At 43.2% G+C, this 72089-nt stretch overlaps 1 long non-coding RNA gene across 1 annotated transcript; it reads right to left on the minus strand.

The window, feature by feature from the left end:
- Positions 1 to 6476: 6476 nt before the first annotated feature.
- On the minus strand, positions 6477 to 56665 carry LOC133750372 (uncharacterized). Its single transcript, XR_009864704.1, has 10 exons — positions 56593 to 56665; positions 56052 to 56145; positions 42472 to 42829; positions 27091 to 27378; positions 20946 to 21001; positions 16471 to 16679; positions 13100 to 13349; positions 11168 to 11240; positions 10528 to 10752; positions 6477 to 8455 (listed from the first exon to the last, which is right to left on the minus strand). It is a non-coding gene; the product is annotated as an uncharacterized LOC133750372 (long non-coding RNA).
- Positions 56666 to 72089: the final 15424 nt, after the last annotated feature.

A 72089-nucleotide genomic window follows, 5' to 3' on the forward strand; every position in this document is an offset into this window, starting at 1 on the left:
ACAAGTTGGAGTGAGTTTCTCTCCCAATCCTCACTGCTGAGCTTTGGATGTTTCAAGACCGGAATGGTGTTTGTTAGGCGTTCCTCAGTATTCTCTGATGTTTCTGAAACCAGCTCACCCTTTTCTCACCTCCTTTGGTTTCCATCTACTCCAATGTGACCTTCTCCTTTTGGGGTTATTCACAGCGGCCAAACCTGATTTTCTTCCATCTGCTTCCTCAGTTCTAGATCCTGAGAAGAAAGGCTCAGGCCAGGCGCCTGTGAGATGCACACAACAGGAATTCAGATCAAGTCTCAGGTGCGGGCTCCAAGGCCCACTGAACACAGATCCCAACCCAGAGGAACTCACAGAAAACTGAGCGAGAAGGGTCCTCAGAGAAAACAACAAAAACTTTATCTTACTTGTGAGAAACATGACATTCAGAAGAAGAGCTTTTGCACAGCCCCCTATCACGTGATGGCGGCAGGAGCATTCCATGAGCTTTGGCCTACAGATTCCCTGACTCAAACCTTAATTCACCCTCTGGGAACTCAAAGTTACATGTTTCACAGTTTTACACAAACCATTGTATTATCAAGAAAACAAAACAGATAGGTCTCATCCTGGACAAATCTTTTTATCATTGCTCTATAGAGCCATTATTTATAGCTAGTTTTCATTCAGGATGGATACAGGGCCAAGGAACACAACAGAGTGCAGCCGTCCTGATCACTCATACACAGAAGAACTTAGGTTACTCTTTGTAGAAGTTCAGGCTTCTACGCTAGATGATCTTCCTGAGAGCAGGGACTCTGCCCTCATCCCCAGAGTCTGTGGATAAAAGGATCCGGTAAGTATTGTTAATGACAAAATGCAGTCAATAGGAACAACTCACTTTCAACAATTGTCTCACATCCCAAACAAGTGCTGCTGTGGGTCAGCGTTAAACCAACCAAGGTCACATCCCAAACAAGTGCTGCTGTGGGTCAGCGTTAAACCAACCAAGGTTCAGCCATAACAAAGGTTACCTGAGATGTGATGACATGTCCAGATGTGCAAAGAATGCTGTCAGAGACGATCCCTCACCTGCTCTGAGCATATTCTCCTTGCATTCAAAATGGATGAGGCAGTGTGAATCACTAGAGTTGGATGATTAAAGAAAACGTGCAGAGGAAAGGGCTCTCAGTCTTTCCCAGGTGGAGACAAACAACACACATATCACAGTCGCTGGGAGCTTGTGGAAGATACCTGATAGTAGCAGCCCAGAAGTCCCATTTCAGATACTGCCTCAAGAGACTATGTAGCAATGGAAAAGGCTCAACATTAAACAAGCATCCTGGGATGCAGACCCTCAAAAGCCTCGTGATAATGAGTGAGGCAGCTGAAGCGGAGAAATCCCTTCATCTGTTGCAGCATTTGTATGGAAGCTGTCGCTTTTTTCAATTGGGGGTGTCCATCTGACACGGGACAAAAGAACTCTGCTCCCTGAGTCTGTATTTTTAGCCTCTATGTTTGGTGTTAGCTTTCCTCATCTGCTCTACTTGCTCAGGTAGCTCAAGTCTTCCTCAGGGTCATTTCCTCAGTAAGACCCTTGCAATTTTCCTCTCCTCTTAACAGAGGCAGAGGTTGGTTCTTTTTGGAGAGTTATTTTTTTTGAAATTCAGGTTACAAAAACAGAGATTTTCCATTGGCTGGTTCACTCCTCAGCTGGCTGCAGTGGCCAGGGCTGAGCCAGGCCAATACCAGGAGCCCAGTGCTGGGTCTCTCATAGAGGTGGCTGGGACCCAAACACTTGCAGAACCATCACCTGATGCTTTTCCTGGGCCATTATCAGGGAGCTAAATGGGAAGTGGAGCAGCCAGGGCATGAACCGCTTCCCAAATGGGATGCTTGTTTGAAAAATGATAACTTTACAGGCAACATCAAAATTCCTGCCCCAAAGATTGGTTCTCACTCTCCACATTCCTGGATTTTCTTCTAGAAAAAAATCATGAATGAGAGAAATCTGGAGCAATGAAGAGGCCCCCAGAGGAGTCTGAGATCACACAGGCATCTCCTCTGGGGAGACTCAGGATGCAGACATGGTCAATACCAGGCCTACTCACCTGAGGAGGACCTGCAAAGCAACAAGGGGGTGTGGCCAGCAGGAGAAAGAAGAAGATCCCCAGCAGTGACTGACAAAGTAATCCTATGAATTAAATGAAGATGCAAAGAAATACAGAGCTTAGTGCCCAGAGGCAAGTCCTATGTCACAGAGAATTAGTCACAGGACGGGAAATCTCAACGAGGAACTGGTGCTGGTTTTGGCCCCGGATGCACTGAGTGTTCTGACAATGGGGGAGGGGGAAGGCTGTGAGAAACAGTGTAGGCAGCCTGCAGAAGCAGAGTGCCTGCTCCTCATGTGTCAGATCTGAAAGAGACTCAGATCTGCAAGCAAAAGGAAACTGTTCCTTCCAATATGCTCAATGAGATCTAGATACAAATTTCACCAGCTGGCTCACCGATTTCAAACTCAAGAGGCCCTGAGCAGACAACTCAGCTATCCATTCCAGACTTTCCATCTAGAGAATGTGGGGGACAGGGACCCAACTGCTTGAGATGTGCACTGCTGCCTTCCAGCCTCTGCATTACCAGGAAGCTGGAGTCAGAAGACAGAGCCGCATACTGAAAACAGTCCAACTGCTATCATAACCAAAACAAATGCCCTCTGCTGGGATCTGTTTACAATCAATTATGCCATCTCATATTGATAAGCTTTCCAGAAAACACACTCGGTCCTTATTGACAACGAAAAATTTCAGAGACGCATAATTAGGAAATAAAATAATTAGCTGGGGAAAGAAAAAACATTCAAGGAGATCAAACTGGACACAGAATCATTTTCAAGAACAGGGAGATGCCCATGAAATGAAGCCCTAAAAGAGCAGCAGGAAAACTGCAGAAGGAAGAATGGGGATGAGGAATTTGCACTTAGGTTCAACGAATAGGGCTCGATTCTTGGGGCTCAGAGACAGATATCTCTAAGTTGAAACAATCTGTATGTTGACAAATCAATGTTGTCTGCATTAATAATGTTCTATCAAAAGACAGAACATTCACTGTTTGTCCTGTGGAAGATGGCCATTCCTGAACCAGGAAGAGGAAGAAGAGGCGTGGAACACCAGAGCCACAGGATTCTTGCCAACATCCCACACTGGAGGGAAAGCAACTCAGTCTGAGGAGACAACCACAATCTTTTCAGGAAGCCAGGAGCACACTGTGGAGCATCACTCCCACCACCTAAGATCTAAGGTGCCATGACCTTAGATCCACGACTGCCCATCGTTATCCTTCAGAAGCCACACTCAAAACTGAGAATTAATCACTCAGATCAGTGTTTCTCTTCTCAGCATATAAAGACACTCATGGGATTAAAGAGCGTTCTATGAGAAAGCAACCACTAGATGCAAGAATTTCAAATCCCTTACACAGTATAATTTTGCAGGTAGTGTGCAACACAATGCCATGTAATTAAATATAAAGATACATAATTTTCTCTGCTTACATGTTAAGATGTTGATCAAAGAATGAATGTATTACGGAAATTAAGTTCCACAATCCAGTCATCAATCTTGTGAGTTAGTACCGGTAAAACATCAAGTCAATGAGAAAAACAGGTGTGGTGGGTTAAAGATTCCCTCCCGGGGACCAGGAAGCAGCCTTATAATGGGAAATTGGAAATAATCATGAAGACAGAAAGGGCCTGCTCAGGCAAGAGTGGCTCAGAGCCTTCTTTCTAGCTCAAACTCTGGGATGCTGGGACTGAACTCAGGGGCTGTGTGTTGACAACCAAAGAGATGGGAAAGCCTGGTTAGGTGATGAGACAGAGGCATGACTAAGCACTGTGACCATCATGGCAGCCAAAGCAGACCAATGCAGCACTTAATGAACACTGGCATTTCCTGTGGGCCAGACGCCAGCCTGGACAGCCCACATATATTCCTTTCTTTAAAGCAGGAAAAAAAACATTAATTTCTATCAAATTGAAAAGTATGAACCAACCTTCAAGCAAGGTCATCAAAGTAATCAATAACAAAGTTAACAATTAAGATAGCACATACAGGTTTAGACACTAGGAATTAAGAAGCACAGACAATGAAACTGAGAGGGCCAGCAACTGTCACACCGAGGAGCAGCTCTCAGACACGGGAAATCCTCACAGCACAGAGGACCAAAGGGACGCTGCCCCTGGGTTAGAAAATTGATTTGAGCTCCAGGGGAATCACCGTGGAATGCCACAGCCACTCAACAACTGCCCCAGAGACTTGCTCACCTCAAAACAAGAATGTATAAAAATTAATACAAAGTCTCATACAACTAGAAAAGTCCTCCAAGCCCCAATATCCTTGGAACTGCATAAAGACTGAGTTTCATTTTTCTTCTCTTTCCTCTTTGCTGAATTAAATACAAAATAGTTTGTTTTCATTTAATATATGTTTTCTGACTTGATAGCCGAACATTTAAAAGAAATAAAAGGTTTTATATAACAAAGTAGAGACACACTGACCCCAGGGACATCTTCAAGGTGGGCAGCTCCTTTCAGAGACAACCAATACAAGACATAACTGAGCTTGAATCTTACAAATAAAGCCACAAAAGACAGATAAACATTGGAATGTATTCCTTGCCCTGGAATCTGAATTGGGTCTCACCCCCAATTGCCTTCATATCCCACCCTGCATTCTCTTCCAGGTTCCCAAGGTCCCACTGAGTTCCAGGAATTCACCTCTGTCTGCTCCCCTCACCCCACCCCCTCCTTAGCCCTCCTAAAATATAACAAGGCCTGGCCCCTGGGGGTTGGAGCCTTCTGCCACGTGTTCCATCAATGCACACATGGGCAGTTGGTCATCCACCGCTCCAAATTTACATTCTCTGACTTAATTTGGTCCGGCTGTAAGAAAAATAAAAAATAAAAAAGGAACAGAGTTGCAATATAAAAGCAGAAATAACAATAGTTTGCTGGCTATTTGCATTAAGCATAGTAAGAAAAGTTGATATATCACATGGTGATTTCAAATCTGCAAAACTCTAAAGGTTAGCAAGCCTAACCAAGGCAAATATTTTTTTACTTTTACAATTATGATATTGAATCTATGGAGTTCAGGTACTACTAAGAAATGACAACTTCATTTACTCACTGCAGGGGTGGCTAACCTTGAAGCCAGGAAACATCAGATACACCAATGTTTCCATTTAAAGCCTATTAGGAAGAGAACAATTTCTTACTGACCTCATGCAAACAATCACATGGAATCACACTGACATGAAAAGCAAAAGCACTCACAAGGACTTTTCAATCTTGGGGGAATTAAGTAGGAAAAAATGTAATTTTTATCTTTGTTTATGTAATCATATAAACATTGTAAACCACAGAAATATTAGAAAAAGTTTCCCTGAATCTAGAAGAGGTAACATTTTAGTACAGAACCAATAGTATTTTAAATTAAAGACATAGAAATCCTCAAATTTCATTCATTCTATTTAACTACTTCTTGTATTCTTTGATCCCCATTACCAGTTTCATGAATTCACTGGGTGCTTATCAAGAGTTCTGGAGATTCTTGTTAGTCTACTGATCTTAAGACTACCAAAAATCTGTGTTCAATAATATTTGCTAAGAGTCTTCTCCATGAATCTTTTCAGAGAATCAACAGAATTGTGAATGACAAAATACCTAAAAGAGCCATGATTACAATTATAACTAAGCAGTTCACTTATATTCTTCGTGTACAACATTTTAGAAAACACCTGTAGGGTTTTACAAAACTTGTATCCTTTTTAGGCCTCTGGACATGTTATACAAGGGGCAGAGTCTCAAAGATCTTTCAAAGGCCTCTGGGCCCTTTTTCCTTAAGGAAAAATCCCAAGTCACACCAGAACCAGGAGAATGTTATAACTTTTACGTAATCTCTCAAACTTTGACATCTGTAGCATTTACAAAAAACACAACATGAAATTTGGCATCATTTCACAACCCAACAATACACTTACTACAACCTAAATGGCCTTAAGAGTTAACTGGGTCTCCAAGATGAGAGGTATATCCTTTGAGAATTCCAGGGATCCAATTGGAAATCTCAAAAGTCAAAAAGCATTAGTTATAACTTTGAATCAAAAAAAGTCTGTAAAACATGTCAAGAGTTTCAAAACATTCAGTCAAAATAAGATGTTATATGTTTGTGAAAAATAATCATCTATCCAACCAGGGTATTCTAGCAAGAGTGACACACCAGATTTAATCAGAGTCAAAAGTGATCACTCATTTCAAACTAAGTAGATACCCTAGAAGAATCTTTCCTTTTTTCTTTTTTTTTTAGTTTAGACTATTTTTATTCTTTTTTACAGAAAACTTCTTTCAATAAATACGAATTTCGAAAGTACAACTTTTGGATTATAGCAATTCTTCTGCCCCATAACCACCCTCCCACCCACAAACCATCCCATCTCCTACCCCCAATTCCATCCCATTCTTCATTAAGATTCATTTTTAATTATCTTTATATACAGAAGATCAACTCTATTTACTAAGTACAGATTTTAACAGTTTGCACCCACACAGACACACAAAGTATAAAGTACTGTTTGAAGACTAGTTTTACAATCATTCTCATAATACAACACATTAAGGATAGAGGTCCTACATGGGAAGCAAGTGCAAAGTGACTCCTGTTGTTGATTTAACAATTGACATTCTTATTTATGACCTAAGTAATCACCCAAGGCTCTTGTCATGAGCTGCCAAGGCTATGGAAGCCTCTTGAGTTCACAAACTGCAACCTTGTTTGACAAGGCCATAATCAAAGTAGACAGGTTCTCTCCCCTCCTTCCGAGAAAAGTACCCCCCTCTTTGATGGCCCCTTCTTTCTATCAGGATCTCACTCACAGATGTCGTTCATTTAGGTCAATTTTTGCCACAGTGTCTTGGCTTTCCATGCCTGAAAAACTCTCACGGGCTTTGTAGCCAGATCCCAATGTCTTTCAAGGGCTAATTCTGAGGCCAGAGTGCTGTTTATGGCCATTTGTCCTTCTATTAGTCTTCTGTGTATCCTGCTTCCCATGTTGGACTGTTTTCTCATTTTTAATTCTATCAATTATTATTAGCATACACTCTTCTTATTTATGTGATTCCTTTGACTCTTAATCCTATCTTTATGATCAGTTAGCATGTACTGAACTGCATACCTCCTCCCTCTCTTACTCCAACTCTTATTTTTAACAGGGATCAATTTTCAGTTGGATTTAAACACCTAAGAATAATTCTGTGTTAATTAAAGAGTTCAACCAAAGGTATTGAGTAGAAAAAGAAAATACTAAAAAGAATAAAATAGTAAGCTGTTCCTCGACAGTCAATCCTAACGGTACGACTCGGGGTTTGGGGGATTTTTTCTTTCCCTGGAAACCTTTTATTGAAGGTATACAAACATCCTGCATTTTATATATACATATTGAGGAACACAGTGATTCTTTCCATCCTACCCTCTCCCCACCCAAACTTCCACCCTTCTTTCTCTTCCCTCTCCTATTCCCATTCTTATTTTTTTCACTAAGATCTATTTTCAATGAACTTCAAACACTTAAAATTAGTCCTGCACTAAGTAAAGAGTTGAACAGAGAGTATGGAAAACATCTGTCTCTCAGCAGATGAAACAAGCACAGTCATCACATTTCAAAGTTTCAATTTCACTTCTATACATTTTAGGTACTCTTTTAGGCACCAAAGATCAGGGAGACCAGATGGTATTTGTCTTTCTGAGACTGGCTTATTTCACAAAGCATCCAATTGCTTGCATATGGTTGCAAATGAAAGCATTGATTTCGTTTTTTTTTTTTAATGGTGTAATATTCCCCAGTGTACATATAATTTCTTTGTTCCTCAGTTAATGGACATTTGGGTAGGTTCCATATCTTGCTATTGTGAATTGAGCTGTGATCAACATGGGGGTACAGGTAACACTTTCATATGCTGATTTCATTTCCATTCGGTAAATTCCCAGCAGTGGGATGTCTGGTTCATTTACTAAGTCTATATATTCCGATTTCTGAGGAATCTCCATGCTATCTTCCACAGTGGCTGTACCAGTTTACATTCACAACAACAGTGGATTAGGGTACTTTATTTCCCCACATCCTCATCAGCTGTTGGCTTGTTGATTTCTGAATGAAAGCCATTCTAACTGGGGAGCAAGGTAAAACCTCATGATTTTGGTTTCCATTCCCCTGATGGCTAGTGGTCCTGAACACTTTTTCATGTCTCTGTCGGTCATTTGGATTCTGTCTTTTGCAAACTGCTTATTCAAGTCCTTTGCCCATTTCTTAACCGGGCTGTTTGTTTCTTTGTTGCTGAGTATCTTAAAGACTCAAGTCTTTCCAAGAAATCATAACAAATACAGCAGAGAACATCAGGGACCATCCACACTACACATTAAGTCTTCATTTCCTAGGGGAGTTAGTAAAACAATAAAGAAATAAACACAAATAGAACAATCAGCTCATATACTCATCCCACTACTTGAGAACAGTTTGAATACATCAAGCAAATCCAGAAGTAAAGGATAAAATCATCCTCTCTAAATTTTAAGATTCAGGGACTGACAAAAACTGTTAGGAACATCTCCAGCTAGATGCAAAATGTTTAGAACAAGTAAAATTATGATCGAAAATAGGTTTAAAAATAAATAATATTTGCTTCACCAGCAAACCCAGGCATAAATGTATGTTAATGATTCTGAAAATATTTTTTCACCAAAATATATTTGAAAGGAGAATGATTAAGAAAGGAGGAGGTGGGCAGCAGCAGGAGGAGGCAGAGAGAGACTGTCTATCTGCTGGTGAATTACCACACTGCTTTCAAAAGCCAGGCCCGGGGCACACACAAGCCACAAACCAGAAATCCCCTCTGTACCACCCACTTGGTAGTTGACATCTAACTACTTGGGACATACACACTGCCTTCCCAGGCCTACTAGTAGGAACCTGGATCAGAATTACAGAATTGCTGGGACTTGATCCAGCCTTCCAACATGGGATACATGTGATGCAATCCATAGCTTAACTCACTGCACAATGCCTTTCTCTTCATCAGCAAATTTAAGACAAGCAGTCTCCCCTAGCTTTATTTAAGTCATGTGCACCAAGAAAGCTTAGATTTTTTTTGAGTACTTATTTCTCCTAATGCCAAAGAGAAACAGAATTATTTGGGGAGGTTACCATAGTGACACAACAAATAAGACGGACAAATCCAGGGCTGGCACTGAGGCATAGCAGGTTAAGTCTCAGCCTGTGGCACCAGCATCTTACGTGGGCACCAGTTCATGTCCTGGCTGCTCCCCTTCTGATCCAGCTCTCTACTAGTGGCATAGGAAAGCAGTGGAATTTGGCCTGAATGGCCGGTCCCCTGAACCCACGTGGGTGACCTGCAGAAGCTCCTGGCTTCAGATCAGCCCAGCTCTGGCCATGGTGGCCAAATGGGGAGAAAAACAGCAGATGGAAGATCTCTCTCTATGTAACTCTACTTCTTAAATAAATAAATAAATCTTTCCAAAAATGTACAAATGCATACCGCACACAAGAGTTCTCACTCCACAATAATGAGCATGACATGGACAACAAAAATTGTAAAACACCTTATACAAACAACACATATTAGAATACAATTAACCTGCATTCAGCCTTTTGTTGGGGGCAGTGAGGAGCACCTCTGTAATTCTGCTCAGTCCGACCCCTATCTGGAGGAAGTTTCCCTCACAGGGCTAGCATGAGTGTGAAAACTCAGTTTTGGAGAAACCTGAGCATAAGAGGTTCTTGAATAGAATTACATAGAGTACGTAAGAATGGAGGGGAGTGCAGATGATGAATTACATGACACCTCCAAAGATATGAAATAGATATAAGCGGAGGCATTTGGGGAATCTGGGGAGTCAACCACTACATGGAATGCCTGTGCGTCTCTTTATCTCTCACTCTGTCTGCCCTACAAATAATACACAATTATAAAAATAAATATAAATGAAAGGTGTTATTCATTACAAAAGCTTTTTAAATCTACACGTAGGTTTTGCTAACAGGCATATTTCTTGAACTTTTTGAAAGCCGTTCATATATTTGAAAATGTATGCTAAATTTTATTTCATAAATACAGTACAAAAATAGTAACAAAAATTTAACTTAGTGTACAATTCTTATAAGGCTGGACACTTATAATTTTTTTTCACTTAGTAATAAGTTAATCAAACAAGGTGTATATTATTAGCCAAATTTTGAAAATGAGAAAACAACAGCGTAAACACCTGGGAGTTTCAAACTTCTCATCCAAGCAAACAACCAGTAAGTGGCAATTTCACACTCCGATGACCTTAATTCAGGGTCAATCCCACAATCTCTCTTATATGCTGTCGTCTCCAATGTCAAACTGACCCCACGGAGCGCTAGAGAAGCCAAGTCGCCCTTTCCCTGCAGATACCCTGGTGACCTCCATCTGGCGGAGAGCTTCCTGCTGTCTTTCAGACCTACCTGTCAAGAGCAGCTGCTTCTTTCCAGGGCTAGTGGGGAAGCTCTGGTTAATGGAGGAAGGGCTGAGGCTGACTTTCCCAGTACCACCATTCGACTGGAGCTCCAGAACTCCAGTCACAATTGTTCACCTAAATACTCTGCTCCAGCTGTCCACAACGCTGAGCTCCACAGCCAGGTGGCTCCACTCATTGCCCAAGACTTGGTGACAGGCATCCAGGCTGAAAGCTGGAAGAAGCAGCATCAAGTCACATATCTCCAAGCATTTACAGAATACTGCCTGCAATATGCCTTTCTACTAAGGACCCCAAGATAATCTCACACAGGCCCACACATCTGTGAGAGAGGTGTCACTATTCCAGCGTGGTATCTGAGGCACACTGGGGCGGCACACAACTAATCTAGAATTTCTGTGGGGGTTAGATTAACCCCCTGCCTCAAGAGCAGGAGTGGGGAATGCTTTCTGGGAAAAGGGCCATTGTGATATGAATGACACAATCTGAGGGTCACACAAAATTATCAACTTAAAAAGTGGGCTCCTATACTAAAATGAATTTCAATTCATGCTGATGGCTAGCTTGACAGACCTCGACGAAATGATTCTGTGGGCACCAGGTGGCCCACAGTCTGATGTCCCCCTCACCTGCTATAGATGCTCTATAGGTGCAAGCGCAGGTTCAGGATTTCAGCAAGACTCTCTTCCTACAGGTCAGTCCCTGTAACCAGGACAAGGAAAGGAGAGGAAAACAGAAAATGATGGTTAGTAGTTAAGCCAAGGGTCTAGGTTTATTCTGAGGCCTCTCTGCGAGATCACATCCTTCCATCAAACCTTGTGTCTTCTCAAACAGGTACTCGGGACACACACAGGAACTGTGTTCAAAGAGTAAAGGGCCTTTTCACACACAGAGAGGCCCCTGCTAAGGAAATCTCATGAATCTCTTCCAACACAGTTGTCTGGTACATGAAAGAGAGTTGCACATTTTAGACAAATAAATCAAGGGTTTAGTCAAGGGCTACCAAACATCTGGAAAGCTACAGTCACCTACAAGATGTTATTTTGAGGATTGGGGGTGGGGGGCCGGCACTGTGTCGCAGCAGATTATTGCCCTGGCCTGAAGCGCCGGCATCCCATATGGGCGCCAGTTCTAGTCCCAGCTACTCCACTTCCAATCCAGCTCTTGGCTATGGCCTAGGAAAGCAGTAGAATATGGCCCAAGTTCTTGGACCCCTGCACCCGTGTGGGAGACCTGGAGGAGACTCCTGGCTCCTGGCTTTTGATCGGCGCAGTTTTGGCCGTTGTGGCCAATTGGGGAGTGAACCAGTGGATGGAAGACCTCTCTCTCTCTTTCTCTGCCTATGCCTATCCTCTCTTATGTGTAACTCTGTCGAGTAAAAAATAAAAAAAAAATTTTAAAAAAAGAGGATGATAGGGAACTTATGTGATCTTTCTTCTAATAAGAACTTTTTAAAATTTATTTGAAATGCAGTTTGAGAGAGAGAGAGAGAGAGAGAGAGAGAGAGAGAGAGAAGGAGAGGGGGAGGGAAAGATAGATATTCAATGCACTCCCCAAATGGCTGCAATACCCAGGACAGGGCCAGGCCCCACTCAGGAGCCAGAAGCATCCTCTGGATCTCCCATGGGTTTGCAGCGGAACAAGCACTTGGGCCATCTTCCACTGCTTTCACAGGCCATCAGAAGGGAGCTGTATCAGAAACAGTACAGCAGCGACTCAAACAAGCGCCCATATAGGATGCAGGCTCTGCAGACAGCAGCTTAGCTCACTGTGCTACAGTGGCAGACCCCCCTTTCTACTGCTACACCACTGAACATTTTAGCAAAGGACAAATCCCTTTGTCTTTCTTTACAGAGAAGGCTCCATGTAAAGCGACATGATCTTCAAACTCATGAAGGTCCTGAACCCACAGATAATGCCTGATATTTGATATTTTGGAAAGCCAACTTAAGTCAGCTTTAAATCCATGACTCTGCAGGTTCTTTACATGAGAAAGCACCAACTCCAAGGATAAAAAGGATTAGGAAAAATATTAAGGACTCTATTGACAGGCTACTGTATCTACATTATTTTAGTTTGCACAAAGTCTGTTTCCAAAAATAACAATTGTCTTTCTTTTGGAATTGGGCTGCAGCCCACCAGCGGCCTCCAGTTACTAAACTTGTGCACTTGATATGACTGACTTTTGTGCAGTGTACATAGGTGCAGGGTAGGAGACCGGATTCCCTTTGTAAAATCTCTTGCCTGCTGAAAAAAGAGTGTACCCGTGGATGTCTGTGCCTGGATTCTGAGAGTTACAAAGAGTACGGGGAGCAGAGAAGACACAAATATAACACCACTGAGGCAGCTTTTCCCCTGCCCTTGAAGAGCAATGAAGCCCTAGGCAGGGAGAGTTGAAGGATGCACTTAGAAAGGAACACACATGCATGCATCTCCATCATTCTATCCCCACTCTGTGAGCCAAGCACGAGAAGGAGAATGAGTGAGAAGCCTGCCCAGGTAGGAAAGTAATAGACTCAGAATGTGATTCATTTCTGAGGTGGACGCCATTTATACCTTACCTGTGTGTTTGCAGTAAATCTAGGGTGCAGAGGAGCCTGAGGTTAAGTCCACACATATACTCTCCTTCTGAGGTCTCGTCACGTCTCACTGGTCACTGCTGTCCAGCTAGCCAGGCTCCATTTGATACACTGCCAGTCTATGGTACCTCTGGAGGACACACAATGTGCCAGGCTGGTGTAGTGGGAAGACTTGCTTCCAAATGGCTGCTTGGCAATATAGCTGTGAGGGCACGATGGACAGTGCTGTCACCTGGACAGAAACAGATGAGAATCAGGGCAGGATCAGCAAGATGTGTGTAATTCCTAAGAACTGAGACTGGGGATGGGTGGGATGTCAGAGATCCCGCTCCACTGCAGGATTCTCCTTAAATGAAGACTCATAACCTAGACCCTATAACTGTCACAGTTTATATTTCCTCACATGAGTAACCTAGCAGCAACAGAGTTACCAAGTACACAAAGGAAAAATGCAGTGACCTATTCCTTCTCCTACTGTAATTGTTCATGCCAGAGTCCATGTACACTCTAGAAGGACTGCCAAGACAGCCAGGACTGCACCAAGATGAAGATAGGAGACAGGAGCTTATGGGTCCCATATGGGTGCAAAGTGACAAGCACTTGGGCTGTCCTCTTCTGCTTTGGTGAATTAGCATCAAGCAGGATCAGAAATGGACTAGGGACTAGAAATGTGGCATTATGAGTAAGGCCGCCTCCTGCAGGGCCGGCATTCCATATAGGTGCTGGGTCAAGTCCCAGCTGGACGACTTCTGATTCAGCTCTCTGCTATGGCCTGGGAAAGCAGTGGAAGATGACCCAAGTCCTTGGGCTCCTAAACCTGCCTGGAAAGACCCTGAGGAAGCTCCTGGATCCTGGTTTCGTATCAGTGCATCTCCAGCAGCTGTGGCCTTCCAGGGAGTGAGCCAGTGGATGGAATGCAAGACTTCTCACTCACTCTCTCTGCCTCTGCCTCTCTGTAACACTGCCTTTCAAATAAATGAATACATCTAGAAAAAAAAAAGAAGTGGAGTAAATGGGACTTGAACCGCACCCATATGTGATGCCAAACACTGGACCCCCTGTTTTTTAGTTCCTGAACATCTTATTTGGTAAAGAACTTAGCCTTTTTACTGTAATGCAAATTTAAAAACTATCTAAAAATGGATGAAAGTAAGGAAGCACGAAAGGGAGGGACAAAGGTCAAAAGAAAGGAAGAGGTACATTGGGAGAGACAGTGTTGGAAGGAGAGCAGAAAGAAGGGAATGTCACTTTATTTTTAGTATTGTTCTATAAAATATATAGAAGAATTTTTTAACCTAAAAAATAAATACATTCACTGGGGACAATATCAATCTTTAAAGGAAATTTATATAAAATAGGTAACCACTCATATTATAGAAAATTTAATCTATAAAATGTGTATTTTCATAAAATTCTAAACTTGGAAAATCCCATGGCTTTTTTTTTAATTTTTGACAGGCAGAGTAGACAGTGAGAGAGAGAGAGAAAGGTCTTCCCTTGCCGTTGGTTCACCCTCCAATGTCCACCGCGGCCAGCGCGCTGCGGCCAGGGCGCTGCGGCTGGTACACCGTTCTGATCCAAAGGCAGGAACCAGGTGCTTATCCTGATCTCCCATGGGGTGCAGGGCCCAACACTTGGGCCAATCTCCACTGCACTCCCGGGCCATAGCAGAGAGCTGGCCTGGAAGAGGGGCAATCGGGACAAAATCTGGCGCCACGACTGGGACTAGAACCCAGTGTGCCGGCGCCGCTAGGCGGAGGATTAGCCTGTTGAGCCACGGCGTCCGCGGAAAATCACATGACTTTTATAAAAATGTAAGCTTGAAAATCTTTCTGTAGAAATAACGTACAAAGTAAGAGTATAAAAGCTATATAATTCTGAATAAGTGTTACTCAAAAATAACACTGCATTGTGAAAAATAACATCCTATAAAATAAAACATAAAGAAGAATTTGCATTCCTAATAAATGTAACAGTGTGAAACAAAAACACATAGTCTAATGGCTCATAAAAGCAAATGGAAATATCAGAGATGGACGGTATCAAATGAGGAATAGGAAGTACTACAAAGTATACATTCCAACGTAAGGGGAAGATATTTCAAGAACTCACACCTGGTTAAGACCTGCAGGAGTCAAGTCATCCCCAGCCTCCAAACAACAATCAGAACAGAAACTCCGTGAAAACAGAAGCTTTCACAGAGCTGCCTAGAAGGATATGGAAAACATGCACCACGACAAAGCTGTGCACAGTTCATCAAAATGTCTTAAAAGACAACAAACTCACAAGTCCTTCTTTCCACAGACTTTTCAAAGTACGTCACGTTGCTCCATGCATCACATTAAATAACAAGAACAAATGCTGGCACATAACAGAAACATCTTTGAAAGACAAGAAATACACCTTTACCAAGAGAGAGTCCTCTGCCCCAATTCAGACTTCTATAAGCTGACCTCAAGCCTCAAATTGCATTCCAGGCTAGATCAGGTTCTTGTCTTCCTAAGCACAACACCTATCCAGTTTTCTCCCAGATAAGCCTCTCTCCATCCCTGGTATGCCTGACACCTTTCTCGAAGTTTCCTGAATAACCATGCACGCGTACCACAGTCCCTAAGAAAGACCACACTACACTCCTCACCATTTTCTTACCCTCATTTTCCTAAGGTTTATGCCCAGGCACTTTCCCAGGTCTAACACTCAGAGACTCCACCAGTTCTACTAGTAGACCTACCAGCTCCTCCCTATTACAACTCTAGTGAGGTCACCTGACCTCCTCCATACACTCCTTCCATTTCCCTATCTATATCACAGGATGGCAATATACAGAAATTACCTGATTTCAGCTCCCAACTCCTTGCATGCCCCAGGTTCTTCCATGGCATCTAACCCTCCACTCCCACTACAAAAAATACCTCCATCCCATCATTCTTAGCCCCAAAATCTAAAACCCAAACTTTTATTAACATGTCTCTCCAAACCAGACTTCTTAGGTTTTGTACTCTGACTCAACAGCACACACTTTTCCTCCAGGTTTCCCTCCCATTTCCTGGATACCCAAGGCTTCCCCTCTTACCATGTTCTTTGGCCCCTAATTCTCTGCAGAGCCCTGGGGAACTCATTCCCTAACATCCTATCCACCCCTCTCTCCTTGGTCTCCACTCTACTGAAGCCCACCAGGCCCCTACATTTCACCCCATGCCTGTAGGGCTACCCTACATGACCCTCCCTGTCACAGGATGGAAGTCCACATCACTGTGTGACTGCGTCGCCCATCCCCAGTGAACGGGCAGTCCCTTCCCTTCCCCTTGGACACCCAGGCCACGGCCACCACTGAGGGGGCCACATCTGCTCACCAGTTGCTCCTCTCCGGAAGAAGGCCCAGCTGGGGTTGGGCAGGAAGCCGTGCAGTCTCTGGAAATTGAAGACTGCTTGGAAGATGAGCTTCAGCGTCCACTCTGGGTTAGTTTCACATCCTTTTCCTCTGGGATGGAGGAGGGGAGGCAGACATCCACTTCTGGCTTCCTCATGGCTGAGCTGCTGCCCACCCTCACTGCCGCCAAACCTGCAGATTTGGGGGGAGAATGCTGCTAGAAAAGCCCAGGATTGAGGGTCCTTTGAGGCAGGCCCTGGGCATCTCTCTGTCCATAAGCTTAAACGCAGCTAAACCCTCCCGCATTGTCCAAGCCTACCTTATCGCTCCTGCCAATGCCACCGCCAATCGACAATGATGTTGCTGCCGTGGACATCGCCTATTTCTCCCCGAGGTCTACTGTGCAAGCGCCACCCAACTAACACCCACCCCTTCCTCCCAGGAAACACAGCATCAATGGAAGGGTCCGCATTGCATTGATGAACCAGGGTCAGCGACCTTAGCCCCAAACTGGCATGTGGCCCGGTGCTCATCACGATCAGGAGCACTCCAGGGACATTGTCGATCCCTATCCAGCCGATCAGAAGCTCAGTGTGGAGCTCTCTGGATGTGCGAGCTTACACCCAGCCACTCCCAAATGACGCAGCACTCTGTCAAACTGCCTGCGGTCAGGGTACTGAGCAGCGGACACCCACCCAACATCCTTGGCCTGGTCGGTGCCCGAGGCTGCTGCCCGGAGTCAGAGAGCAGGTCTGGTGCTGTGTTACAGCGCATTAAAGCCACGGCATGCAGTGCTGTCATTCCATGTGGGTGCCAGTGTGTGTGCTGTCAACTTCACTTCCAATGCAGCTCCCTCCTAACGTGCTGGGAAAGCGGTGGAGGATGTCCCAATTCCTTGGGCCCCTGAAGCCACATGGGAGACCCAGAAGAAGGTCCTGGATCCTGACTTCACATTGGCTCAGTTTGGCCATCGCGGTCATTTGGGGGGTGTACTCTCTCACTGTCACTCACCTGGTCTCGCTCTTTCTATCTCTATAATTCTTACAAATAAATGAAATAAAACTTTTTTTAAAAAACCACATTATCAGCCAGCGTCGTGGCTTAACAGGCTAATCCTCTGCCTTGCGGCGCCAGCACACCGGGTTCTAGTCCCGGTCGGCGTACCGGATTCTGTCCCAGTTGGGGCACCGGATTCTATCCCGGTTGCCCCTCTTCCAGGCCAGCTCTCTGCTGTGGCCTGGGAAGGCAGTGGAGGATGGTCCAAGTGCTTGGGCCCTGCACCCGCATGGGAGACCAGGAGAAGCACCTGGCTCCTGGCTTCGGATCAGCGAGATGCGCCAGCATCAGCGGCCAGTGGAGGGTGAACCAGCGGCAAAAAGGAAGACCTTTCTCTCTGTCTCTCTCTCTCACTATCCACTCTGCCTGTTCAAAACAAAAACAAAAACAAACAAACAAAAAAACCCCACATTATCATCTCATTAGATACAGAGAAATAACCTGAAAAGATTCAATCCCATTCATGATAAAAAAAAAAAAAAAAAAAAAAAAAAACCTCAACAAAGTGGGTATAGAAGGAATAGGCATCAAACTCATAAAGGCTAGGTATGACAACTGTACAGCAAATGGCAGGCTCGATGGGCAAAAAGTGAAAGCATTTTTGTCCAACATGTAACACAAGGATGTCCCCTTTTACCACTCTTACTGAAAGCAGTACTGTAAATTTTCACAAGAGAAAGAAAGGTGAAGAAAGAAATAGCACCTAGATTATAAAGAGAAACTGCAATTCTAACTGCTTACAGGTGACATGATATGGTACCAGAAAAGAACTACAAAAATCCACCAAAAACACTGCGAGAACTGGTGAACCAATTCAGTGAAGTCATAGGTTACAAATAAACATACTGTGTAAGCAGCAGCGTTTACACATTAATGATGAACACTGACTGTAATCAATAAAATTCCCAAGGACAATAAGCACAGAAATATAATGTTTAAACTAAATTTAACCAAAGAATCCAGAGAGCTCCATACTGAAAATCACCATACAATGATAAAAGAAATCAACAAGGACACAACAAATGGAAGGATATCCCTTTTGGTGAATTTGAAGAATCAGCATAATTATAATCTCTATCTTACCTAACGCTACCTAAAGATTCAATTAAATTTTTATCAAAATAGCAATGACATTCTTTACAGAATTACATTAAACAAACCAAAAATTCATACAAAATCACACAAGATCCAGAAGGTGTTCCTGAGCAAAAAACGAAACAAGGCTGGCATTGTGGCTCACTAGGCTAATCCTCTGCCTGTGGCATTGGCACCCGGGGTTCTAGTCCCAGTTGGGGCACCGGATTCTGTTCCTGTTGCTCCTCTTACAGTCAAGCTCTCTGCTATGGCGCGGGAGTGCAATGGAGGATAGCCCAAATGCTTGGGCACTGCACCCGCATGGGAGACCAGGAGAAAGCACCTGGCTCCTGCGATCGGATCAGCGCAGCGAGAAGGCCACTGCACACTGCCGGAGAAGCTATTTGGGGGGTGAACCAACGGAAAAGGAAGACCTTTTTCTCTGTCTCTCTCTCTCACTGTCTAATTCTGCCTGTCAAAAAAAAATATTAACCTGGATGCCTCACAGCATCTGAATCAAAGCATTCTAGATATCTACACTAAAGAAAATATCATAGCACTTGCATAAAATGTGACACACAGACCAATGCTACCTATATGAAAAGGATTAATATCAAGAATATATCTGCAAATAAAGAAAGAACAGCAAAAAAATCCAACCAATCCAGTTATGAAATGGCCAAAGGAACTCAACAGACAGTTCCCCATAGATATACAGATGGCCAACAAATACAGAAAAAAAATGTTCAACATCACAAGCTATCAGGGAAACGCAAATCCAAACCACAATGAGATATCAGCTCACACGGACATACTGGCTAAAACCCAAAGGACAGAGAGTCACAATGAGGAGGAGGATGTGGGAAAAGGAGAACACTTACACAGTGGTGGTGGGAATGTAAATTAGTGCAGATGCTGTGGAAAAAAGTATGGAGATTTCTTAAGAAACCAGAAACAGACTTGCCATATGATGGAGCAATCCCTCCACTGGCTATAACCCAAAATACATGAACGTATTGTATCAGAGAGATACGTCCACCACAATATTTATTGCAGTATGGTTCTCAGCAGGGAAAACAAGAAATTGTTGAAGACTTCAAACATCATCACTGGAATGGATAAGGATAATTCTCTATCTCTCTCTCTGTACACACACACACACACAATGAAACAACCTTAAAAATCCCTCTTTCCACAAACTTTTTCAAGGACCCTCATGATGCTCTCTGCATTACCTTAAATAACTAGAACAAGTGTGGGCACATGACAGACACTCCTTTGAAATCCAAGTAAAATATATTTACCAAGAGAAACTCCTCAGCCCAACTTCTGACTTCTACAAGGCACAAACCATTCCCAGGCTAAATCAGGTTCTCCATGTTCCTAAGCTCCCTATCAACCCAGTTTTCTTTCAGATAACATCTTCTCCATCTCTTGGTAGTCTGGAGAATTTGGTTGAATTTCCTGATTAACTCAACACCAATGCCCCAGTCCTTCCTGAAAATTCTCTCTGCCCACCTATTGATATACCTTCCCTCACTTGTCCTAAGGTTTCTCCCCAGGACCTGTCCTGGATCTCACACTCTGATACTCCACTAGTTCTTACAAGCAGACCTATTACAGCTCCTCCCTATTACAACTCTCCTCAAAGTCGCCTGCCTTCCTCGCCACAATCCTTCCATTTTCCTTTTCTATTATAGGACGGTGACATACAGACACAAACTGTTTTCAGCTCTCAAAGCCTTGCAAGACCCAGGTTCTTCCATGGCATCCAACCCTCCACTCCCACCACATGAAGTACTTGCAATCCAATCGCCCTTAGCCTAAAAATCTAAACCAAAGCAACTATTACCACATCTCTCCAAACCAGACTTTTATGTTTTGTGCTCTGTGTAAACATTTGACAGTTTCTTCCCAGGTTTCCCTCCCACTGTCTGGAGAACCAGTCTTCCTTTCTTAGCATGGACTTTGGCCCATAATTCTCGGCAAAACACCAGGAAACACATTCCCCAATATCTTATTCACTTCTGACTCTGTGGTTCCTCTATACTAGGAACACTAGACCAACACATTTCTGTCTCCACATGTCTATAGGGCTCCCACCACTTGACCTTCCTTCACAAAGGTTGGAAGTCCACTTTTGCTGTCAGCCTGGCTGCACAACTCCAGGACACAGGGTTCCCTTCCCTTCCCTCTGCTCCCCATTGGGCCCAAGGGCTGCCATCCACAGGATGCAGCCACATCTACTAACCAGTTGCTCCTGTCCAGGGTGAAGGCACAGCTGGGTTTTACCAGGAAGCAGAGCAGTCCCCAGAAATGGAAGCTTACCCAGCAGCTGAACTTCTGTGTCAACTCGGTGTCCAGTTTCATATCCATGAAAATGTCTACAATGAAAGTTACAAAACATTAAAGAAATGCAAGAAGACACACAAAAATGGAAAAATCTTCCATGTTGATTCACTGGGAAAATCAACATAATGCAAATATCCTTTATTCCATAAGCAAATTACAGATATAATAGTATCCCAAGCAAAGGTCAAATAGCATTTTGCCCAGATGGAGAAAAAAATGCTAAAATTCATATGAAACACAGAACATCTGAATACTGAAAGCAACCTTATACAGCATTGACAAAACTCAAAGCATCACAATAACAGATTGCAAGACACAGTGCAGGATAGTTACAATGAAAACAGCTTGCTATAGGCAAAAAAAGTGACATATAGAACTATGGAACAGAAAAGAAACACCTGAAATAATGCACACATCTACAACTAATCTATCTTTGAAGAAGGAGGTAAAGATCAATCCCAGGTTCAAAGGACAGTTTCTTCAAAAAATGGTCCTGAGAAAACTGGACCTCCACATGCAGAACTATGAAAGAAGACCCATACTTTACACCTTATACAAAAAGCAACTAAAACCCATCAAGGAACTAAATCTAAACCCCAATATCATCAAATTACTAGAGAACATTGGGGAAAACTGAAAGACATTGGCGTAGAGAAAGATGTCTGGGAAAAGATGCCAGTCGCACAAGTAATAAAAGCAGAAACAGACAAATGTGATTTCATCAAGCTGAGAAGCTTCCGTGCTACAAAAGGAATACAGAAAACCGAAGAGGCAACCAAAAGAATGGGAGAAAACATTTGCTAACTATGAAACTGATAAAAGGTTAATATCCAGAATCTAAAAAGAGCAAAGTGAAGAGGCACCCAAATGAATAAGAGAAAATAATCTGCAAACTAGGATACATATAAAAGATTAATATCCACAATCTACAAAGAGTTCAAGGAATTTAACAACAAAACAAAAATTCCATTTAAAAATGGGCAAAAGACTTGAACAGGCATGTTTCAAGAGGGGAACTTCACATGGCCAACAGACACATGAAAAAATGCTCAGGATCACTAGCCATCAGGTTTTGCCACACCACAGGCAGAATGGCTCTCATACTGAAATCAACAAATGATAAATGCTGCTGAGGATCTGGCAATATGCTACCCTAATACACTGTTGTTAGAAATGTAACCTGGGGAAACCATTGCCTAAGACAGTATGGAGATACATCAGAAAGTTGAAAATAAATCTACCATATGACTCAGCAATCCTTCTCCTGGTGATTTACCCCTAGGAAATGAAATCAGCAGATTCGAAAGGATTATCTGTACCTCCACGTGTACTGCAGCTCAGTTCACAATAGCTAAGATATGGAATCAAACCTGATGTCCATGAACTGATGACAGGAAGTGGAGAGTCTCCAGAAGTGCAAGATTGCCTGGAGCTGAGGTTCAGAGTCTGGGTGAGATTCACATCCCAGTTCTTCTTAGCGGGGAGGGGAGGAAGACAGCTGCATCTTGGCTTCTTCATAGAAGCCCCTGCCTACCACCTGCTACCTCCAAACCCGTGGATTTGCAGGGAGAACACCACTGGGAAGCCTTGGAATCCCGGATCCTTTGAGGCAGGCCCTGGGTATCTCTCTGTCCATAAACTTAAATGCAGCAAATCCCTCCTGCACTCTCCAAGCCTACCGTACCGCTCCTGCCAAGGCCAGCTGACAATGACACTGCTGTGTATATCGCCTACTTATCCCCAAGGCCTACTGTGCAAGTGCCACCCAACTAACACCCACCCCTTCCTCCCAGAAACACAGCATCAGCAGAAGAGGCCACACTGCCTTGAAGAACCAGGAGCCATGGCCTGAGCCCCAGCCTGACATGCCTGCCCTGTGCTCACCATGATCAGGAGCACTCCAAGGGCATCGTTGCTCCCAATCCAGCCCATCAGAAGCTCAAGACAGTGTGGAGCTCTCTAGCACTCCGGGCTGACACCCACCACTCCTGCATGGTGCAGCACTCTGCCAAAATGCCCGTGGTCAGGGCTACTGAATGGTGGACATCCACCCAGCATCCTTGGCCTTGTCGGTTCTTGGGCTGCTGCCAGGTGTCAGACGTGCTGTGCCCCTGACATGGAGGTAGGATATGGACAAATATTGTGTACCTAAATTGCATTTATGAAATGCATGGAATTTGGATATCTTAAATAAAAACAGTAACTTACGAGAACACCTAAACTGTCTTCTCTTGGTCGTTTCCTAGCCCCTCCCCTATATCAAAATTGTAGTTGACTCAGTCACTCATCACTTTGTCCCTGTGAACAGACTACCTTGCTGGAAGTCCTAACTTAGAACATTTCATCCCACACTTGCAGAATACACATTCTTCTCATCAGTCCCTGGAATTTTCTCTAGGACACAACATATGATAGGCCATAAAACAAGCCTAGAAAACTCAATAACAGAAATAATTTCATACATCTTCTAGGACCAAAATTTAAGGACTGGCAATCAACAACTCAAGAAACTCTAGAACATAAGCAAACACGTGGAGACCGAACAACATAATCCTGAATGAATGGTTGGTCTTAGGAGAAATCAAAATGAAAATCAAGAATTTTCTGGAAATAACTGTAGGTAACAGTACAACATAGCAAAATGTATGGGACACAGCAAATGAAAGGTTACGAGCGAACTTTATAACAACTTGTGCCTACAACAAGATATTGGAAAGGAATCAAATAAATGAGCTTTTCAATGCATCACAAAACCTAGAAAACCAACATATCACACTCCAAATTAGTAGGATGACAGAAATCATGGAAATTTCAGAAGAAATGAACAAAGTTGAAGTAAAAACATTATAAAAGATCATTGCAGCTGGCTCTGCAGCTCAATAGGCTAATCCTCCGCCTGCAGTGTGGGCACACCAGGTTCTAGTCCCCGTCGGGGTGCTTGATTCTGTCCCAGTTACCCCTCTTCCAGGCCAGCTCTCTGCTGTGGCCCGGGAGTGCACTGGAGGATGGTCCAAGTGCTTGGGCCCTGCCCCCGCATGGGAGACCAAGGTGAGGCACCTGGCTCCTGGCTTCAGATCGGTGCAGTTCACCAGCCATAGCGGCCATTTGGAGGGTGAACCAACGAAAAGGAAGACCTTTCTGTCTGTCTCTCTCTCACTGTCTAACTCTGTCCAAAAAAAAAAAAAAAAAAAAAGATCATTGATAGGAAAATCTGGTTAAAAAATATTTTTTTTACAAAATTGCTGAAAATCTCCAAAACAAACAAACAAACAAAAAAACAGGAATAAGACCCCAATCAGTAAATCAGAAATGAATAACAAACTATAATAATAGAAACCCTGGCTGGTGCCACGGCTCACTAGGCTAATCATCCGCCTTGCGCCGCCAGCACACCGGGTTCTAGTCCTGGTTAGGGCTCCGGATTCTGTCCCGGTTCCCCCTCTTTCAGGCCAGCTCTCTGCTGTAGCCAGGGAGTGCAGTGGAGAGTGGCCCAAGTGCTTGGGCCCTGCACCCCATGGGAGACCAGGAGAAGCACCTGGCTCCTGCCACCGGATCAGCGTGGTGTGTTGCCCGGAGCACGCCAGCCGCGGCGGCCATTGGAGGGTGAACCAATGGCAAAAGGAAGACCTTTCTCTCTGTCTCTCTCTCACTGTCCACTCTGTCTGTCAAAAAAAAAAAAAAGAAATAATAATAGAAACCCAATAAATAAAAACAAACATCAGGAATTGCTACAATGTATTGTTTGAAAATGAATTGGAAATTCTTGGAAAATCTCTCTCCCTCACTCAATAACTCTGCCTTTCAATTAAATAAATATTTAAAAAACATATAATTATTTCAATAGATGAAAATAGCTGGAGAAAGGCAAAAAGCTTTCAGAAAGAAAACCTTAAGCAAACTCACAGTAAAGAGAATTGCTCAACACAATCAAGACAATTTATGTGAAACCAACGGATAGCATCTTATGAATGGGGAAAAATTAGAAGCATTCACACTACGATCTGGAATCAGACAAAGATGCACCTTCATAATTACTATTCAATATAGTTCTAGAAGTTTTAGACAGAGCCATTAGGCTAGAAAAAGAAATCAAATGGATACAAATTGGGAAGGAGGAAGTCAAACTATCCTACCTTCAAAATGTCATGATTTTATATACGGGGGAACCAGGAGGCTCCACCACGAGACTTTTAGAACTCATAATAGAGTTTGGAAAAGTGGCAGGAAATAAAATCAACACACAAAAATCAACAGAATTTGTATACACATAACATTAGGGCTGAGAAACAACTTCGAAGATCCATTCCATTCACAATTGCTACTAAAATGTAAATACCTTTGAATAAAGGTAACCAAGGAGCGTGAAGATTTAAAAAGCAACTCCAATACTTTTTCAACTATTTCAAAATAATGACCTGCATGGAACAGGATTCAACTGTAACAAACACTTTTTGTGAGGCCAGCATTACTTTGACCCCAAAAGATAACAAAACATGAAATACAAAGAAAACAGATGGCCTATATCCATAATGAAAAAGATGCAAAGATTCTCAACGAAATTCTAGCCTAACAAAACCAAAACCACATGCTGAAGCTCACGCAAAATCTTTAATTGGAATTTATATCACAAACGCCATGATGGTCCACATTTGCAAATTAATATACATGATGAATTATATAAAAATAATGGAAGAATAAAACCACATTGTCTGGGCTGGCACTGTGTTACAAAAACACTCAATGCCGACAACTCATATGGGTGTCATTTAGCGTCCAGGCTGCTCCACTTTCAATCCAGCTCCCTCTTAACATGCCTGGGAAAGTGGCAGAGGATGTCTCAATTTTTGGGGGCCCTGCAGCCACATGGGAGACCTGGAAGAAGGTTATGGATCCTGATGGCTCAGTTTGGCCATCAAGGTCTTTTGTGGAATGAACTAGCAAATAGAAGAACTCTCTCCCTCTCTTTTGCTCTTCCTCTACCTCTATCTCTCTATAGAATTCTTCCAAATAAATGAAATAAATCTTTTGAAAAACCACATTATCATCTAATTAGATACAGAGATATCAACAGAATTAAAAATGATTTAAAAAACTACACAAAATATACACAGAAGGAATACGTATCAAAATCATAAAGGCTATGTATGACAAACCAACAGCCAATGTCATTCTGGATGGGGAGAATGTGAAAGCATTTTTCAAACATGTAACAACACAAGGATGTCCCTTTTACCGCTCTTACTGAATGCAGTCTCCATGTGGGAGACCTGGAAGAAGCTCCTGGCTCCTAGCTTTGGATCAGCCCAGCACTGGGCCCTGTGGCCATTTCAAGAGTAAACCAGTAGATGGTAGACCTCTATCTATGGATCTCTGCCACTTAAGAAAATATATTTTTTGGAAAAAAGATCACACACAGCTCACGTGGAACTTGCCCACTGTACCTTTACCTGATGAAGAATTAAGAGTGGGAACAAGAGAAGGAGGAAGAAGAAGGCTGGGAGTGTAGGCCTGAGAGATGGTAGCATGGGAAGAAGTATCAGTTGTTTCAAATCTGTATATAAGAAATACATGAAATCTGCATAGCTGATATAAAATTTTAAGAAGTGCATAATCTTCTAACCAGACTAACAAAAAAGATAAAAACTCCAGTAAATAAAATTACAGAAAAAAAGCAGAGATTATAACCAACATCACTGAAACACAAGGTTTCTAAGAAACTGCTATTCAGTACTATATGCTAATAAACTGGGAAAAGAGAAGAAATGGAGAAATCCCTGGATAACAAATACACGTAACCTACTAAGATTAAATCCACAAGACACAGACAACCTAAAACGAATCATAAAAATCAATGACAACTAAAACACCCACCAAAACCCTGCTAGAACTGATGAAATAACTAGGGCACAGGTTACAAACAAACATACCTTGGAACCCGCAGTCCTGTCCTCCAGCGCGAGCCCAGCCACCCGCTTCTCCGCTTCCCACAGCTCAGCCGCCGCCCGCCCCCATGGCCACCCAGCCTGTGGACCTGAGTGTCTACACTGCTCCGAGGAGCCACGACACCACCCCCCCACCCCCCGAGGTCCCAGGCCTCTCTTGTTCCATAAGAAAAACTCACCTTCACTCCCGCACTCTCCGGGCCAGTACCGCTGCCGAAAACGCCTCCGGAAGCCGACAATTTCAGCAGCCGACAACACGCCGCCACCGCAGGATACATCCTCTCCATCTCCAACAGAACGACTGCGCAAGCGCCCTCCATCTAGGACCCGCCTCTTCCTCCCAGTAAGCACAGCAGCACCGGAAGTGGCCAGGCAGCCTCAAAAAAGTGGGTGACAGCTCTCTTGGCTCCAGGCTTGGATAGCAGGCCTGTGTTGATCTGCGGTGTGCTCCAGGTAGGTAACCTTTTCTGGTACCAAAAAAAAAAAAAAAAAAAAAAAAAACCTGGCATTTGCAAAAAGAAAATAAATGGATGCAACCGTAAAACCTTACACTTTCTGAAATAAGCCTTTCCAAAAAAGACAAATACTGTATATTCTCCCTGATTTGTGTTAACAGAGTACCTAAAAGGTGATCTATAGAAGTTATATTGACACTTCGAGATTAATGATTTTAAACAACTTTTACCTTGCAGATAGAATGATTTTAAACAAACTATGTATTGCCTGTTGAGGAATGTTTTTTTTTAAAAAAATCCTTTCAAACTGTTGAATTCTTTACTTATGTAGGCTTTATATTATGAATATAAAATAATTGAAAATAGATTTCTGTATAAAACAAGAATGGGAATAGTGCATCGAGGATGAAGAGGGATGGGAGCTGGGGACGGTGCTGTGGCCCAACAGGTTAATGCCTGGGCCTGGAGCACCGGCATTCCATATGGGTGCCAGTTCGAGACCCGGCTTCTGCACTTGTGATAAAGCTCTCTGCTATGGCCTGGAAAAGCAGTGGAGGATGGCCCAGTTCCTTGGGCCCCTGCACCCGCTGGGAGATGCAGAAGAAACTCCTGGCTCCTGGTTTCAGATCGGAACAGCTCTATCCATTGCGCACATTAGGGGAGTGAACCATCACATGGAAGACCTCTCTCTGCCTCTCCTCTCTCTGTGTAACTTTGACTTTCAAATAAATAAATAAATCTTTAAAAAAATGAAGAGGGATGGGAGCATGTTTGGGTGGGTAGGAAGGAGGGAGGGAGGGCAGGGTGGGGATAATTACAGTTTCTAAATTTTTATATATGAAATACATCAAGTTTGAATACTTTAAATCAAGTTTCCAGGTAAAAAAGAGAGGTAAAATTTTTAATAATTCATTATGAGTGAGATAGAAAGAGACAGTACTCATCCACTGAGTCACTCCCCAAATGCCCTCAAGATGGGACTAAACCTGAGAAGTGGGATCTTCATCCACGTCTCCCACATGGTTGACAGGAACTAAGGCCTTGAGCCACCCTCCAGGATATACAATATGGTAGGCCATAAGTCTCAGCAAATTCAGCAAATATCAAAATCATACCAGCATCTTCCATGACCACATGGAATGAAGGGGTGAATGACCACACCAAGAACATCAAGAACATACACAACCACATGGAGACTGAACATGGTCCTGAATGAACTGTGTCATAGAAAATTTTTTAAAAAGATGGAAACGAATAAAGATGACAGTATCACATATCAAAACTTATGGGATACTGCGAAGTTTAGAGAAATTGGTGCCTACACCAAGAAATTGGAAAGGCATCAAATGAGTGAGCCACCAATGTAGTGCCCTTGAAAAATAAATGAAATCAAATGCAGAATTAGCAAGAAGAAAGAAATAATTAAAATTAGAGAAGAAATAAACAAAATTGAAAGCAAAATAGAATATAAAAATCAGTGAAATGAAGAACTTCCTTAAAAAAATTTATACACTCTTGTCCCAATAATCCTTAAAAAAAAGAAGATCCCAATCAGTAAATTCAGAGAAGAAAAATGAAAGGTAACAACAGATACCACAGATGATAAAAAGATTTATCTCTCAAGTGTTAATAAAAATGATTATATGCCAACCAATTAAAAAGTCTGTCTCTCCTACTCCATCTATAATTCTGCCTCACAAACAAATAAATAAAACTTTCAAATAAACCATAGGCTTATTTCAATAGATGCAGAGAAAGCATTTGACAAAATACAACATACTTTCATAATGAAAACCTTAAGCAAACTGAGTAGAGTAAGAACATTGCTCAACATAATCAAGGCAATTTATGACAAACCTATAGACAACACATTATGAATGAGGGAATGCTGGAAACTTTACCATGAAGAGCTGGAATCAGACAAGCATGCCAACCTGTGCCCTTGCTATTCAATATAGATCTGGAAGTTTTAGCCAGACCTATTAGGCAAGAAAAAGAAATCAAAGGATACAAACTGGGAAGGAGGGAGTCAAATTGCCCCTACTTGCAGGTGACAGGATGCTATACATAGGGGAAATAAAAGCCTCCACTAAGAGATACTGGAATTCATAAAAGAGTTTGATGAAGTTGCAGGATATAAAATTAACACAAAAATCAATAGTGAATGTATAAAAAGCCATGGCTGGGAAAGAACTTCTAAGATCAATCCCATTCACAATTGCTCCAAAAAAATGAAATACCGTGGAATAAATTTAATCAAGGATGCCAAATATGTCTAATATGAAAATTAGAAAACATTAGTGAAATAACATAAGACACAGAAAATGGAAAAATCTTTAATATTCAAGGACTAAAATAATCAAATAATCAAAATGTCCATGGTACCAAAAGCAATTTACAGATTCATGTGATCCCAATCAAAATGCCAATTACATTCTTTTCAGACCTAGGCAAAAAAAAGATGCTAAAATTCAAATGGAAACACAAGAGACCCAGAATAGCTAATGGAATCTTATATGTGAAAAACAAAGCCAGAAGCATCACAGTACCAGAATTCAGGACATACTTAAGGACAGTTACAATCAAAACAGCCTAATACTGGAAAAGAATACACATGTAGACCAATGGAACACAACAGAAACTCCAAAACTCAATCCACACATCTACAACTAATTTACCTTTGACAAAGTATCTAAAATCCAACCATGCGACAAAGTGAGTCTCTTCAAAAAATGGTGCACGAAAAGGTGCATCTCCCATGCAGAGTATGAAAACAGAAACCTACCTTATTCTTACACAAAAACCAACTCAAAAAGGATCAAAGACCTAAATGTACAACCTAAGACCATCAAATTCTTAGAGAACATTGTGGAAACGATGCAAGATATTGCCAGATGCAGACTTCTTGGAACCCAGAAGCACAGGCAATAAAAGCAAAAACACACAAATGGCATTACATCAAGCTGAGGAGCTTTTGCACTGTAAACGAAAACTCAGCAAAGTGAAGGGCAAACAACAGAAGGGAGAAAATATTTGCAAATATTTGGTAAAGTATTAATATCCAGAATGTATAAAGTCTCAAGAAACTCAACAACAACAAAACAAACAATGCAGTTAAGAATGGGCAACAGACTTGAACAGACATTCTTCAAGGAAGGAAATTCAAATGACCACCAGACACATGAAAAAATGCTCAGGATCACAAGCCTTTAGGGAAATGTAAAACGAAACCACAATGAAGTTTCACCTCACCACAGTTAGAATGGTTTGCATACAGAAATCAACAAACAACAAATGCTAGAAAGGATGTGGCAAAACAGTACCCTAGGGGCCAGTGCTGTGGTGTACTAGGTGAATCCTCCTCCTGCGGTGCTGGCATCCAATATGGGCATCGGGTTCTAGTCCCAGTTGCTCCTCTTCCAGTCCAGCTCTCTGCTGTGGCCCAGTAAAGCAGAGAAGGATGGCCCAAGTGCTTGGGCCCCTGCACCCACATGGGAGACCAGGAAGAAGCACCTGGCTCCTGGCTTCAGACTGGCGCAGTGCTGGCCATAGTGGCCATTTGGGAGGTGAACCAATGGAAGGAGACCTTTTTATTTGTCTCTATGTCTATAACTCTACATGTCAAATAAAAGAAAATTTAAGGGGTGGGTACTGTGTGGCAGTGTGTTAAATAAAGCACAGGCTTGAAAGGTGGGAATCCCACATGGATACAGGTTCTTGTCCCCGCTGCTCCTCGTCTGATCCAACTCTCTGCTCTGGCCTGGGAGAGCAGTAGAAGATGGCCTGGCCAGCGCCACAGCTCACTAGGCTAATCCTCGGCCTGCGGCGCCAGGACCCCAGGTTCTAGTCCCGTTCGGGGCACCGGATTTTGTCCCGGTTGCTCCTCTTCCAGTCCAGCTCCTTTGTGGCCTGGGAGTGCAGTGGAGGATGGCCCAGGTGCTTGGACCCTGCACCCACATGGGAGACCAGGAGGAAGCAACTGGCTCCTGGCTTCGGATCAGTGCAGCGCTGGCTGCAACGCAGAGGCTGTAGTGGCCACTTGGGGGGTGAACCAATGGAAAAAGGAAGACCTTTCTCTCTGTCTGTCACTTTTTCTCTCGCACTGTCTAACTCTGACTGTCAAAAAAAAAAAAAAAAAAAAAAGAAGATTGTCCAAGTCTTTGGGCCCCTGCACCCACATGGAAGACCTGGAAGAAGCTCATGGTTCAGAACTTAGGATCAGCTCAGCTCTATCTTTTGGCCATTTGAGGAATGAACAAGCATAGGGATGACCTCTCTCTATCTCTATACCTCTTTCCGTAATTCTGTCTTTCAAATAAGTAAAGGTAAATCTTAAAAAAAATTAAAAGCAAACAAGAATATTGCATTAGTCTAGTTTTAATGATCTGTGATTACTTTAAATATAGGGTGTATGGGTAAAATGGTCATTTTTTCATTCAACTGATTATATTTGCTGCATATATTACCACTAAACTAGGGTTTGTCCTTTTTCATTATTTTTAGATTACTTTGTTCATTAGAAAGATACTGTTACATACAGAAAGAAAGAGGGAGAGATCTTCCATCTGCTGCTTCACTTCTCCAATGGCCAAGACAGACAGGACAAGACCAAAATGAAGCCAGGAGCTTTTCCCAGGTCTCCCACTAGGGTGAAAAGTCATAAGCACTTGGGCTGTACTCTGCTGCTTTCCCAGGTGCATTAGCATGGAGCTGGATCAGAAATGGAGTAGGAACCGGCGCTGTGGCAGAACGAGTAAGGGTGCTTCTGATCCAGCTCTCTGCTATGGCCTGGGAAAGCAGTGGAAGATGGCCCAAGTCCTTGGGTCCCTACCCCTACATGGGAAGACCCTGAGAAAGCTCCTGGCTCCCAGCTTTTGATCAGTGAACCCCCAGCCATTGTGCAGTTCTGGGGAGTGCCCAATGGATGGAAGACATCTCTCTCACTTTCTCTGCCTCTCTATACAATTGCCTTTCAAATAAACAAATACATCTTGAAAAAAAGAAGTGGAGTAAATGCTACTTGAACCAGCGCCCATATGGGATGCCAAACATTGCCCCCACACTGCACCCTGTTTTTAGTTCCTGAACTTGTTATTTGGTAAAGCATTTAGCCTTTTTACTCTAGTGAAAATTGAAAAACTATCCAAAAATGATGAAATCAAGGAAGTAAGGAAGAGAGGGACAAAGGGAGAAAGAAAGGAAGAGGTATACTGGGAGAGATAGTGTTGGAAGGAGAGCAGAAGGAAGGGAATGGCACTTTATTCTTAGTATTGTTCTATAAAATATATTGAAGAAACTTTTAGCCGAAAAAATAAATACATCCACTGGAGACAATATCAATCTTTAAAGGAAATTTACATAAAAAAGGTAACCACTCACATTACAGGAAAATTTAATATATCAAATGTGTATGTTCACAAAATTCTGTACTTGGAAAATCCTATGACTTTTATAAAATTGAAGTCTGAAAATCTTTCTGTGAAATAACCTATAAAGTAAAAGTGTAAGAGCTATATAATTGTGAATAAGTGTTACATAGAATAACACTGCATGCCAGCTGCAGCGTGCTGGCACCAGCGGCCATTGGAGGGTGAACCAATGGCAAAGGAAGACCTTTCTCTCTGTCTCTCTCTTTCTCACTATCCATTCTGCCTGTCAAAATAAAAAAAAATTAAAAAAAATTAAAAAGACAAAAATAACACTGCATTGTAAAGAATGACACATCCTATAAAGTAAAACCTAAGAAGAATTTGCATTCCTAATAACTGTGACAGTGTGAAACAAAAACACATGGTTTAATGTCTCATGAAAGCAAATGGAAATATCAGAGATGGAAAAAACTCAAAAGAGAAACAGGAAGTACTACAAAGTATACATTCCAACGTAAGGGGAAGATATTTCAAGAACTCACACCTGGTTAAGACCTGCAGGAGTCAAGTCATCCCCAACCCCCAAACAACAATCAGAACAGAAACTCCGTGAAAGAAGAAGGTTTCACAGAGCTGCCTAGAAGGATATGGAAAGCATGCACCACGACAAAGCTGTGCGCAGTTCATCAACATGTCTTGAAAGACAACAAACTCACAACTGCTTCCTTCCACAGACTTTTCAAAGTACCTCATGTTGCTCCCTGCATCACATTAAATAACGAGAACAAATGCTGGCACATAACAGAAACATCTTTGAAAGACAAGAAATACACCTTTACCAAGAGAGAGTCCTCTGCCCCAATTCACACTTCTATAAGCTGACCTCAAGCCTCCAATTGCATTCCAGGCTAGATCAGGTTCTTGTCTTCCTAAGCACAACACCTATCCAGTTTTCTCCCAGATAAGCCTCTCTCCATCCCTGGTATGCCTGACACCTTTCTCGAAGTTTCCTGAATAACCGTGCACACATACCACAGTCCCTAAGAAAGACCACACTACACTCCTCACCATTTTCTTACCCTTATTTTCCTAAGGTTTTTGCCCAGGTGCTGTCCCAGGTCTAACACTCGGAGACTCCAGCAGTTCTACTAGAAGACCTACCAGCTCCTCCCTATTATGACTCTACTGAGGTCACCTGACCTCCTCCATACAATCCTTCCCTATCCCTATTTATATCATAGGACGGCGATATACAGAAATTACCTGATTTCAGCTCCCAACTCCTTGCATGCCCCAGGTTCTTCCATGGCATCTAACCCTCCACTCCCACAAAAAATACATACATCCCGTCATTCTTAGCCCCAAAATATAAAACCAAAACTTTTATTATCTCATCTCTCCAAACCAGACTTCTTGGGTTTTGTACTCTGACTCAGCAGCACACACTTTTCCTCCAGGTCTCCCTCCCATTTCCTGGATACCCAAGTCTTCCCCTCTTACCATGTTCTTTGGCCCCTAATTCTCTGCAGAGCCCCGGGGACTCATTCCCCAACATCCTATCCACTCCGTCTCCATGGTCTCCAAATCTACTGAAGCCCACCAGGCCCCTACATTTCTCCGATGCCTGTGGGGCTACCCCACATGACCCTCACTGCCATGGGAATGAAGTCTACATCTCTGTCTGCATGGACCACCCAACCCCAGGGAATGGGCTGTCTCTTCCCTTCCCCTTGTGCACCCAGGTCACAGCGACCACTTGGGCAGCTACATCTGCTCACCAGTTGCTCCTCTCCAGGAAGAAGGCCCAGCTGGCATTGGGCAGGAAGCCATGCAGTCTCTCCAGGAATGGGAGTTTACTTGGCAGCTGAGCTTCAGCGTCCACTCTGTATTAGTTTCACATCCAGGTCCTCTGGGAGGGAGGAGGGGAGCCAGACATCCGCTTCTCGGCTTCCTAATGGCTGAGCCACTGCCCACCCCCACTAAATCCAAACCTGTGGGTTTCTGGGGAGAACACTGTTGAGAAATCCCAGGATCCCGTCTCCTTGAAGCAACCCCTGGGCATCTCTGTCCATAAGCTTAAATGCGCAAGCAACATCCAACTATCACCTCCCTCTTCCTCCCAGGATATACAGCTTCAGTGGAGGAGGCCAGGCTACCTTGATGAACCAGGGGCAGCTACCTTGATGAACCAGGGGCAGCGGCCTTAGCTCTAAAATGGCACTGCGGCCCAGTGCTCATAGCAATCAGGAAAGCTCCAGGGACATCTTCGATCCAGATCCAGCCAATCAGAACCTCAAGGTAATGTGGAGCTCTCTAGACCTCTGACATAAGATACAGCCACTCCCGTTGGTGCAGCACTCTGCCAAACTGCCCTGGTCAGGTACTGAACGGAGGATACCACCCACAATCCTTGGCCTGGTCGGTGGCCAGGGCTGTTGCCCAGAGTCAGAGAGCAGGGCTGGTGCTCTGTTACTCCACGTTAAAGCCACGGCATGCAGTGCTGTCTTTCCATGTGGGTGCCAGTGTGTGTTCTGGCTACTCCACTTCCAATGCAGCTCCCTCCTAACGTGCCCTGGGAAGCGGTGGAGGATGTCCCAATTCCTTGGGCCTCTGAAGCCACATGGGAGACCCAGAAGAAGGTCCTGGATCCTGACTTCATATTGGCTTGGTTTGGCCATCACGGTCATTCCGGGAGTGTACTGGCAAATGGAAGACCTCTCTCCCTCTGTCACTCTCATACTCTCACTCTCTCATTCTCGTTCACCTGCACTTGCTCAGTTTCTCTCTCTTTAATTCTTTTTTTTATTTTATTGATTTTTTTCACAGGCAGAGTTAGACAGTGAGAGGGAGAGACAGAGACAAAGGATTTACCTCCCAAATGGCCACTATGGCCAGCGCTACGCTGATCTGAAGCCAGGAACCAGGTGCTGCCTCCTGGTCTCCCACGCGGGTGCAGGCACCCAAGCACTTTGGCCATCCTCCAGTGCCCTCCTAGGCCACAGCAGAGAGCTGGACTGGAGGAAGAGCAGCCAGGACTAGAACCTGGAACCCTATGAGAGTCTGGCACGGCAGGCGGAGGATTAGCCAGGTGAGCCAGGGCGACGGCCTTCTCTCTAATTCTTAGAAATAATTGAAATAAAAGTTTTTATTAAAAATAAACACATTATCACCTCGTTAGATACAGAGAAATAACCTGAAAAGATTCACTCCCATATTTGATATAAAAAAAGTAGGTATACAAGGAATAGGCATCAAAATCTTAAAGGCTATGTATCACAAAACAACAGTCAATGTCATGATGGATGGGCAAAAAGTGAAAGCATTTTTATGAAACATGTAACAACACAAATATGTCCCCTTTTAAAACTATTGCTGAATGCAGAACTGTAAATTTTCACAAGTGAAAAAAGGAGAAGAAAGAAATAAACAGCACCTAAATTATAAAAGAGAAAGTGAAATTCTAAATGCTTGCAGGTGGCATGATATGGTACCGGAAAAAATACTAAAACAATCCACCGATAACACCGCTAGAACTGGTGAAACAATTCAGTGAAGTTTCAGGTTACAAATAAACATACTGTGTAAGCAGCAGTGTTTATACATTAATGATGACCTCACTGACACAGCAATCAACAAATATCCCAAGGACGATAACCACAAAAATAAAAAGTTTAGGAAAAAAATTAACCAAAGAAGCCAAAGAGCTCTATAATGAAAATCACCAGACACTGATGAAAGAAATCACCAAGGACACAAAAGTGGGAAGATGTCCCTTTAGGTGGATTTGAAGAATCAGTATAATTCAGATTTCTACCTTTCCTAATGCTACCTAAAGATTCAATTAAATTTTCATCTAAATACCAATGACATTCTTTACAGAATTACATAAAACAAACCTAAAATTCATACCAAATCACAGAAGATCCAGAATAGATAAGGTGTTCCTGAGCAAAAAACGAAACAAAGTGAGCCTGGATGCCTCACAACACCTGATCCAAAGCATTCTACAAATCTACCCTAAACAAAATATCATAGCACTTGCATAAAAAGTCACACACAGACCCATGGAAGAAAACAAGGCGAGCTCCAATATTCATCCACATATGTACAACACCTGATTTTTACACAAGGACTCAGACCATCCATTGGAGTAAGGAAAAACTCTTCAACAAATGGTGCTGCCAAAAATGGATGTATTTGTGTAGAAGATTGAAATTAGATTCATAACTCCCACAAAATATGAAAATCAACTCAAAATTGATCAGAGACCTAAATCTATAACCTGGGGCTATGAAGCTTTTTGAAGGAAATAGAAAGAAAAGTTCAAAGACATTGGAATAGGGGATGACTCTTGGACAAGACCCTCAAAGCCCAGGCAGCAAAATCAAAACCTAACAAATGGGATCAAATGATATTAAAACTTTTGCACAGAAAAGGAAATCATCATATAGTGAAGACATTCAACAGAATGAGCAAAAGATACTTGTCAGCTACCTATACGAAAAGGATTAATATCAAGAATACATCTGCAACTTAAAAAAACCACCAATAAAAAACCAACCAATCCAGTTATGAAATGGCTAAAGGAACTCAACAGTCAGTAACCCACAGATATACAGATGGCCAAAAATATAGGAAAAAATGCTCAACATCACAAGCTATCAGGGAAATGCAAAGACAAACCACAATGAGCTCACACGGACATACTGGCTAAAACCCAAAGGACAGAGAGTCACAATGATGAGGAGGATGTGGGAAAAGGAGAAATTTACACAGTGGTGGTAAAAATGTAAATTAGTGCAGCTACTGTGGAAAACAGTATGGAGATTTCTGAAGAAACCAGAAACAGACTTGCCATATGATGGAGAAATCCCTCTACTGGCTATAACTCAAAATATATGAACGTATCAATCAGAGAGATATGTCCACCACAATATTTATTCCAGTATGGTTCACAAGAAAACAAGAAATTGTCAAAGACTTCTAACATCATCAGTTGAATGGATAAGAATAATTCCCTCTCTCTCTCTCTCTCTCTCTCTCTCCCTCCATCCATCCATCCATCCATCCCTTTCTCTCTCTACACAGACACACACACACACACACACACAAAATGAAACAACCTTAAAAATCCCTCTTTCCACAAACTTTTTCAAGGACCCTCTTGATGCTCTCTGCATTACCTTAAATCACTAGAACAAATGTGGACACATGACAGACACTCCTTTGAAAGTCAAGAAAAACACATTTACCAAAAGAAATGACCTCTGCCAGAATTCTGACATCTACAAGCTGATTACAAGCCACAAACTTCATTCCCAGCCAAAGACAGGGTCTCCATGTTCACAAGCTCACCTCTCAACCCAGTTTTCTGTCATATAACATTTTCTCCATCTCTTGGTAGTCTGGAGACGTGTTCCAATTCCCTGATTAAATCAGCACCATCCCCAGTACCTCCTGAAAGTTCCCTCAGCCTGCCTCCCGATATCCTATCCCTCACTTTTCCTAAGATTGCTCCCCAGACGATCTCCCGGGTCTTACACTCTGATGCTCCACTAGTTCTTACCAGTAGACCTACCAGCTCCTCCCTATTACAACTCTCCTCATTGTGGCCTGCCTTCCTCCATACAATCCTTCCATTTTCCTTTTCTATCATAGGATGGTGACATACAGAAATAACCTGTTTTCAGCTCCCAAAATCTTGCGTGTCCCAGGTTCTTCCACTGCATCTAATCCTCTTCTCCCACTGCATGAAGCACTTGCAACCCCATCGTCCTTAGTCTGAAGCTCTAAAACCCAAACAATTTTTACCACGTCTCCCCAAACCAGACTTCTTATGTTTTATACTCTGAATCAACACATGCAGTTTTCCTCCCAGGTCTCCCTCCCACTGCCTGGAGAACCAGTCTTCCCTTCTTAGCATGTTTTTGGCCCCTAAAACAAAATCTAAAACTCAATATCATCAAATTACTAGAGAACATTGGAGAAAACTTAAAAGCACTGGCATAGGCAAAGATTTCTGTGAAAAGATCCCAGTAGCACAAGCAATAAAAGCAGAAACAGACAAATGGGATTCCATCAAACAGAGCAGCTTCTGCACTGCAAAAGGGACACTAAGCAAAGTGAAGAGGCAACCGAATGAATGGGAGAAAATATTTGCTAACTAGGAAAATGATAAAAGATTAATATCCACAATCTACAAAAGCTCATGGAACTCTAGAACAACAAAACAAAACTTCCAGTTAAAAATTGGCAAAGGACTTGAACAGGCATGTTTCAAGAGAGGAACTTCATATGGCCAACAGACACAGGACAAAATGCCCAGAATCACTAGTCATCAAGGAAATGCAAATCAAAACAACAATGAGGCAACTGAAAGAATGGGACAAAATATTTGCTAATTCTGAAACTAATAAAAGATTAATATCCAGAATTTAGGCCGGTGCTGTGGCTCAATAGGCTAATTCCCCTGCCTGCGGTGCCAGAACCCTGAGTTCTAGTGCCGGTGAGGGTGCCGGATTCTGTCCCAGTTGCCCCTCTTCCAGTTCACCCTGTTGTGCCTGGGAGTGCAGTGGAGGATGGCCCAGGTCCTTGCGCCACGCCCCTGGCTCCTAGTTTTGGATTAGCCCAGCACTTGCCCCTGTGGCCCTTTCGGGAGCAAACCAGTAGATGGAAGACCTCTATCTCTGTGTTTCCCTATCTCTGGATCAATGCCACTTAAGAGAATATATATTTTTGAAAAAAGATCACTACACAGCTCACGTGGAACATTGCTCACCCTACCTTTCACCTGATGAATACTATGCTTAGTGGTTAAGTAAGCCTGTGAATATAAAACATGGACTAAAATTATGACTTGCAGTAATTGATAATAAAGGAAGAGAAACCAGGGAGAAAGGTGGATGGGGAGGGAGAGATAAAGAGAGATCTTCCATCTGCTGATTCACACCACAAATGAGCACAACAACCTGGGCTTGGCCAAGCAGAAGCCAGGAGCCAGCAGCTTCTTCTGGGTCCCCCACATGGATGCAGAGAACCAAGACTTTGCGCCACTCTCTGCTGCTTTCCCAGACACATTAGCATGGAGCTGAATGAGAGATGGAGTAGACGGGACTTCAACTGTCTCCCCTGTGGGATACCACAGCACCAGCACACCTGTTCTTACTTCTTAAACTTATTAGCCTTATTACTGTAAAATAAATTTAAAATATATTATCTAAAAACAGAAGAAACAAAAAGGAAGGAAATGAGAAAAGAAAGGAGGGAAGGATGGAAGGGGGACTCTGGGAGAGACAGTGTTGGAAGGAGAACAGAGAAAAGGGAATATGGATTTATTCTTAAATCAGTCTATAAATTATATTGAACAGTATTTTACTCCTAAACATATACACACATCCACTGGACACACTATCAATATTTAATAAAAACTTATAGAAAAAATATGCACTCACACTACAGAGAAAATGAAAGACACAACATGCACACTAGTAAAATTGTGTACGTGAAAAATTCTAGAACTTCTACAAAAACATAAGTATGAAAATGTTTCTGTAGAAATCATCTAAATGTAAGAGTAAGCTATAGAGGCCTGTGCAGCAGGTTAAAGTCATGGCCTGAAGCACTGGCATCCCATATGTGCACTGGTTCTAGTCCCAGCTGCTCCTCTTCTGATCCAGCTCTCTGCTATGGTCTGGGAAAGCAGTAGAAGATGGCCCAACTCCTTAGGCTCCTGCATGCATGTGGGAGACCTGGAAGAAGATCCTGGCTCCTGGCTTTGGATTCGCCCAGCTCTGGCCATTGCAGCCATCTGGGGAGTGAACCAGCAGATGGAAGACCTCTCTCTGTCTCTACCTTTCTCTGGAATTCTTTCAAATAAATAAAATAAATATTTTTAAAAAGAGTAAGCTATATGATTCTGAACACATGATAATCAAAAATACCCTCAATAACACTGCACTGTGAAGAATGACAAATCATTTAACTAACACTGAAGGAAAAATGTGCCTGACTAATAAATTTCACAGTCTGACACAGAGACACAGTTTAGGGACTCTAAAAGCAACTGGACATTTATGAGTTGGCAAGAAAAAACAGTTGTAGAATAGGAAGTATCACGAAGTATGCATTCCAACAAAGTGGGCATCTATTCCAAGAGCTCATATCGTACTCTTTCTGTTTAAATCCTTGAGGACTCAGGTCATCCCTAGCCCCCAAAATAATAAGAACAAAAACACAATGAAAGCAGGAGCTTTCACGCAGAGCTGCCTAGGAGGATATGAAAAACACCCATCACGACAAACACCCTCTTTCCACAAACTTTTTCAAGGAACCTCAGGAAGCCTTCAGTTGTATCTTAAATAACTAGAATGAATGTGAACACGTAACACACATTCAAAAGGCAAGAAGCATACGTTTATCAAGAGAGAGTCCTCTGCCAGAATTCTGATTCTACAAGCTGATTACAAGCCACACACTTCATTCCCAGCCTATGACAGGGTCTCCATGTTCCCAAGCCCCTTATCAACCCAGTTTTCTTTCAGATAACATCTTCTCCATCTCTCGGTATTCTGCAGATGTTATCTGAATTCCCTGATTAACCACATGGCTCAGCAAGCCCTCTCCTGGTGATTTACCCATAGGAAATGAACTCAGCAGATTCGAAAGGGCTATCTGTACCTCCACGTGTACTGCAGCTCAGTTCACAATAGCTAAGATTAGGAATCAAACCTGATGTCCATGAACTGCTGACTGGATAATGAAATTATGGCACACATACACTACGGAATACCATTCATTCGGGAACACAAAAATGCTGTCTTTAGCAACAAAACGGATGTAACTTGAAACCAGTATATTTAGTGAAATAAGCCAGTCCCAAAAGACAACTAACATATTTTTCCCTGATTTGTGGTAACTAAGAGAGTACCTAAATGTAGTGTGCAGGAGAGAAAATGACAGTAGGAGATAAGAAAGTTGCTTATAGTTCTTGTCTCACTTTAAAGACCAGTGTTTTTTTCTTCATGCTGTTTGTTGAACACTTTTACTTATTGAAGGGTTAATCATATAACTATATAGTTAGCTGAAAATAGATAATTATAAGAAGAGTGGGCACAACAGTGAAGAAGAAGAAGGCTGGGAATAAATATCAGTATGTTTGAATCTGTATGTAAGAAATATGAGATTTACATACCTGATATAAAATTTTAAAAAGTACATAATCTACTAACCAGACTAACAAAAATGATAAAAACTCCAGTAAATAAAATTACAGACATCATAACCAGCAGACATCATAACCAACATCACTGAAACACAAGGTTTCAAAGAAACTGCTATTCAGTACTATATGCTAGCAAACTGGAAAACCAGGAAGAAATGGAGAAATCCCTGGATAACAAGTACACCTGACCTATTAAGATTAAATCCAGAAGATATAGACATACTAAAACGAATCATAAAAATCAATGACAAGTAAAACACCCACCAGAAACCCTGCTAGAACTGACGGAATAACTAGGGCACATGTTACAAATAACCATACCTGTAACCCGCAGTCCTGTCCTCCAGCATGAGCCCAGCCACCCGCTTCTCCGCTTCCCACAGCTGAGCCTCCACCCGCCCCCACGGTCACCCAGCCTGTGGACCTGAGTGTCTACACTGCTCCGAGGAGCCACAACACCACCACCCCCCACCCCCCGAGGTCCCAGGCCTCTCACTGCTCCATAGAAAAACTCACCTTCACTCCCGCACTCTCCGGGCCAGTACCGCTGCCGAAAACGCCTCCGGAAGCTGACAATTACAGCAGCCGACAACACGCCGCCACCGCGGGATACATCCTCTCCATCTCCACCAGACCGAGTGCGCAAGCGCCCTCCATCTAGGACCCGCCTCTTCCTCCCAGTAAGCACAGCAGCACCGGAAGCAGCAACAGCATCAATGAAGTGAGTGACAGCCCAGCGGTTCCGCTCACTAGGCTAAGCCTCCGCCTGCGTGCCGGCACTGCAGGTTCTAGTCCCGGTTGGGGCGCTGTATTCTGTCCCGGTTGCTCCTCTTCCAGTCCAGCTCTCTGTCTCTCTCTCTTCCTCTCTCTAGCTCTGTAAAAAAATAAAAAATAAAATAAAATAAAATAAAATAAAAAGAAGTGTGTGACAGCTGTCTTGGCTTAACGCTTGGATAGCGGGCCTGTGTTGATCCTGTACTTGAGGACTAAGGTTCCTAGCTCCAGGCTTCTGGCTTCAGCCTGGCCCATCCATGGCTGTTGCCAGCCTTTGGGGAGTGAATCAGCAGATGGAGGATGTAAAAATATCTCTTTTTCACCACCTCCTATCATTTCAAATAAATGTTGCAAAACATGGAAACCACACACACTGATCATCAAATCCTATAAAGCCAAGTAGGAATCTGAGGGACAAAGGTGTGCAGAGCAAACCTTACTGGGGGTCAGGGGTGGCCTCCTCAGAGCCAGCCCTTGAGCTGAGATCTGGAGAATGAGAAGGAGTCAAAATAACAATCCCAGAGGAAATGAAGCCCGAGGAATGACTCTTCAAGGTCAACACTAGTTACTGCTGACCAGTAGGAACAAAGACTTAATTCACCACATTCTGTAAGAACCAAAGCACAAAGCAAAATACCTAAATATTTTGCAAGTTTTTGTTTTGTGAAACATAGAACAAATAGGAATTTCATTTTGTCAACCGAAGTTTTAGAACCAACTATATGGCCACCTTGCCACATAATGTGCAGAAACAACAGTCCTTGCCCACTCAGACTAAAAATGCTCTAAGAATATCATAATTAAAATCATTTCAACATTTCAAAATCTAATCTGGAAGTAAAAATAACCTGTATTGAGGTATCCAGGACCTTAGTTTTCTAACTGCAGTAATTGATGCTTCTTAAAATTCTAGATCCATCCTCTGATGTAGTTGCCTCTGTTGAGCCCCATATTCCTAATTAATCTAATAATATGACTGGGATACATACATTTTTACATTACATGTTTCCTCATATAACTACATTCATAAAGACAATCTAGCAGAATACATTCCTCAGGAACTTTTTCACAAAGTTAGGGAAACACTGGGTATCACAGAGGCAGAATCAAAATTCAGTGGGGCAATGACACACACACAACTATCTACTTGGGTTTCCCAGTCAATGCTATCAGTGCTGTGCTGGAGAACTTTCAAGGCAAACTGAGATAAACTATCTTAGCAAATTAGGAAAAACAGGAAGCAAAGCCTGCGAGCAGAAACTTCCTTTCTGGATTCTCAGATCCATTTCCCAGTTCCTATCCACAAAGTACAACTATAAATCCAGAAAATAACACCAAAAATAAAACCTGAAAATCAACACAGTGGCTGGGCATCTTCATTGCCCACCAAACAGAAGATGCCCCCACCTGGGAGTTCACCCATGCCAGCATCAGAATTCAGCCAGGTAGGCTCATTCCTTCTGGAACTATATGTGATACCTCTGAGCACTTATACATTTTACAATATACAATTTAAAATATACTTATAACATACAACATACAATTTATGATATATAACAAAAATAATTTTAAGATCTGGGAGAGCGGCAAGATGGCGGAATAGGCAGGGAGCACACTATTATTCCGGGAGAGAGACAGTTTAATCTAAGTGGAGATACTGCAGGGTCAAGGAAGAGTAGGGGATGAAACAGCAGAGGAAACTCTTCCGGAACTAGTGATTCACAGTGGACCTGCGTGGAGAGCGTGGGAGCCCAAGTTCGGGACACCAGCAGCAGACTCAACACACCAGCGCTGGAACGCGAGGTGAGCCGAACCTCAATAGCCCAAGACACCAGCGGGCAAGTGGACAGAGGAGGCTAGAGGGAACGAGGCTTGAAACTCCGTGGGGAAAAATTCACCAGGCTAACTAGAAGAGAGAGAGGAAAAAAATTAAAAAAGTGACCGATACGGACACAAGTTTCTCTCTCTCCGCTCACCTCTCAAAGGCGAGCAAGACAGAGCAGGCGCCATTTTGGACATACGTCATAAGCAGGGCGACCTCAGGTCTGCACCAGCCCTGAGCCTAGCAGAAACACCGGACTCTGGGGGGAGGGGTGAAATAACAGGAGATTAGGATCTAACCTGGCAACCCAGTGGGAGACTGCAGGAGAATTGGAGCCCACACTGAGGGCAGCACAGATTTCCTGTGTAGTCCTTGGGAAAGAGCTTCCGATCTCTGGCTCCTGTGGGTATATCATTTGCCTGCTAACTACCTCCAATTACGTTCAGCTGTGCGGAATTACTTCCCTTTTGAATCAAAAAAAGAGAGAGAGATTTACCACACCTAACCTGGGAGTGTCATCTTTGACACACCCTCAACCCTGAGGAATCAAACACAGCTCTCAGTCCACACTCATCTCAAGCCTCTAAGGCTCCACCGAAAGCAGACAGTCCACTTAATATAGAGCCATAGTGTAACAAGAAAAAACACCACAGTGAAGAAACCAAATATCTCCAACATGCCAAACAACAAACGCAAAAACCGAGGTAACAAGAACAAGGAAGACACTATGACGCCCCCAAATGAAAAAGACACCCCAATTCAAGATTATGAAGATGATGAGATAGAAGAAATGCAAGAAGCGGATCTCAAAAAATTGATAAGAACATTAAGAAGTTCTCAAAAACAAATTCTTGAACTACAGAAATCTTTAATGGACAAGATAGAAAATCTCTCTCATGAAAATGAAATATTAAGGAGGAATCAAAATGAAATGAAACAACTAGTGGAACAAGAAACTGGGATAGTGACAAGAAATCATAATGAAATGAAGAATTCAATAGATCAAATGACAAACACATTAGAGAGACTTAAAAACAGAATGGGCAAAGCAGAAGAGAGAATATCAGACTTAGAAGACAGAGAACAGGAAAGGAAACAGGCAAACCAAAGAAAAGAAGAAGAAATTATAAATCTAAAAAATATTGTCGGGAATCTACAGGATACTATTAAAAAACCAACATTCGGGTTCTAGGAGTTCCTGAAGGCATGGAGAGGGAGAAAGGATTAGAAGGCATTTTCAGTGAGATACTAGCAGAAAATTTCCCAGGTTTGGAGAAGGACAGAGGCATCTTAGTACAGGAAGCTTACAGAACCCCTAATAAACATGACCAAAAGAGATCCTCACCACGACACGTCGTAATCAAACTTACCACAGTGAAACATAAAGAAAAGATCCTAAAATGTGCAAGAGAGAAACGTCAGATTACTCTTAGAGGATCTCCAATTAGACTCACAGCAGACTTCTCATCAGAAACCCTACAAGCTAGAAGGGAATGGCGAGACATAGCCCAGGTACTAAGAGAGAAAAACTGCCAGGCCAGAATACTATATCCTGCAAAGCTCTCATTTGTGAATGAAGGTGAAATTAAGACTTTTCATAGCAAACAGAAACTGAAAGAATTTGTTGCCACTCATCCTGCCCTGCAAAAGATGCTTAAAGATGTGTTACACACAGAAACACAGAAACATGGTCATCAATATGAAAGAAGGTAAAGGAAGGAAACCTCACAGCAAAGATCACAGGAAGCTCAATTTCTCTTTGACATAGAATTAAACTCTGATGCTCTGTTAAATCAATGTGTTAAAGTAATCTATTATATTCTCTTGATGTCTGTTAAATTCTAATTGTTCAAAAACAGCTGCACTTTTATTAAGAGCTATGGGTTATTTAAATATGTGCTTATTTTCAAAGATTTGAATAATCACCTTGTAACAATGATCAAATTTGGTCTATGTTATGTCATGATTTTAAGGAATCTTATTTCAACCAGATATTCTGGATTTTGAGCCTTCTTGGCATTCTTGACAGGCATTCAAAAAATCAAAGTTTCAAACAATCTGGTCTCTAAAATTTCCAGTAAATCCTGGACTTTGGTTTTTCCAGTTTGGGCCCAACTGAAAAAATCGAAGGACCTATGTCTCTCATCTTATAAAGACACCAACTAATCAGTCTATTTGGATTATATTAGAAGGACTGTCAGGATGTGATGTGGTACCAGACTTTAAGTTTCTATAATGGAAAATGCTATTAATACAAATGTTTGAGAATTAAAAAGTCTAATGATCTTGTGTTACTAGACATGATAGCTATCTTAATGAGAAAGCCCCAGAGGCCTAAAGGGTTAAATACTTGTAAAATCCTACAGGTGCTTTCAAAAATACTGTGAAGTAAGCAAGTGCCTCTTGTTGGTTGATGAGTTTATAATTTTAAACATGGCGACTTAAAGTCTTTTGTCATCCATAGTTATATATGATGTGCTGCTCATAAAACTAAAGTGTTGTTGGTTCTGTGTTTAGCTGTCCTCCTATAGGTTCCTATGGACTTTTTCCAGCCACTTTTATTGTATTCAGTACTTTGGGATGGCTCTGTAAACAGATGAAGCCAATAATGTATTAACAGTACCAACTGAGAGAAAGTATGGTTAACTGAGGTTACTAAAAACAAAAAGCAATTCAAATCAATTGGCAATCTACAAAAAGTGTTAAAAGATTTTAAAAGCTATTATTAAAATTGCTATATTGGTCTATTATGCTATGTTATATGTGAGTACATATTGTATGTCCACATGGGGAAATTTTATTAAGAGTTTTATTTTAAATGGCTTATGGATAACATTGTCCATAAATTTAAGCTGCTAAAATCAATCAAAGATAAATTTAATTTGTGTGACCTGAATATGTGTATCATATGTTTTAAACGTGTTGGTAGAAAGAAACTAAAAACATTTTAGATGGCTGTGCTTAAGTTTACTGGCTAAACAAACTACACCATGTTAGATATTTAAGAGGTGTTTCCAAATACATGATTCTTAAAATTTATAGAAGGCATTGGACCTTCTGGTAAATGTTTTCTTAAGTTGTTATCTAATGGTTGAAACGGTTTGCTAAGTATTCATGTAATATTGCTATTGTCAGCAAGCGATCTAGGACTTGCTCCCTCATTTCTCTATTCTAAGCCCAACTTGTTCTTTCATTTCTCTATTCTTTTCAAGGTAGGAAACTAATTCTATTATGAAGGAATCTGTAGGACGCACAATTTAATCTTTAGACCTTATAAAAGAGATGGCTAACATTTTTCTGTAATAGCATAGCCAAAATAAGAACTTAAATAATAATCTCATAGCTAGATTCACTTCGCCATCAGCGAAGTATACAGTAAGTAGAAAAAAACCTCCCTTTCAGACCAAAGGGAAAGAAAGTTTTAAAGTGAGAATATAATTTTCCTCATGGGCATTGTCTACTTTAGAAAAACTACTACAGAACATGCCTGTGACTATAGACTTGTAGTTCAGGCCACCGAAGATTAGAGATGGGACACGGGCACTCCCTTGACTTGCATCCTCTGGTCTGCTTTAACACAAACCAGGAGGAAAAGAAAGCTCGGCATCAGAAGCAATGGGTGGCAGGCCTATTAATGGCTGATCTGTACAGTGATCTGCCCTCAAGGAGACCCAACAGGCCAGTCCACTGCAGTGGCTTTCAATGTGGTAAGCCTGGGCTTCAGCAGAAGTCAGCTTGTGAAGAGCCCTGGCAGCTCTTCCAAGAGTTGGATCACTGGAAATGGACCTGCCCTGGAGTCAAAGGATGCCCAGGTCAGAGCCACAGATCTTATTGGCTCTAAGCTGAAAAGCCCTTCACTCAGCCCAACTTCCAAAGTGACCACTGCAGCTGAGGGGATGGTCAAGTAGGGTCAGCAACATTGCAGGCAGAACTGTCAATTTCTTGTTAGAGATGCCACCTGCCTTTACCTGGCCAGCTCTCCTCCCAGGCCAGCCAAGTAATGAAAGTGAACAGAGTGCCTTCCCCCAGGAGGTTCACACCTCCCTTAGGATATACCCCATGTGAAGAGATAGATAGGTCTGGGCCTCTTAACTTACAAGGCCTAAAGCCCACCAGATTATTATCAAGCCCCTTCTATCAGGTTCTATTTGCCTCTCAATCAGAAAAATTACTTGTAGCTTAGACAGCACCTTTCTTAGCTCCTCTAATAATGACTCTGTCCTTTGTTCTAGGCCCTGTCTAGTGTACTTGGGCCTCATTCCTTTGTAATCATAACCTCTACTCTACCACCAATGGCTCTACTCCCAACCTGTGTGTACTGATGGTCCTCTTCCCCACTTAATGCTGTATAATTGTTCAAACCTGGTAAATGCCACTCTTAGGATCCTTGATTACTATCCTCACTCTGTCTTTTATGACCTTGTCTAAATATGATCAGAGTCGGCAAACTTGGAAGGCTTCCATAGCCTTGGCAACTCATGACGACAGCCTAGGGTGGTTACTGGCGGCATAAACTAGAGTGTCAATTTGTTGGGTCAACAACAGGAGCCACTGTGCACTTGCTCCTCATGTGGGATCTCTGTCCTTAATGTGCTGTACATTGTGATTTAATGCTATAACTAGTACTCAAACAGTATGTTTCACTTTGTGTTTCTGTGTGGGTGCAAACTGTTGAAATCTTTATACTAAAATGATCTTCTGTATATAAAGAGAATTGAAAATGAATCTTGATGCAAATGGAAGGGGAGAGGGAGCGGGAGAGGGGAGGGTTGCGGGTGGGATGGAAGTTATGGGAGGGGGAAGCCATTGTAATCCATAAGCTGTACACTGGAAATTTATATTCATTAAATAAAAGTTAAAAAAATAATTTTAATATAAAATATACTATTTAATTTGTAACATACAATATAATACATAATTTATTCTTCCTTCCACCTGGCTCCTGAATGCCCGAGTGTCCCTGACCTGTGTTAGGGGCCAGCACATGATACACACACAGATTTCAAAAAGACTCACCAGGCAAGGATGGATGAACCTGAGTCAGGGTCCTGGTGAATCCACTAACACTCCTCAGACACCAGTGGCCCAGCCTTCCTGCATGTGTTGCTCATCATGGCGCTCACCTCCTTGTACCAAGTCCAGTGCCGGGGCTCCCCACAGGATCCGAGGATGAACTCCGCAATGCTGGACACCAAGAAGCTAAAGGGCAATAGCGGGGCTGAGCACCCCTTTTATAAAAATGGTATTCAACTGCATACTTCAGTTCTGATGGGATTACCTTCTGGTGCCAACCAATCAGAAAACAAAGACCAAGCCTGCACAGGCTGGCACAGGGGGCAGCGAGTAGGCAGGGAGGCAAGGCTCAGGGTAGTGGGGCCACAGGTCATTTGCTTCATTATTTCTTTTGAAATTATTCTGCCATTCATTTTAAAATTTGACAGAGTATTTTTCATTAGGTACCTCTCTAATAAATAAAAGGAAAATACATTATATTTATGTACATATTGTATATGGTTTTTTTTTTTTAGCATTTGGAAATTGCCAGGCACCACATGAGATACCAAAACACAATGGTGACAAAGACACAAATTTGCCAAGTTCTCTGTCTGTTGTACTCTATTTTACTATATCCATCCCCAAACCATAAGGGGAAAGAGTCTCCAGTTGCTATTTAAAAAAGCAGATGAAATTAAACATGGAGAAGTCAGCAAATGAAAATACAAAGTGCTGGGGAAAGTATGGTTGAGAGGCTGAGACCACCCTCCTTCAGGAAGCTGTGGAGCAACCTGCAGCACCTTACTCTGTAACAGAGCGCTGGGGCTCAAGGTGCATAAGTGCCCTCTGCTAGACACCTGGCCAGTCCACAAGTACAAGAATGGCATACTCTACGAGATGACCCAACCAGAGCATGGGAGGGGTGTGTATGTCCTTGCCTCCCTCTCAGTAACTCTACCTTTCAATTAAAAAAAATACTATGTATTGAGTATGTAGCTGCACATGAGGGTACTTCAAAAGGTTCATGAAAAATGGAATTAAAATAGCTTGCAGGAGCAGGCATTTGGTTTGGCAGTTAAAATGCCAGTTGGGAAGCACATGTCCCATACCAAAGTGTCTGGGTTCAGCTCCCAGTTCCACCTTCTCAATCCAGCTTCCTGCTATTGTGCACACTATGGTGCAGTGGGTTTTATATTCTCCCTCTCTCTCAAATAAACAAAAAAAAAATTGTTCCAGATCCTGCACAATTTCCACAAACCTGTTAAAGATCTGCACATGCTGAAACTCTAAGTACAAAAACATGTCCATTAATCTGCATGAATAGCAAATGCCTCCCAGTGTTTTCCCTCCAGGGACCAGGGGAGGAAGGTGGGACTGGGGTCTGAGCAGGACTTCTACATTATCATGAATGTTTTACTGCCTTTAAAATGTTAAAACAAATGTGGCATGTCAGTCTTCCTTCTCCAAGGTGAGTGCTGGGTTGGGCATTTTATCAGATTCTGCACTCGTGGTTTTTTTGTCAATACTGAGCCGAAGAATTCTTGTTACCTGACTGTGTCCCTAGACATGCTTCCCCCATCTTCATGGCAGTGTATGGTCTCCAAGGACTGAAGTTACTCCTTAACTCCTCTGAACATGCCAGGGGCATGCACCAGGACTGTGCATGCAGGGAGGGAGGGTGGAGTGTGGAAACCCAGAGACCTCTACAAGCTTTGTTCTCGATGGGCTTCTTTGGGTTTGCCCTAGCTATGGCCAAGGGCACGTGGCCCACACCCTCCTGGGGTAAGTGTGGGAACACTGGGCTTGTCGGGGTTGAGGGTTTTACCAAAAATCCCTGTGCCCTTTCCCAACCTTACACCTTGCGTGAGTACTCTGGATCCTCCGTGGGGGCAGAGATTCCTGGCTAAACTCCAGGCAGTGGATGACAACTTAAGTTGCCCTTGATGTGTATTTCTCTGGGGTCTGAAATCACCATTACAAACTTGCTGCATTTAAAGGCTTAACTTCTGGAAATGATACAACAGAATTTTACAACAGCAGGATTTTCAAGAATGGAATCCAGGGTGCCCACTGGAAAGGGATTGGGATATTTTGCCAATTCTCCCACCCAAATTTCTTCTCCTGTGTATATTTCAAATGCCCTACAATTGAGTTACATTTCCATCAAGATTTCACATTTCTGAGTATTCCACCTGCAGGGCACCCCTCATGAAAGGAAGAACGAATTCATTAGCCCAGCTCTTGTCTCTGGGCTGGCAGCAATCACACTCTCTAAGAGGCTCGCGTGTCTCACATGGATTTACCTGAGGTTTTTCCTGGCATTTGGACAATTATTTAAAATGCTAAAAAAGTGATGTAGAAACAGGATTACTGAGGTGAAGAGGAGAGGAAGGGAGGTTGTCACAGGACCATGACTCCCAATTGAATAGTTCCTTTCTCAGTTCTGTGTTAATTGTAAAGGAGTATAGTGCCTACCACACACACACACACACACACACACACACACACACCCTCCAGCCCCAGGACAGGGAGGAACTTGATCTCTATGCTAGAGGTTGACCCTGTACTCTCATGCCATAAACTCACATGATCTGCTGACTGTCATTACCAATGGCCAGAAACTTCACCAACTGCTCAAAAGTTATTACCTAATTACCGATGGCAACACAAGCATGGTGCTAAGCAGCATTGTTCATGCATCAACTCAATTAATACTCACAACATCTTCTCAAAACAAAATCCCCAGGAAGCAAGGTCAGCATCACCCAGGAAAATGCTAGGATCACAAATGATCACACTGCTGCTACTTGAGACATGCCAACATGCGGAGCCCAGTCTGTGATGTAACAAGTTCTCCCCAAAATTCTGATGTGTGCCAAAGTTGCAGAATGATCACTGAGAGAGTGGGGGCTGTTATTACTTCACAATGAACACCTCAGGCCCTGAAAGGTAAATTGATCGTTCAAGGCACAGACAAAGAAGAAGACACCCTATTTGAAACCAGTCAGGCTAACTCCAGAGCCCAGTCCCTCAAACACAGTGCTACAATGCTCATTATCCGAGGAATGAAGTATGGATTGAATCAGTGAGCATCAGACAAAAATATGACAAATGAGTCTGCAGTGATAACTCTAAATCTCAACAGCTGAGCCAGTGATGGGCCACAAGAACAATGAGACTTCTCAGAAACATCAAATTGACTCTACATCCACCAAGTTGGTAGCACTCAAATAAATTAGGAGCTGTCCATTTGATGGAATACCATTCAGCTCTAAGTGTGATGGTTGCCAAGACGTCCAATGGCCCATAAAAATACTTAGTGTATAAGGAGGCAGGAAATACTAAGTCTGAGACCAGAAGCACCAGTATGGGCAGTTTTTCCCCAAGAGTCACAAGTGGCTGAGGACTTGGGAAACTGGGGGATTTAACAACCTGTGGGTGTGAATGGAAATTGGCACAGTTATTCTGCACCAAAACTGGGTCATAGATATTTAAATTTTAAAATATGCATGACTTATGACCCAAAACCCCCATTTCTTAGAAAGAATCACATGTGCATAGTCAAGCTGGATGATTATCACTGCAGATCAACACTTCTAAGGGGGAAAATCTGACAAAAACTAAGCTAAAATCATTACATGGATTGGATAAATAAATCAGGTTTCTTCTATATTGAAGAATGTGATCTGCACATTATAAGGAACCTGGATATCCCTGGTGTATATATATATATATATATATATATATATAGAGAGAGAGAGAGAGAGAGAGAGAGAGAGAGAGAGACTCTATACCATTTGTAAGTTTCTTGACTACACTGTTAGGAATAAAGTATAAAATTAATTGTTTATCTTAAAAGCAAAAGGATTTGAGAAGAAAGGGAGAAGAAAGCAGAGTGAAATTAAACACAACAGAATCCCAAATGCATACACATCACATTATCTATTTTCAGTGCATATTTTCATCAACAAACATCTAAACAAGCGACCACAAAATTGCGATCTCACTTTAGGAGATAAGCAAACAGCTCTCTCTTACTGGCAAAGAATATGCAGTGGGGGCCTCTGGCTTCTCGGTCTGCCTGTAGCAGCTAACCTTGTCCCCGAGGATGTAGGAGAACTTCTCCAACATGGAAGACATGGCAGTGGTTAGGATGCTGAGACCACCCCTCACTCTCACCTCCAAGGCTGTAGTCTGAATCACTGTAGGAGACTGAAATGAGTTGTGAGGGAAACTCTTTGGAGGTGTGAACTTTATGCTTATAGCAAATTGCAGCATGGTCCAGCCACACCTCTAGTGCTCAGTGGCCACATCTTATACAGTACAGGTCTCTACAGTCAAGATGATCTCGCAGCAGCTAGGTCCAATCAGTCTTTTTGGGATTTGTAGTTCTGAAACATTTCTCCTGCTGACTGTCACCTTCCTTATCCTGGCCATACTCACTTCCATCACTTTCCAAAACATCTTTGCTTCTCACCCTTCTCTTACATCCCTGATGACTTCTTATGGAAGCCTCTTCCTTCACTCACCTCCCACACCGTTAGCACTCCTCCCGGCTTCCGTGTTACAGCCACTGTTCCTCTCTCAGTGTATCATTTTCTTGGATATTTTAGCCATTTTTAGAGTTAAACTAGAGATGATGATGGCTCCCATATCCTATATCTAGCCCTAATCATTCCTATATCAAAATAACTGGACATTCATTGTACCCCACCAACCAATTCAACTCAACAAACTCTAAAACTGACCTTATCATTTACCAACTCAAAACTCAGTGCATGATACTTGTCTACCAGCCAGCCAGAATCTACAGGAATGGGTCCCACCAAGCAGAAGCTGGAGAATTTACCTGCCACAACTTGGGGGTGAGGTACAACCAACACTTAGTCTGTAAACACCAGAGAGGATGCTAAAGTCTTTAATGCATAAAACAACTCCCCATGGCTACGAATTACCCAAATGTCAAGAGACCCACTGCTGAAAATCAGCTTTTTTCCTTCCTTTCTATTTTTAAATTTATTTTTAATATAAATTTTATAAATAAAACCTTAGGAAATGAGTGAATCTTCCCACCATACCCATCCTCCCATCTACACTCCCACAACACTTCTTCCTCCCCCTCCCCTTCCCAGTCCCATTCTCCATTAAAATTCATTTTCAATTAACATTACACACAGAAGACAAATTCTATATTAAGTAAAGATTTCAGCAAGTTGCACACACATGCGCTCACACACACATACACGCACACAGTTTGAGAACTAGTTTTACAGTTAACTCTCATAATGTAACTCATTGAGTACAGAGATACTGCATAGGGAGTTAGAACACAGTGACTCCTGTTATTAATTTAACAATCTCACATATGAGGTCAGTGAAACAGCTTTAAAGCCATAGCTGTACCTGTATGGTGTGGAGCCCAGTGGCTATGCTTATTCATGTCCCTTTCCCAGACTCTGGAGTGGGGCCCAGACTCTTCACTTTAACAAGCTCCCCAGTCGACTGTTATGTGCACTAAAGGGTAAGAGTCACTGCTGTGAGGCAGAGCCAACCTCAATGTCAAAGAGATTCACGCATTCTTCTTCAACGACAAGCACTGGATCACTTGATACACATAAGAAGCTGAAATTCAAAATCTGAGTAATCCCCTAACTTCAGCCTTTAGGATCAACAACCTCGGCTTTCATGGGAGTTACTTAACTTTGAGTTTTCCCTTTATCAGCACAATCCCAGAGAAAGTGAGCCATAAACTTCACAGTACAAAGTAAAGAGTGTTCACTGCACAATTCGTTTCTTCAGTCCTAAAGCTCACAACTTGTTTCTTGCCAAGTTGATACTTGGAAATACAGAGCCATGTTTGGTGCTCTCTCCACTGGAGAGACTGCAGCAAAGGCCGCTGCAGGAAAATCTTCAAACCTTTTCATTTCATTAAGCTTAGTATATATTGTGAAACACACGAAAGATACCGCTCTTGAGATACAAGGATAAAAATAGGAGATGGACACAACAGCCGGAGCTAAGCAGATTTGAAGCCAAGAGCCAGGAGCTTCCTCTAGGACTCCCACACAGGTGCAGCAGCCCAAGGACTTGGGCCCTCTTCTACTACCTGGCCAGGCCACAGTAGAGCTGGAACAGAAGTAGAACTCCCGCCTCTCGAACCAACACTCATATGGGATGTTGATACTGCAGGCGGTGGCTTCATCCACTATGCCATGGCTCAGCCGACCCACTGCCCAAATACCTAGGCTGTTCCCACTTGTGATCCAGCTTTCTGCTCATACCCCTAAGGAAAGCAGAAGAAGCAGCCCAAAGGCTTAGGCATCTGAACCCACATTGGAGTACTAGATAAAGTACCTGGCTTCTGGTCTGTCCTGGCCCACCCCTGGGACATTGTAGCCACCTGGGGTAGGAACCCATACATTGAAGATCTCTCCTGCACTGCCTCATCTATAATTCTGCCTTGCAAACCAATCTTTAAAAAGAAAAAAAAATATCTAGTACTTACTATGAGATGTCAGAACCTTGGACAGGCTGGAACAGAGCACAGAGGGATTCTTGGTGTTTCTCTAAGCTTCTGATTTCTCCTCCGAGTGTGCAGTCTGTGAACATTCACCAGATTACGTGCCAGTTAATTCGAGCGCCCCATGCCCCTGTGTCCCTGCACACACATCTTCCACTGCCACACAACCCAGAGCAGAGAGGCCACGAGTCAAGGCCTCTTCTCATGGATGTGGCCAAGGCTACATCTGGCCAGGAACAGGAAACCCCCAAAACAGTACCAGGACCGTGGGAAAAGTTCTTCTTCTCCCAACTACCCACCACACCCTCCAGGACTCCTGTCACACTCCCCCTCCCTTTCCTTTCCCCCACACACATTTCTTAGCCTCGTTTCACACCTCCCCACATTCATTCCACCTTTTCATTCTCTCCCATTCCTCTCTGCTCCCACCTCTCCCTTGACATTCTTCCTCCTCCTACTATCCCCTTAACCCCCTTGCATGCACACCCCAGCCCCTGCCAACACCGTGACAGAAAGGCCAACACACCAAACTCAACGCAGAAAGAGCATTTCTGTTCTTCTGGAACAGGAACTCAGTAAGAAGCATACTCTTCCGGAGGGAGCCGAAGAAGAGAACCAAGCCTAGTGATTTCCAGAAGCCCAAGGTAACTGATGTGGCCGCCTCGGGCCCAGCCTCTCCAGATCCAGGCCTGACCCTGGGGTTGCTGGGTCTCCCTCATGCTCTGCCAGCAGGGTCGAGGACAGCTCTTCATTGCTCGAAAAGGCTCTCGGGTTGAGCCAATGCACTGCGGACTCCCACCTGAGCACATTGGGTCAAAAGGGATCACGCATGTGCACGCACTTCCAAGGAACAGTGCAGGGCACAGGCGCAATCCCCATAGGTGGCTGCCATGGCACCAGGGGACACATTGGCATACTGCCACATCTAGTGTCCGATGCAGCAGGGCCATTTCCAGTGCCTCTGCTCAAGACTGTGACCCAGGGAGGCTGTGGCTGATGACCCAGGTAGTCTGGACTCTACCTCCAGGCCTCGTGGGAGTCCTGAATGGAGCTCCTGCCTCCTGGATTCTGCCTGTTATCCTGTTGGTACTTTTTCTCTCATTTCTCCACGTTAGATACAAATAGGGATGGAGAAAGTTCAACTATCCCTATGTGCAGATGACATGATTCTATATATAGGAGATCCAAAAGACTCTGCTAAGACACACTCAAAGCTCATAGTAGTTTGGTAATGTGGCGGGATAGAAAATCAACAGCCTTTGTATACACCAACAATGTCATGGCTGAGAAAGAACCTCTAAGACCAAACGTGTTCAAGTAGCTACAAAGAAAATAAAGGACCTTGGAATAAATTTAACCAAGGAGGTCCAATATCTGAGAATTACAAAAGATTAAACAAAAGACTAGAATAAAATTTAAAAAAAATTGAGATGCTTCTGCACTGCAAAAGAAACACTCAGCAAAATGAAAAGGCAAATAACAGAATGGGCAGAATTATCTTCAAAGTATGCAACTGATAACGGATTAAGTACCAGAAACTTTCAAGAAACTCAACAACAGCAAAACAAACCACCCATCAAGAAATATGCAAGGGACTTCAACAGGCATATTTCAAGAAAGGAAATCTAAATGGCCAACAAACACATGCAGAAATGCTCAGGATCACTAGCCATCACGGCAATGCAAATCAATACTATAATGGCCTTCAGGATGTGGGGGAAAGGCACCCTAGTCCACTGCTGGTAGGAATGTAAACTGTTACAGCCACTGTGGAAGACAGTATGGAGATACCTCAGAAATCTGAATATAGACGTACAATATGAGCCAGCCACTCCATCCCTGGGAATATAGAAAAGGGAAATGAAATCAACATACAAAGAGTTATCTCTGCCCCCATATTTACTACAGCTCAATTCACAAGAGCAAAGATATGCAAGGAACCAAAATGTACATCACCTAAAGACTGAATAAAGACATTATGGTCTATGTACACCATACATACATATACAGACTGCACAGCCTGGCTATTGTGCACCCTGCTGCAATAAGCATAGGCCTGTGAAAACCTCTGCCTACATATTGATTCGTTTCCTTCAATATGTTCCCAGTAGTGGGTACATCCATACAGTTTTCCACGTTGACAGGACTTGTTTCACATGAGAAATTGTACTGCTCCACAGGTATATATTACAGAATACAGATACCAGATCAATAAATCCAATTTTACCTTCAAGCACTAGAGCAGCAAAGTAAATCCTAAGAAACCAGAAGGAGGAAAAAGATACGAACTAAAATAAATCCAACAGAATAGAAAATATCACAACAGAAATTCAGTGAGACCAAAATACTATTCTTGAACACTCAGTGAAACTGACAAAATGATTATCAAACAGGAAAAAAAAAGAGAACAGACTCAAGTGACTTCACAACAGAAACGACAGAGAGGACACGGTTACCTACCTTACCAAAATAATAATCAGAACACACTATGGAAAAGACACAAGGGTTTGGTCAACGTCGATACAGTGTGGAATGATTCTCAGAAAGACACAAACCACTAAAACTGAATACAGTAAAACAAGAAATCCTAAATACACTTATAATTTGAAAAGAGACTGCAGTAGCAGGGAAACAAAAATAAACAAACAAAAAATATGAAGAAAAGTCCAGGACCAGATGGCTCTACTGGTGAGAACTCCCATTTAAAAGATAATTATAATCTGTTCTTTGCACAGCCTTCCAAAAGGCAGCCAAGACCACCCCCCCAGCGGGAAACTGCGACAGCCGCGCATCACTCACCTCCAAGGGCACCTGGTCTGCTGGTGGCACAGAGGTCTGCGAAGGCCCTTGCTTCCGGAAGGGACCGAAGAAGAGAAACGCGCCTGGGAAATGGCGCGGCAACCTCGGACATGCAGCCTCTTCTGATCCCGGCCTGACCCTGGGGCCGCTGGGTCCCCCTCAGGCTCGGCCACCAGGGTTGAGGATGGCTCCTCACCTCATGGCTTGTGCAGACGCTCGGGCAGCAGCAGACGCGGCACTGACTCCTACCCATGCACCGAGGTCAGAGGCGGCCATGCCAGGGGGTGCACTTCTGGGTCAAAGTGCAGGACGCAGGCGCAGTCCCCACTGGCTGTTGCCATGGTGCCACAGGACGCATCTGCGCACTGCAGCATCCAGGGACAGAAGCCCCAGTGCCACTTCAGTCCCGCTGCTCCAGCCTTTGACCCGGAGAGGCAGCTGCCGATTGCCCAGGTTCTCTGGACCCGGCCACCCTGCTGCTCAGAGTCCCGAATGGAGCTCCTGCCTCCTGGCTCCTGCCTGGCCCAGCACTGGCCATCAAAGCCACGTGGGGAGAGAAGCAGTGCAGGGGGCATCGCAAGCACTGTTCTTTCTCTGAGTGATCATCCATATGGGGTTCACCCCTCAGGTGGCTACAAAGGCCAGCACTGGGACAGAACGAAGCAGAAGCCAGGGACTTTTGTTCTGGTGCTCCATTCTGGGTTCAGGGGCCTAAGTCTTTCGGCCGTCTCCCTCTGCTTTCCCAGGCCTGTTAGCGGACAGCTGCATCCCAGGAGGAACGGCTTCTGGGAAGGGCCAACGCTGTGGGGTAGTGGGTCAAGCCACCGCCCGCAGTGCCAGCATCCCATGACGCCAGTTCGAGTCCTGGCTGTTCCACTTCCAATGCAGTTTTCTGCTGTGGTCTGGGAAGGCAGTAAAATGCCCTAAGTCTTAGTGCCTCTGTACCCATGAAGAGACCCCGGGGAGGTTCCTGGCTGCTGGCTTCAGATACTCTCAGCTCTGCCCATTGCAGCCAATTTGGTAGTAGACCAGCAGATGGAAGACTCCTTCCCTCTCTCTCTCTTTCCTCCCTCCACCTTCAACTTTCAAAATAGCTAAATAAATATACTCAACCATCCAGTGATCTAATACCCAAGGAATGACAAATTAAAATGACAACCTGGAGAAAGAGTGCCTTGGATGACAGGACAGAGTCAGGTCCCCAAAGCACCAGACCATGCATTGCTTTCGGTCAGTGTTCATTTAAATATTTTTAAAGTAAGATTATTTCATCTGGAATTCCCATTTTAGGCTTTTTGCTGCGTTTTGTCTCTGACTTCCAGCAAGGTGAGTCTTCCCCATGGAAGGTACGGGAGCAGAAATCCATCTGCCATAAGGGCTGTCCTGTTACTTTCCTCCACACATGCACTTGCCCACAGGTTAAGACAAACTGGGGCTTAAGAGAAAACAGAGTATTGGGCCACAGTTCCCCCCGGCTCATCCCCACTATCATGCCCTCTCCTGCACACACATTCACATTTTTAATAAGGACAAAGACTACTTAAAGAGAACATTCGGTGTACCAGGTACTATGGCAAGTACCTTATTTATTTTATCTTCACAACAAACAGATGAAGAAACCACGATTATCTCCATTTTGAGGAAGAGGCAGAGAAGGATGAAAGATGACATATAACTCCCTAGAAACAGGCCAAGCCACAGACTGACCTCAATTCAGACTAACCCCAACTCAGGTCCTTTCCATAATGCCACAGGCCCTCTGCTCACTTCTGATCCAAACCAGAAACACATTAACCAGAGTGATGAGAAAAGTCCTCTAAGTAACCCTTGTCTCCACTGGAAGTGGGGATTGAGGATGTAATATACTGGTCCATTTTACCACTGCATCTTTCTGTCTGTGATTGGGGCTCAGGCAGGGGTTTAGAACTCCCTGAATATGCACTCTCTCTGCCCACGATCTGAAATAGAAGTTTGAGGAAAACATGTAGAGAGGCATTGCTTCCCTATGCAACTGTGTGCTTAACACTGCATTTTTTGCCTGTCTCCTTCTCATAAAGGCCACATGCAGGAGATATCCTGGCTGACACAGTCTGTAAGGCAGGTTTTGGAAGACACGGTTTCCTTGTTCTAACAAGTAATCTGATGTTCCTAAAATGCCACTATGCCTATTAAAAAGAAAATGGGGGGAAAAAAGTAAATGCGTGGCATTTCTTAATGAGCACTATACTTAATGTGTTGTACTATGTGAACTAATGATAAAACTAGTACTCAAACAGTACTTTATACTTTGTGTATCTGCGTGGGTGCAAACTGTTGATATCTTTACTTAGTATATATCAAGTTGATCTTCTGTATATAAAAATAATTGGGAATGAATCTTGATGAAGAATGGGATGGGAGAGGGAGTGGGAAATGGGATGGCTGCGGGTGGGAGGGAGGTTATGGGGGGAAAAGCCTCTATAATCCAAAAGTTGTACTTTTGAAATTTATATTTGTTAAATACAAATTTAAAACATATACATAAACAAAGCTCAAAGCATCGCAACGACAGACTGCAAGACACAGAACAGGGCAGTTACAATCAAAACAGCATGGTATAAGCAAACAATTGACATATAGACCAATGGAACAGAAATCTGTGCACACATTTACAAACAAATTTTATTGGACAAATGAGCTAAAGATCAATCCCAGGTGCAAAGGACAGTCTCTTAAAAATGGTCCTGGGAAAACTGGACCTCCACATGCAGAACTATGAAAGAAGACCCATGCCTTACACCTTACACAAAAACCAATTAAAAATACTTCAAGGAACAAAATCTAAAACCCAATCTCCTCAAACTACTAGAGAACATTGGGGAAAACCGAAAGGTATAGGCCTAGGCAAAGATTTCTGGGGAAAAAGATCCCAGAAGCACAAGCAATAAAAGCAGAGACAGACAAATATGATTCCATCAGGCCAAGAAGCTTCTGCACTACAAAAGAAACACTCAGCAAAGTGAAAAGGCAACTGAAAGAATGGGAGAAAATACTTGCAAACTATGAAACTGATAAAAGATTAATATCCGGAATCTATAAAGAGTTCAAGAAATTCAACAACCACAAAACAAAAAATCCAGTTTAGAAATGGGAAAAGGACTTGAACAGGCATTTTTTTCAAGAGAGGGAATTCATATGGCCAACAGACACTTGAAAAAGTGCTCGAGATCACAAATCATCAAAGAACTGCAAATCCAAATGACAATGAGGTTTCACTGCACAATAGTTAGAATGGCTCACATACAGAAATCAACAAACAGTAAATGCTACTGAGGATGTGACAACTATGGGAACGTAATCCACTGCTGGTGGGAATGTAAACTGGTGAAGCCATTGTGGAAGCAAGTAGAGATACCTCAGAAAGCTGGAAATAAATCTACTATATGACTCAGCAATCCATCTCAAGGTGATTTACCCCTAGGAAATGAAATGAGCAGATTTGAAAGGGATGTTTGCACCTCCAAGTTTAGTATAGCTCAGTTCACAATAGCTAAGATATGGAATCAACCCTGATGTCCATGAAATGATGACTGGATAAAGAAATCATGGCCTATATACACTAGGTAACACAACCCATTGGGGATTACAGAGATGCTGTCTTTAGCAACAAAATGGATATAATTGGAAACCAGTATATTTAGTGAAATAAACCATTCTGAAAGGACGAATACCATATGTTACCCTGATTTGTTGGTAACTAATAGAGACCTACAGGGTAATGGGCAGGAGGGAAACTGACATTCTGTGATAGATGATTTTCTACAGTGTTTTTTTTTCTTCATACTGTTTTGTACTTATTGTATGCTTAATCATATGAGTATATGGTTAACTGAAAATAGATAATTATTAAGAATTAAGAGTGGTAACAAAAGAGGGAATGAGCAGAAGGGTGTGAGAGCAGGATGGAGGGATTGTAGCATGGGAAGAAGTATCAGTATATTTTGACTCTGTACAGAAGAAATGCATGAAATTTGTATACCTGACATAAAATTTTAAAAAAAATAATAGATAATCCTCTAACCAGACTAACATAACAAAAGAGAAAAACTCTACAGTAAGTGAAATTACAGATGAAAAAGCAGACATAATAACCAACATCACTGAAATACAAGGCTTCAAAAGAAATTGCTATTCAATATCATATGCTAAAAAATTGGAAAAAGACAGGAAGAAATTGAGAAATTCTTCAACAACAAATACATATAAACTACTAAGATTAAAACCAGAAAACCCAGACATCTGAAAAAGACCCTTTAAAGCCAATGAGATTGAAGCAGTAATTAAAAATTTTCCAGCAAACTCCAGGCATTAAAACTCCAGCAATGAAAACTGCTTGCATTACAACGGAATTCAATAAAACATTTCAAAAGGCACTTCAACACTTCTCAAACTGCTTCAAAATACTGAATAACACTGAATTTTGGCAAACACTTTTTATGAGGCCAGCATTCCTTTGACACCAGGAACTACAAAAGACATGAAATGCATAGAAAATTGCCACCCTATATCCTTAATGAAATAGATGAAAACATTCTTAATAAAATTCTAGCCAAAATAAAAAAAAAAACTCCAAAACCACATGGTAAAGCTCATATATTACCTTCAATTGGAATTTGTCCCAGAAATGCCATGCTGGTTCCACATTTGCAAAACAATAAACATAAATAGATCAAAATCATGAAAGAATAAAACCATACTGTCAGGGAGAGTGCTGTGTTCAAGCAGGTTAAAGACACGACAAGAAGTGCAGGCATCCATATGGGTGCTAATTTGAGACCTAACTGCTCCTTTCCCCATGCAGCTCCCTCCTAATGTGCCTGGGAATGTGGCAGAGGATGCCCCAAGTCATTGGACCACTGAAACCACATGAGAGACCAGGAAGAAGGTCCTGGATCCTGACTTTGTATTGGCTCAGTTTGGTCATCGCAGCCATTGGGGAGTTAATTAGCAAATAGAAGAGCTCTCTCTTTCCCTTTCTTTTTCTCTCTCTTTGTTTCTAACTCTCTCTGCAAGTCTTTGATTAAGCTTCGTAGAACTGCCTTCCCTCTCTTATTTGGTTTCCTCCAAAGTGTGTTCTAATCTTCACAAATTTGAGGTGAATGCATGCAGATAGCAGTACCAAGAGGGAGTTAATGCTCTGAAGTGCCTGATTGTCAAGAAGACATCCACTAATGGAAATAATGCATGTGAAAGAAAAGTCAACACAACACTTTCCTTGAGAGAGAAAAATGAACTGGGCTGGGCTACCTTCCATGGAGTTTTCAGTGATCTAGCCGGGGTATCCAACACATATGTACATACAGAGCTGAAGAAAAGTTTAAAGGAAGAGAAAATATATAAATCCAAAAAAGGGAATATTTTAATGTGAAAACAAACTTATGTTAAAACAGAGTCAAGAGATCTTCCTGCTTTGCAAACTATTTGGCTTAAAGAACAGCCACATTTAAAATGTGATTCCATTAATTTTAAATCAGTGTACATTCTTCAGACTACCATTTTGTTTATCAGAGTACTGGTATAAATAACTGTGCAGTCATCATTATTTTCCCTCTTGCATTTAATAAATAAATGACTGGCATTTATCCCACAGCATGGGATGCAAGATGTGTACATGGATGTTGAATAAAGCTTTATGCACTGATTTAAATTAACTGTGGACAACCAGGTTTAATTTTTTAAATATTTTCAAGGCTCTAAGCCATATATTCATTAATTTGCATTCTAGAGTGAAGACTGGTATCTGAATGTATGAGAGTAGTTGTCAGCAGAGATTTGTAACTTAGGATTAATGAGAGCTTTGAACTGGAGTGGTGGTGGGGGAGTGTGAGTTGGGATAATATAAATGCAACATGCAGTGTAACATGCTGATGTGGGCAAATCGTGCTAAACAGCAAGGTCTGGTCCAGTCCCATGCTTTCAGCAAACTATAATTTCTTATAGCGAAGCAGGATTCCCTATGATGTTCACCTACCTAGAAAAGCAGCAGGCGAGACAGTGCCGTTGCTTCTTGAAACCATGACACTGATCCCTGTCTTCACAAAGGGCACGGAGAATTCCACCACTTCAGAACGCTCCTCATTGATGTTGTCGAGCCCACTGCCAGGACTGCTTTGTGGCAGACCATCTGGAGGTAAGGCATAAAAAGAATGGCACCTTTACGTGTTCTTTCTAACACTTCTGATGACCACAGGCCCCTGTCAGAATGGGAGGCCAGGGGTGGAAAGATGACTTACTTCCCTCAATCACTCCAATCCACATATTGTTGATATTTTTGTCATGCTTCCCTTTGGTCACCAGGTAGAAGGCATAGGTAAACTTGACCGTCCAGGAGAGCTTCTTCAGGATACCAATGCAGAACCCCTTGCAGCATTTCTTAAAGGTTATCCCCTTGTTAGCTGAATTGCTGCAAAGAAAATCCCAAGACCATGGGCTGTTAGCACTGGAAGACTTGTCTAGTCATTAGCTATACTCTTCTACTAGCTTTGCAAAGTTGAAGTTCAAGAAGGGAAGTAACTTTTCCATGGACACACACTGAGCTTATGGTGGCCAGAGGAGAAAGTGTTTTTAATTATAGCAGTTAATAGCACAATAGCTAATGTTTATTGTTACTACACTGCAGTTAGGCACTGTACTAAATGCTTTATACCAATTGCTGGATTGAGCTCCATGATGTTTCTCCAAATTAGGTAGCATTTGTACCCCTGCTAAACCGGCAATAGTTACTAACTCTTATTTTTAAAACATTTCTAACACATTCAACTTCTTTTTTCTTTATTTGACAGACTGAGTTAGGCAGTGAGAGAGAGACAGATAGAAAGGTCTTCCTTCTGTTGGTTCACACCGCAATGGCCACTATGGCCGGAGCTACGCCGATCCGAAGCCAGGAGCCAGGTGCTTCCTCCTGGTCTCCCATGAAGTTGCAGGGGCCCAAGCACTTGGGCCATCCTACACTGCCTCCCAGGCCACAGCAGAGAGCTGAACTGGAAGAGGAGCAACCAGGACTAGAACTGGCACCCATATGGGATGCCGGTGCTGCAGGAGAAGGATTAACAAAGTGAGCCACGGCACCGGCCCCCACATACAACTTCATTAAACCAGAGTCTAGCCATCTGATCTAAGTTGAGTTATAAAAACTTATTGGAAAATGGAAGAGAAGAAGGTGTGAAATTCTCAAGTAAAGTAAGGTTTTGCTTCATCCTCTAAGGATGGAGACCTGAAACCAAAGGGAAGAACTGGAAGTGCCTAGATAACACCTATGATCATGGGGTTCTACCCCATGCCTGAGTCTACAGAATTAACTTCTCACACTAGGCCCGACTATCACATGAAGGCTCATTCGTACTATCTTTTCTTCCTAACAACATGGTTTGATGCACAAAAGGTCAAACTTTTCAAGAGTAATATCCAGGACTGGGGGAAAAATCGCCATTAAAACAGAGACCATATTGCCAGCGGAAAGCCTATCTTCTGAGCTGCCAGGGTCAACCTCACTGTTTTCTACCAGGCACCCTGCTGTACTCTCCTGACCAACTCCTAGAAAAGAACACCCACACGAATCAGAAACGTCTTTGGTAAGGAAGGAAATGCTGGACTTCCCCACTGATAGCAGAAAGTCTTAGACAATGCAGGCAGGAAGACCACAGCCTCTTCAGGGAACAAACGTGCTTACACTGGAACATCCCAGTAGCTCTACCTTCTACTTGAATCACACATGCTACAATGTAGGTGCTCCGTCTGTAACCTTCCATTTTGAGCACAATCACACACTGCACTATCGTCTAAGCACTAAAATAATGTTTGAAGACACTCAACTTCATAGTAGGAAAGTACATTTCTATCTCTTAGTTTAAAAAATAGGTCATATAATACTATAAATAATAATCACAGCTATGTAAAGGCCAATGAGTTTACGAAATAACTGGATGAAAAAATAATGAGAAGCACAGCTATTTTTAATGGTAGAAAATGATTTTTGCCTTTTCATATTAGGATTTTTGCATCAAATTCTCCAGTTAATATGGACTACATATATCATATATAATTTGTTACACACTCATAATCGAGTCAGAGAGGTTTATTTATAGCTACATACATGAATGTGGACAGACTTGAAAATATAACTGAATAGCAGAAGTAGGTTGAAAATGCCACCTTTTCCATGAAGCTCTCCTTTATTCCAGAATCACCAACCACCTACCTTCCTCACCACCACAGTCATGCTGCCCCTGAGTTCACCTCAACCACTCTGCTTCTACAGCCATGATCACCATGTAGACTTTGAGCTCTAGCCTCCAGAGTGATGATCCCAGATCTGGAGTACTCTGAGACCACCCTTGTATATATTCCATGTGATAACCACTGGACTCAAGGCCTAAACTGGTTTTGGAGACTAATATGTGCCTCCAAGACCCCAGAATCTCCCAGGGGCTAGAAAGGGCAGTTTTTTCCCTGGAAAAATCAGTACCAAGTAAATACAGTCATGTTGACCAACAGGAATTCTTTTTGCAACCAATTAGCCTGGTTCAAAATGCTACATTTAGGAAATTTAATTGCTTTAACCTACGTTAATGTTGGGATTCATGGATTCTAATTTTGTATTGCTCCCATGGAAGTCAAAGGCTTTAATTCACCTCTATACATAGCAAACTTCTCATGTTATCAAGCAGAAAAGGCAAAGCCACAAGCTGCCACCTCCCTACAGGAACAACAACAAAAACAAAATTTGAGCTTGAACCTAATAAGCTGTTCACAGTGTTCAGTAAAAATATCAATTCTTTCATAGAGAGTCATGGATTTTTGGCTCATGTACTTCATAGTCAAGCAAACTGGGATGTGGACATTTACTTGTTTTCAGCTCTAGGCCTTCTGATTTTCAAAGACTGTAAACTCCTGCTATCAACTGTGAAGAAGAGACTACAATCATGGATCATAATGAAGCACACAGGGTGTTGTCCCACAGATGTTATGCTCCTTACTTTCTTCACGTGGTCAAGCTTGGCTCCCAACACCCACTGAAATCAGAACGGCCATTGGTAACAAACCTGCAATGTCCCCTTCATCCTCCTCCAGCCCACGACTTCCCTGCACAGTCCCCTCCATCTTCCACCAACCTGTGACTTTCCAGCACGGATGCAACGCTGGCATGCTGTCAGTGGTTCAAACTCCACCTCTACAGCATCAGGAAATCATTCCCAAGCAGTGTCCAGCCCTGATCTGGGAAATACAGAGGAGGGGGGACGTGCCAGGGAGGGGACGGACAGAAAAATGGTTAAAACCAGGAGAAGCACCTGGCTCCTGCCTTCGGATCAGCGTGGTGCGCCAGCCACAGAGCGCTGGCCACAGCGGCCATTGGAGGGTGAAACAACGGCAAAGGAAGACCTTTCTCTCTGTCTCTCTCTCTCTCTCATTGTCCACTCTGCCTGTCCAAAAAAAAAAATCCTTTAAGGAGAGACTTTTTAGGATGCTGGGGGATGACTGAGCACCATGGGTAAGAACACAGCTGGAGTCAGCCATACCTCTGGATGGCTTCAGCCGTGTTCTCCAACCTGCCCATAACTCAACTGTATCAACTGTAAATGGCAAATGCCCTCACCCCATATGGCTGTGAGAATTTAACGGATGTAAACTTAGTGCATCTCCAGGCAATCATAAACATAAGCCCATTGTTAACACTACAGCTATCACAACAGTGTCTTCTGTATTACGTTTTGTAGTACAGATGCTGTTGTGACCAATGACTTGCACTATTTGACAGGCGTGGGCATGTCCAGACCACAGCCTCCCTGGCACTCACTTGATTCTGATGAACTTTCAACATGGCACCATGTTCCGCACACACGCCTCAGTCAGCAGGTTGATGTCTTCCACGATGACGAAGGGGGCCTCCTCCAGGGTGACAATGCTCAGGTGGTTGTGATCCAGCTCACAGTCAGAGAAGGACTTGTACCGGGGCCACACCATGGGTCTTGGGCTCAGGGTCTGGTTCTCCCACTTGCCCACCTGCACCACAAACACAGAGATACACCAGTGCTGCCTTGTGCCCCTGACTTCCGGAAGGGTGAGTCCTTCCCCTCGGAAGGCATGGGAGCAGAAATCCATCTGCCATAAGAGCTGTCCTCTTACTTTCCTAAACATGTGCTCTTGCTCACGGGTTAAGACAAACTGGGGATAATGAGAAAACAGAGTATCGGGTCGCAGTTGCCCCTAGCTCCTCCACAGAGGAACTGAACATGCATGTCTGGGAGTGGCACCAAAGCATGATGTCCTGCCAGAGCTCATTGTCATGGATGTGATGGAAAAAGAATAGACTTCTGAAAAAATCAGCAAGGTCTATGTCCAGCCCTCCAAAAAGGATGCCGGTGTCCCAGGAAGTGACCTAACTGTTGCACCAAATGCCTGCTCCGAAAAAATTGATTTTGGTATAAAAATTTTGACATGGATACCTACGTGAGAGGTCTTGAAAAAACTTCATGAAAATGTCTATTATTAAAAAAAAACTACGTTGTGGAATTCAAAGAATTTTGCAACAAAATCAAGTTATCTTTGAATTCCATTTTCTAGGAATTCATTGAAGTACCTTCATTCTAACTGAAATACTCTAGGCACACGCTTCATCACTGACAGCTTCATTTTCCCAGCTATAAAATGTACACAATCCCACCTTCTTCCTAAGAACAGCATGACAATTAAATAAGGCAGTGCCAGAAAAGGAAAAAACACCCATTAGGGACTCCATACTTTCTCCCCCTTAAGTATACAGTAGGTAAAATTGAAAGGAGAAAGCTGGAAAGTTGCTGAGAAAAAGAGAAGGAAACAGGAATGGCGAATGGTAAAAAGGAGATGAGAAATGGGAGAAGAGGCAACACCAGTGGACAGAGCAGGAGAGGAAATTAGCTCAATCCAGCCCCACATAGGCTTCCACTTCTGTTGCAAATTCAGGTGAACTTGTGTTGACCCAGCACAGGATGGAGATGGTTACTGCTTAGCATACATCAGGACCTGTCAAAGCAGAATCAACTGTGCTCCCTCTGAGCTGCTTGAGCGTCTTGGTGAAAGTGAATTGAAGACTGTGGGCCGTATTTTTATTTTGACAGGCAGATTTAGACAGTGAGAGAGGTCTTCCTTTTCTATTGGTTCACCCCCAAGTGGCCGCTACAGCGGCTGCGTCTGGTGCGCTGTGCCGATCTGAAACCAGGAGCCAGGTGTTTCCTCCTGGTCTCCCATATGGGTGCAGGGCCCAAAGACTTGGGCCATCCTCCACTATCTTACTGGCACACAACAGGGAGCTGGACTGGGAGAGGAGCAACCAGGACAGAACCAGTGCCCCAATCAGGACTAGAACCCTGCGTGCCGGCACTGCAGGCAGAGAATTAGCCTAGTGAGCTGTGGTGCTGGCCGGCTGTATGTTTTAAAACATAATTTTTTGACAGCTTATTGGCACTGCTCACACACACCGAGAAAAAGCTGCCCTGACCAGCGCTGGCTCCTTCCTCCTCCTGCTCCTGCTCCCACTTCCACACATGATCACTTGACACCGCAGGTCAGTGCTGTGTTTGTGACAGTAACCTCCGGGGAAACACCTCGTCTGAAAAGCTAAGTGCCAAGTCCAGGCTCTGCTGGGTGGCTGTGACCCCTCCCCACCCCTTCAGGAACATCAACATCACATGAAACGAATGGTGGACCAGCAGGGCACCAGGAGTCTGAATCTGAAGGTGCTTTCTGCAGGGTGTTTCTGTTAACCCAGCTACAGCAACTGTGTCATAGCCACAAAACCCGACCTGCTTGGCACACTAGGCTCCTAAATCACCAAGGCAACATAAACTAAGGCAAAGGCTGTGCAGCCAGCACAACCTTTGGTGATGTCACTGACCACATTACACAGAGGACTTCACAGCAAAATTCCAGCCAAAGCTGGTCTGGGTCAGATCAGTGCAGCTCCAGCCATTGTAGCCAACTGGGGATTGAACCAGCAGATAGGAGCCCTCTCTCTACCTCTACCTCGCTCTCTCTCTCTCTCTCTCTCTCTTTCTCTTTCACTCTCTGCCTGTCCTTTTCTCTTTGCGTACCTCTGACTTTCAAACTATAAATAAATAAATAAATTTTTAAAAAAAGCTAATATGGAGGGTGGCTATTTGGTGAATTGGTTGCAACACGGCTTGGGCCACCCGCATCCCATATCAGAATGCTTGGGTTCAATTCCCAGCCCAAGCTCCCAATTCCAGCTTCCTGCCAATGCAGACCTTTGGAGGCAGCAGGTGATGGCTCAAGTACCTGGAACCTGATACCCATGTGAGGGAGGGGCTGGGGGCCAGCAGGTGTGAACAGGGAGCTGAGGGGAGGCCGTGGGCCAGCAGGGGTAACAGGGACCTGAGGGAGGGGCTGGGTGCTAGCAGGGGAAAAGGGACCTGAGGGAGGTGCCGGGGGCCAGAAGGGTACGGGGACCTGATAGAGATGTTGAGGGCCATCAGGGTTTGGGGATCTGAGGGAGAGGCTGAAGGCCAGCAGGGAACGGGGTCCTGAGGGAGGGGCCGGGGCCAGCAGGGAACAGTGACATAAGGGAAGGGCTGGTGGCCAAAAGGGGAACAGGGACCTGAGGGAGGGTCTGGGGGCCAGCAGGGGTGAATAGAAACCTGAGGGAGGGGCCGGCGTCGTGGCTCAACAGGCTAATCCTCCGCCTTGCAGCACCGGCACACCGGGTTCTAGTCCCGGTTGGGGCACCGATCCTGTCCCGGTTGCCCCTCTTCCAGGCCAGCTCTCTGCTGTGGCCAGGGAGTGCAGTGGAGAATGGCCCAAGTGCTTGGGCTCTGCACCCCATTGGAGACCAGGATAAGCACCTGGCTCCTGCCATCGGAACAGCGCGGTGCGCCGGCCGCAGCGCGCTACCGCGGCAGCCATTGGAGGGTGAACCAACGGCAAAAGAAAGACCTTTCTCTCTGTCTCTCTCTCACTGTCCACTCTGCCTGTCAAAAATTAAAAAAAAAAAAAAAAGAAACCTGAGGGAGGAGCCGGGGGCCAGCAGGGAACAGGGACCTGACTGAGGGGCTGAGGGCTAGCAGGGTACGGGGTCCTGAGGGAGGGGCCCGGGTCATCAGGGGTGAACAGGGACCAGAGAGAGGTGCTGGGGGCCAGCAGGAACAAGGACCTAAGTTAGGAGCCGTCGGTCAACAGGGGAACAGAGACCTGAGG

The sequence above is a fragment of the Lepus europaeus genome, chromosome 21, assembly GCF_033115175.1.
Source record: "Lepus europaeus isolate LE1 chromosome 21, mLepTim1.pri, whole genome shotgun sequence".
Taxonomy (NCBI): Eukaryota; Metazoa; Chordata; class Mammalia; order Lagomorpha; family Leporidae; genus Lepus; species Lepus europaeus.